Below are 72,089 nucleotides of genomic sequence, written 5' to 3' on the forward strand. Positions count from 1 at the left end.
TCTGCAGCAGCTGTGTTACTTTCAGTCTATAATGTGGTTAACCTCTTCATTTTTTCCCCCATTTATCTTCTTTTGTGAAATCATCTGCTCTGCTGACAGTACACTTATCCATAACTGTGATCGGTCCGATGCTGCCAGCACCATCCCAATCGCCCATTGCAAACGTGCAGGGGAAACCCCGGGTTGGCTTAGTGTGCTAATGACCAGCTTTGTGTGACCACTTACCCTAACACTGGCAATCAGGATAAGTGAAGCCAGATAACAGAAGGATACGCTGCGTATCTGAATACATTTCGTAATACAGGGCCCAGGACTAGCTTCCCTGCCATCAGACTTCCAGATTAGGTAGCAGGTGTGGTTTTAGCTCAGCTGCAGGAAGTCAGGTGGGGCAGAGTAGTTCAGAGAGCAGTGCCAGGTGGATTAATTGGCGCACCAACTGTGTGTTTTCTAATCAACTTGGTGCGCTGGGACCTGAGAACACACACACACACACACACACACACACACATAAAGAAACATCGCAACTAATGCCGCCTCATCTACTGTATGCTCAGTTGAAAACACTTGAGTTGTTATCTAAGTTGAGTGCACTCCGGTAACGCTGGTCAAGCTCCACTGGAGCACACAGTTTTGTGTTTGTTTGCTTGCTGTCCGGCTCGGTCTCCGCCACAGGGGTAATGGGGTCTTCTGCTACACAGATGTTTTGGGTTTGGTCAGCGCTTGTCCACCTTTTTTTAGATGAATTACAGGCTAAGTTGTCACACAATGCTCTCTTCTGTTATCCCTACTGTGCTCCACGCCTACTTACACAAAGATGGAGGCAGCAGTGGGGAGAAAAGACAAAAGAACTAGCGTGACCATAAATGACAGCAAAATGCAGTAGAGCAGCAGTGTCAAACATAAAGCCCAGGGGCCAGAATTGGGCCGCCAAAGGCTCGAATCTGTGCAAATGTGAAGCAGAGCATAAATTTTGTGCTTGCAAGTGTATTTTTACAGGTTTTGCAGCTTCTCCTACTGATAAAGTAGGAGAAGCTATCCAAGCTATCTGCTTTACAATGTATGCTTCTTAAAGTGGTTTCACAGCCCAAAGACAGATTTCATTTAGTACAGCAGCATTTGTTATCATATATTAAAAAAAGAGATGTACTGTATAAATTCCACTTCTTTTTTTATATTAAATTATTTTAGGCATTAACTCTTTCTCCGTGTGTATCTGGTATTTCCACAGGATCTTGGTCATTCTCGATCACCCTAGGGTACATGTCCCATTTTGACCGTCGGACTTCCAGGCTATAATAACAAACTATAAAACAATTGAATGCACGCTGTCCCTATGTGCAGGTGTGCACATAAATATGTGCAGAAAGTCACAGGTAGAATTTCACCTGATTTCACAGATCTGGGGAAGAAGCTGTCTCTCAGTATGGTGGTGTGTGTTTGTATGTTCCTGTACTGCTTTCCAGAAGGAAGCAGTATAAGCAGTTCATTGCCAAGGTGGGTTTGGTCTGCAGCGATATTTCTGGCCTTCTAAATCCATCCTGTGTATACTGAGACAGGAGATACTTTTTATTGTTGCTCTGTGGAAGTTTACAAGAAGCCGAGAAGAGAGTCTGATCCGTTTTGTCTTTCTGAGGAAGAAGAGCCTTTGTTGGACTTTCTTCGCCAGGTGCGAAGTGTTTTTTGGGGACCAGGTCAGGCCAGATGTTATGTGGAGACCCAGGAAGTTGATGTTTCCACACGCTCTATTGCCTCCTGTGTATGAAGAGAGGAGCATGTTCTGTCTTTCTGTACCTCCAGCATGACCAAGGAGGTCATTGTGGATTGCAGGTGTTCAGGACGAGGTTGTTGTCTAAGCACCACTTTGTCAAGTGTTGGTACGTCCTCTCTCATCATTATCCGATACGAGATCCACCACAGTGGTACCATCCGCTAACTTCACGACTGTGTGAGAGTGAGTATGGCCAGGCGGAGCACACAGCCCTGAATCTAATGTTCCATAGGAGACCGCACGCACGCGCATTAAACAACTGTTTTTTACAGCGTGGCTAAAACAAACCTTAAACTTGGTTGAAAGCAGTCAATATGAATTTCTAAGTCATTAGTAGCCGTTTTGAACAGCGATGCCAAACAATATTGACTTGCTGATGTGCTCCTCTTGCTCCCTGCTCCTCTGTTCGGTCTCCACAAAGCAGAAAGAATGTGTGTTGTTAAGGGCTCGTAAACTGTAAACACTCCGTTATATAATCAATAAATGAATATAAAACAACTGGAGACTGCTGGAGCTCCAAAGGCATGTTAATGACAGATATATTAAAAGGAATATTAAAATGCCATACAGAAGACTTCTGCATTGCCAATCCTCTCTTGTTGCCACTCACCTTTTTTTTGGTAAACATGACGAGTCGCCCTAGATCTATTTCTCATCATGCCCTCGCCTCTGACTTCCTCGAGGAGGGCTCATTGTTCTGAAGTGATTGGACCTTAAAGGAGCAGACTCTGTATATGAGTTTATTTGTGTTTGACACAGAAAGCAGGGGGGATGAGGGAGGAGGAGTATTTGTGAGGGCCGCATCTACCGATCTAGATTCAATTTCTATGCAAATTTGACGACTCGTTGTGGAAGAAGCTGCCTTTGTCTGGCGTGGGCAGGCGAGGCTGGCTTAAGGTGTCGCAATGCTCAGGAGTCATGTGTGCACGGGCAGCGAGTGTGCTCATATTTTCCCCAACTGACAAACTTGGCGTGTGATGCATTTCGGTGCAGCAGCTAGTGACTGGAGGGCGATACTTTACGCGGTGGTGACAAACAGCTGCAGGGGGAGAATCACACCTAACGGGTGGAAGAGGCCAGCAAACTAATCGTGAGACTGCGGGGAAATGTTCCTCTCAGCCAATGGGGCAGAAACCTGAGCGCTCATATTTCTTGGCCACTATATCACCCCCCCTCCCCCAAACCGTCATTCAGGTAACAAATATCACCGTCTGCCTGTTGCGGTGTTTCTCAGAAAAGCAGCCTGGGCCCCGTGCCTTCCATCAAGCGCTACAGGGGGACAGTGTGCACACTGCAGTTAGTGGTTGTTTGCTATGATGGTTAGCTGTTGTTGTTGTCCATAAAAAATAGTATAGAGCAGCTGAATGAGCACAAATGCAACAGGCGCCGTGTTTCCAGGCTGTACCAACCATGAAAGTGGAAGAGAAAGCTGCTCCGAGATTTTGAAAAGAAAATATAAATAGACAGCAAAGAGATTTTCCCGCCTCGCATTTTCATTCACTCTCCATCCCACACACACACGCCCACTTATGCACGCTTACAGAAGGGAACTTTGTGTGAGTAGAGAGAAGTGCAGTGACCCCCATTTCACTTACGTGTTCCTGGATGAGTTCGGATGCAGGGTGGGTGGGGGAGCGTATGCAATATTGCCTTCAGCGCCAGTAATCCCCTGCTCTGCATTTGTTATGTTTGATTCTGATGTGAGCAGAGACTACCTGCATCCTCTGTGGGCAAGGCTGCGTCACACCTTCAATAAAATCTTCCTTATCGCTATGCAAACATGCACTGAAGAAAAGTTTTGTAGTCTTGCCATCATGGGCAAGTGAGCAGGGCCAACTCCTCGAGTTAATTACGTGCTCAGATGGTCTCGCTGACACATGGTACTGTAGATCAGTGGTACTCAAAGTCCCGCTCGGGGGCCACTTGCAGCCTATAAAAGACTTCTAAGAGGTCCTTGAACATTTTCCAGGATGAAACAAGCCCATCTTGGGCTGCTGAACCACCTTCTACGTCTATGAAGACGGCGGGATCCATAATTAATGTCTGATAACTTCATCTGCAGTTCCAGTGATTTCATTACCCTTCTGGAAGCAGTTCTCCCTAAAGAGGGTCAGTCTTCAAGTAATAATCCGTTGCATCATTATTTTAACAAATTTCTGTTTTTCTCCACTTCACTGCTGATTGCACGATGAAGCTAATTCAATTAGCTCTTCTAAGTGCTCTCAAGTCATTACTTGGAAAGATTTCCTGGGAAAGTGACGAGCTGAATGTTTACAGAAAGAAATGGCAGCAATTTAAAAATGAGAAGAATGGGTAAGTGATCGGGCAGGGTTTTCTATGGGCTTCCCCATAGAAAACACATACAGGGGCCCCAAAGGGGCGCACCTACTCATACAGGGGCCCCAAAGGGCCCCTGTATGAGTAGGTGCGCCCGCTTGGAGTCCGTGTGGGAGAAATGTGGGTTTGGCCTGCTGACACACCCCCACAGTCTAATGGCATTCTTCCTGGCACAATATGTACAATAAGGAAACACCTTATTATACATAATATTGTATATGAACATGTTTTAATGGACTGTCAGAAGTATGAAGCTGAGACCAGGCGACTGATTCGATCCCAGAGTAAAATGGAAGTCTTACTGGATCTTGTAATACGTCAAAAGAACTAAAGAGGGCAAATTTATCAGATGATATTCGAGTTACTACAACAGAATAATTCTTTTAGCTAATTGTTTCAAAGTGCCATGTATACATTTGCCTAACAAGTTAAAGACCCTGGTTTAAGCTTGGGGCGTCTGGTGTAAAGACCCATCAAATCACCCGCCAGTTGGTGGCACTGGGACACATCTGGGCCCTGCAATGTGCAACTTACATTTGACTTCAGTACTCGTACCCAGTGGGTGGGCTTGCTGACAGTGGCCCCACATGAAGCCCCAAGTGGGCATGTTTGCTGGGTGCCTACAGTACTCATAGTGACTTGTCAATGTCAAGGTAGGCCACACTGAAGAATGTTTTACACAACTGTAAGTTACACATCCTATAAACTAAGACTACAAAATAGTGAATTGAGTCCCCAAGTTAATTAGGAAAGTGTATACTGGGTTATTTAACAGCCACTGGAGTCACCTCTTAGAATTATTCCTGGTTATTATAAAGCACTTTTCAGACCCGGTGTTTATATCTCTCTTTTCAAGTCCGTGTCATAAATAAAGCCAAATACCCTGAATAAAACAGATTTAAGGCCTCAAACAGGCCTCAGCTCACCTCCAGACTGGTTGGCAACCCTGTTGAAACCCCTGCTTGCTTAGGAAAAAGGTTCATTCCCTGACGGGCTGATGAGTCTTTGCTGTATGCTGCATTAAACTGATTGCTAAAGTCTCTGTCAACAAACTTACAGACTAGTCAGTGAACCACTGCAACCACAGGTGGCTAGAGAAAAATTCCTTGACTAGTTGGTGAGCGGCTGCAAGGAGGTATATAGAAATGCACTGAAAACCTTGTGATTACTTTGGCCACTAGCAGATTGCCAAAATTGCTTGCAGTTTGCATGGAAGATTCCAACTTTTCTGCAGACACTTACCAACTACATTACAAAACAGATCGTTTTTACCCTCAAAGTTGTAAATCACAGCTTTTACTCTGAAGGAAACCCATCTTCATTTTATATTTTCATTGTCCGTCAAGTGGGTTTTTGGTTCAGCAAACCTCTTGCCAGCAGGGAATACCGGTCTTGTGGCTTGTGTGACTGAAACTAAACAGCCATTTTGGAAAGACCCCAAGAACATATGCTCGAGTGAACAATGCTTTGATTGCAGAATCACTACAGCTCTGCCTCCACCAAACAAAAACAGAAAATACATCTCAATATGTTTCATACTGTACAATCTGATTAGGCCAGAAAGTGATATGTATGAGCCATAAAATTACGGGCCTTTATTTCCGTCATGCAGATAGAAATCTAAGAGGGATGAAATGCAAATTACCGAAGCAGTAAATGTGTGCCGTGTTAGTGACACGCCTGGATGAGTGAAATTCCACTTAATGTCATGCATTAAGAAACAAAACAAATAACCCAAGACGTACTGGAGCATAAAAATAAAGCATGAAACATACTCTGACACCCTGAATATAAATTTTTTACACATAAACCCAGAGTTGACCATGACAAGTAGATTGGATTAACGGGCACAATTAAAGAGAGGAGGATGAGAAGTGATGACACATTCAGCAAACCGCACATAATACTGATTCAATATTCTAAATACATCAACTTTATTTTAATGGAGACATGCATTTTGAACCTTTGCACTAATTACTTCACTGTTGTGAAACAGGAATTGGGATTCATTTTAAGTTTAATTATCTGTGCCCTTGTTTTTCGTACAGTTTGATGTTTAGTCTGCTGAGAAAACAAAACACCATCAGTCTTCATCATTGCCAAGCAGAGCATACCACAAGACCTCTCTCATTGCCAAGATGATGAGAGCAGATGATGAGCAAAATCTTTTATTATTTTGGAAGACTTCTCTTTGATGTGGCTTTAAAAAAATTCAGATTTTCTTTCATGATTGTGCAGATGTAGAAATAAACTTCAAAACTGGGAGTGCTTTGTTTTATCCAAGGTGGTGCATGAACTTTAAAGCTCAAGTTAAAAAGAAAGAAAAATGAAATTTTAACAGCTGAAAATACACCAAAGAAGACATGCATAGGCCAAAAAAAGAGAACTAAATTAGCACAATCAGTTTCCAAACACGCCTGTGGTAGAAGAAAGAAAATCCTCTCTTGACCGTTTTGTTTCTTTTAAATAAGACTTTTTGCAGTGCTGCGATTTTGCCCACCAAGAACTTGTAATTTTTTTTAAAAACTGCAATCTGCTGCTGTCAGTCATTTTAAAAGAAATTGCACATTTTCCTCTAAAATCATCGCCATCTTGCCTCTCAAGTCTGTCAGAAACTGTAAAAACTCAAGAGTCTCCAGTATCGGAGGATCAAAATCACACCGCACTGCTGATGGCTGTTTCTGAACCACTCAGAGCTGTTAACCTCATTTCATTCTCGGGATTAATAAGCATCAGAAGAAGCAAAGCCTCTCAGGGTGCTGCTGAGATCTTTGGCTCAGTGGAAGATTGCTCTACGCTCTCTTTCTCCCAGCTGCCTCCCTTTCTACTTGCTGGGTGTCTCATTACGGTGGTGCAGCACCAGGTAGGGTAGAATCTGGTGGAATAGCCACCTACGGTCATTTTTAAACCTCCCTCTCTACTTCTAGATCTGTCATCATACCACACAGGGAAGCCATTTAAATAAAAATCTCATTAATAGACTGACTTTTATTGGCCTCTATCTAGACATAGATATTGCATCAGAGAGCTTCTAAATAATTAGCACCTGCACCTAAGGTAGCTAGGATAAAAGATATGATTAATCACCATGCAGAGCATGCATTTGCAGCTCAAATCTTTGGTTAAAATGTCTTTAAAAATACATGCGGTACAGGAGATGTGAGCTTCTTTTTTAATATTTGCAGGCTTCATTTTGTGCTCGACGATGACAGGAATCCAAGGCAAGGTGATACGATCATTAGGTTTCACAAGTTTGCTCGTAAAAATCAGAAACTTCAAAGCCCTCCCACGGGGCACCAATTTCAGTACTGCTGCTACTTTTAGATTCCTCACTGGGAGTTCTGTTATGACCATTTGTGCCTCTGCGGTGTGGACTGGATCCTCCTTTACTACGTCAGAACACCATCCTTTCATTCTCAATTTTATTTTGTGTAAGAGGATGAAATTGCAGGGAGCTCTGTCTGGCGAGTAGGGTGAACGTCGTGTTGGTATGGCTAAAAAAGCCCGCTGTTTTTAATGGCACACGCTATAGTTCAGGACATTTCACCATGTGTCCATCCTGACAGGTACAAATTTGCAGTAGAGTCACTCTTTGCAGACTGAACTATCCCACTCTAATTATAATTACTGTTAATGACAAAGTATGAAAACTTTTTTTTTTGATCATATTAACATTTTTTGTATGTGCAACTTTGACAGTTTTGCTGCAGTGGGATATCTTTAGCAAAGTTTGCTAACCCTAACATATCCAACTGTCTGTCCCTGTCCTGAAAAGTGCTGTTTGATGGCCAGCAGGAGGGGACTCCTCTGGTTGGTTTCCAAAAACAAAATGCTGCTCTGAATTCCTATCCAATTCCAAAATTTAAGGAGTCTCCACACAGGAAGTGATTAGCTTATCTCACATTGTTTGTCGCTAGCAGTCTTTCCCTGCTCCAGTTGCACGTATCACCGATCAACAGCATCCTTCACTCTTACTGGTAGTTTCTAAAGTTGCTTGCCTTCAAGGAAAGAAAAGCTTATCTTGGTACCCGCCCACTTCACAAGCCACCAGTTATTTTGGGTTCAATGAGTGTCAACGACTTTCTCTGGACTCTTGGCACAACATTACTGCAATTCGCTTGTTGTGTGGTCTTCCTTTAAGCCAGTGCTGGAAATGAGCAGGTAAAAGCCGGATGTACAAGACATATCAGGACATCAGATTCTCTCAATTTGAGATGAATACAAGGTGTCCTTTTACACTGATGATAATACCTAGAGCTAACCGTCCTTTTTCTGTAGAGTACTGGAGTCAAGAGTGATCTAGCAACTTAGGACCCCATTATGACTCGCAAATTGCACTGTGTGACAAAGCTGACGTTAAATTAACATCAACTCTGCAGTCGCAAGCTACTGTTTCTGCTGGACATATCGCCATTTTAATGATACATCAATTCAAATGCTCAGAGATTAAACACAGATTATCACAGATTATACCGAGGAAGCTTTTGAAACAGTTTAAAAAGAAGAAACTCTTTTTTTTATTTTGACTTCTTCTCCTCCTGTACCAGCGCTGAGCTCCCAGGAGTGGTGACACCTATCGTTCAGGAGAATACTGCAGCAGATACCTGGACTATAATGATGAGCAGAAATGGGTGTATAATCAGGGGTGCACATAAGTGGCCCGCAGGTGCGCATTCCCTGTTAAAATAAAAGACGCGCACCAGATAAGAAGTTGCAACGCGCGTTTGCGTACATAAGATTTTCTGGAGGAGGACAGACATTTGTTTAGAACTCTTAAAGATGTCGAAGAAGCAAGCTCCTTTAAGCAATTACTTTGGTGTTCCTCCACCTCCAACCGCAAAAGAAGCGCGTATTCTTGGAAAAGTGGTTGCAGGAGGTGAGCTGGATTCAAACAAACGATGAACGCACAGAGATGTGGTGCAGAATATGCCGTGAAAATCCCACTGTAGCGGACAAAAACAGTGCCTTTTATATGTACGCAAACGTGCGCTGTAACTTCTTATCTGGTGCGCGTCTATTATTTTGACAGCGAATGCGCACCTGCGGACCACTTATGTGCACCCCTGTGTATAATGATGTCACTGGTGGTGTGTGAAGGGACAAATGTGGTGGTTATGCTGGGATCCATAGGCTTCAATTGTACTCCATTGTGAATATGGACACCTGGAGTCTCAATGGCCCAGTAGTCATTCCTGTTATACTTATATGGCATCCACAATCTGGGGTACGTGTGTAATTAGGGTTAGGGTACATTACTTTGTAATGTAATGTGGACATCCACAGACTAGAGCTAACTGTCCTTAGCAGCCCATTAGCACTCCATTATGTCTCGCAAATGACATAATACAACAAAGATGAGGTCAAATTGTACTGGAGTCAAGACCCTAGCAGATCCTCGTGGACATGGAAAATATAATCCCAAATTTCTCAGCCACGTGATTACAGATTGTGGCCTCTTCAGAACATTTCTTCACAGGCTAAAATATTCCAAAGGGTATTGTGTTTAAATGTGATGCCAAGATCTCCTAAACAAGAATCTATTTGGGGCAAGTTGGGGAGAGCGACTGGGGTCATGCAAAGGTGACCCTGCGCTTCTCTCTTGGCAGCAAAGGCCAGGGATTACAGTGAGAGTACAGTGAGAAAACTGTCAAGTAAGAGACTAATTGCTGTCCTGTTACAGTTTCAACTTGTTTGCCTTTTTTGTCATCACTTTGCCAAGAGGGTGCACGGTGTGAACACCCAAGTTTATGAAAGTGGTAACTCAAGAATCATGCAACGTAGGATTTTCACCGGTGCAGCAACAAGGAAGCTGAGGGTAACCACTGGCAGTCAGTATTTTTAAACTGTAACCGCAGTGTTAGTTTATTCAAGTTTATCTACTATTGTCCACATTTAAACAAGACTTGAATAAAGTTAGACTGAATATAAAATCTTGTAATTATTATGGCCTTATTCCTGAAATTAGAAGAGAGAGTAGAGCGATGAGGATTGGTTTTTATTTAAAACTGCTCAAACTTGAGGAAAGAACAGTGAAGTGAAGTAGCCAATATGTTTTCATCCAACAAAACGGAGGGTGTGCTGTGAGACAGTCCAGAAAGTAACAAGTGGTGAGTTTAAAAAGCTTATCAGATGCCAATAATGCTGCTCAGTTTGGCCCAACTTTGTTTTGTTTTTTCAGTGGACCTCTAATTGTTTTGCCAGACCATCGCCCGTGCTGAGACGCCTGCTGTCTTGGCGTACCGATTTCCCTCGAACGAATGAGAGAATTGTATTTTTTCCCCCAGCCTGAAAATCCAAACATGAAAAGTAAATCCATATCTAGTTCCACGACTTTTCTGCAAAGGCTTCTCTTTATTTTTTACCCTTTTCAGAAGTAGCTGAGCACCGGATGTGCCAATGAGGAACTAGTGGTGCACTCCAAACAAAAAAAAGATGCAAGCACATGAAACAAGCACTTAATTACAGTGAGGATAGGTACCTGGCGTTATTCATTTTCCCCAGTGGGGGAAATTATAATTTGGAGTAGACTTTGGAGAAAAAAAATAAGCAGAAGTGAAGTTTATTAAAAAACAGAAAGAAAATTACCTGTTTTTGACATGCACACAGACTGAAAATGTAACACTCGTGTTTTTGACCTTGGTTATATGAAAAAGTAATAAAGCAGTTGGGTGGCCTAGTGGGCACAGAGACCTTCCTTTATCAGAAAGGTCACAGGTTCTATCCCAGCCGACAGCAACTCTGTATCCATCAAAAGCTCTTTATCCTCTCCAAATGTCCTTCAGCAACACGGCGAACTGCTTCCTGCTCACCCACTGCCGCGCCGGCTGACAGCTCCATATCTTAAAGGTAAACACATTTCAACATCACCTGTGACCTAGCAGGGTATACATTATCTAAACAACACTAATGAATATTAATGTCTGCCCATGCCGTGCCTATTATGTCGTTTATTCATCTTAAGGATTTCCTACAGCAAAGCCTCCGCACCTCTCCCATGTACCTGGATTCAGCTTGATCGACTGGCTCGATCGAGGCATTCGTCAAACGTCAGACTCTTTTGGCAAAGTGCAACCAGTCTCGGCCTGAATTATGTAGAAGGAGAAAAAAAAAAGCTCCAGTATTTCTCCCAAAGCCGTTGGTCGATGTTGTATCAGCTGACCCATTTTTATGCTTCTGCTGCTGCTGTAGTGATTAATTTTCTTCAAAGTGTTTGAAAACTCACAGCGGAAAATAACTTCAGAAGTCCCCTTCAACTCCAAAAATAAAAATAAAAGTCCTTACAAGTTTTAATGTGTCACAGCATTTTTTGGGGAGGGGTGGGTAGTGTGGGGGTAAACACAGCAATTTATGCATATCCGGTAAGTCAAAGCGCCATGCAGACAACCCAAAATGCTGAAGCTCCAACTTGTGACACTAATTATGACATGTTAATGTGCTGAGCATTTACATCTGATTGAAAGCCCTGCGGCAACAGCACAAAGAGTGCAGTTGTTGCTGCTGTAAGCCACTAAGCCAATTTGTCAGAGTAAAAATCAGTAAATCTTTCTCTTTTTTCTGTGCTGGACTCCCCTGAGAGTCATACAGTATAAACTGGTGTGAATGCAGACAAAGACAAAGAGGCAAGATAGAGAAAGAAGAAGGAACGCCAGGTAGAGCAAAAGGGGATAAACATTGTTTATGATCCCTTTTGTGCAAGGTCCCAGTTTTAATTAGCTCCCAGCTCACGAGGATTTCAGTCAAGGTCCCTGGTTATGTGCAAATTGTTTTATTTGGAGTCTCAGCAAGAACCTGGTCTTTCCTCATTGTTTTCTTTTTCCCCCTCCAGCTGCTGATATTCCATAAAGGGAGCTGCACCGGAGACGTGAGCTGACCCCGCTGAGAAGACGTAAATGCTTCGCACTGCAGCCGGCGTGGAGGGAGCCAGGCTGGACACTGGCCATGCTTCAGATTAAACGCCATAATTATTAATCCTGCAGCCTCTAATAGAATAGAATAATGTGCCAGTTGCCAAGAGACCGCTCTGCGCTTTCTACGTGGAGAGGCTTCCTGAGACAGAGAAGAATAGAGCTTATTCGCCGTGAGCACCGAGGTGAGGAAATACAGGAAAGGGCTTATGAGAGGTTTTTGTTCCAAACATAAAATGCTCACTTCTGGGGAAAAAAGTTAATGAAATTTTACTTTTACTGTAAAAAGGCTTTATTTTAGAGAAAGGATGAGTATTTTAGAAAATGCTGAGAGTTAGTCCTCCAACTATGCAATCCTGTGCGTCATTTGTTCCCGCTGTTTACAACATCCAGTGAAAGAAGTTGTGAAACAACATTATGGTGCCACAAACACAATCAGCCCATGTGCTACACAGGAAGTCTAGTAAGAGGCTTTTTCACGTATCTACATCTTCTAGTCTTTGGCTTGTCTGACCCCTGTCCCTGAACCACTCTTGCTTCAAAGGACTCTTGGTGATTACTTTCACTAGAGGCCATCCTGAACCACCTGGATGCTGCCGGTCTGGCTCTCCCTTTCCCTTGTTTTTTCAACTTGGTAATAGATATTCTGCTCAGATTCCCAATTACTAAAAAGACTAAGGACTCAAAGACACAACATCACATCTGCGCTGATCAATAAAACTGTGTATAACAGCTGCAATCCTGTCTTGGTCCTTGGTCCTGCCAGATATCTGCAAATGACTATCAAACATTTGATAAACTTTCTGTTTTTCTGTGATTTTAGCAACAGTCTACCATTTAGCTACAACCCCAATTCTAAAAAGGTTTGTATGCTGTGTTAAATGTAAATAAAGACATTGGCAGTGGTTTGCAAATGAAGGAAAACCCATATTTTACCACAACAGAACACAGAAAAACTGTTATCACCATAACAGTCATCAAAAAAGTTTGAGGGGGAGGGAAACAGCTAGCGTTACGTACCAAGTTTTCTTTTAAAAGTATTAGTGATAGCTAAAGACGTCCCCAAAGTGTATGTTTAGTATAATCATTATATTTTTAATAAAAAAAATGTCAGTCCTATGACTGTTTCCTTTTATTCTGAAATAATTATACATGCTGTCTTGTGTCTGTAGCTAAGATGTCTCCTGAGTAACTGCAGAAAATCAAAACAAGTTTCAGTCCATGTGGGTGGTTTGTTTGTATGAAGAGCAGCACTTTGAAGATTAACCTTTTCTGTAACTTTATAATAAATCTATTATTATAAGACATAGCAGCTATATATTATTTCCTTACAGATTTCAATTGAATTTGTGTATCTTGTTAAGCCGTACCAGTTTCATTCTGTTTCCTTTTTTATATTATTGCATAGATGCTGTACTGTGAAAAAGTTTGAGGTAGTTCATGTTTGTTAAAAGATTTATCCAGTCTTCCCAGAGTACAGGGTGAAATGTCTCTGTAGAGACAAAAACTGTACATAAAAGATGGACATGGCCACCTATGTGAGTCCAGAGACAATGATTATGATCAACATGGCTTCTGCGCTCCATCTCTGCACTAGAGGCAACATTACTGCTTTGGCCAACACCGTGGTGTTGTTTTGGAGCCACAATGGCCGTATTTGGACAAGCGGCAAAATGGCTCAGTCAAAGAGATAGCCACAGGATTAGCCCTCACCAGATTTAGTGACTCAAATCAGCGGTAACAAATGCTAGCAGAGGGCTGTTTTTTTTGATGAACTGTCTTGGACATGTACAACCATAGTGGGAGATAAACTCCCTCAATCTGAAGCAAAAGCAATGCTGCGATCGTGGCTCAAGAGTTGGCAGTTCGTCTTGTAATTGGAAGGTTGCCGGTCGGAGCCCCGGCTCTGACAGTCTCGGTTGTTGTGTCCTTGGGCAAGACACTTCACCCGCTGCCTACTGGTGGTGGTCAGAGGGCCCGGTGGCGCCAGTGTCCAGCAGCCTCGCCTCTGTCAGTGCGCCCCAGGGCAGCTGTGGCTACAATGTAGCTTGCCATCACCAGTGTGTGAATGGGTGGATGACTGAATGTAGTGTAAAGTGCTTTGGGGTCCTTAGGGACTAGTAAAGCGCTATACAAATACAGGCCATTTACCATTTACCAAAAGCAAAGCAGAAATTGCAAAGAACCTTGGTGTGATTTTCGTCTGAGCTTTAACATTAGCTCTGCTGTCAAGACGAACTTCTTTCAACCAAGGTGAAAACCTAGTCACCCGCCACATGACTTTGAGAGCTTAATTCACACTTTTATTACCTCTAGTGTAGACTGTTGCTAGGTGTTGCCGGCAGAAATGTTATGATCACATCATACCTGTATTGGCCTTCTTATACTGGCTTCCAACCAGCTTCAGGATCCAATTTAAAAAGGTTTGGCGCCCCCTTAACAAAACATTTGAAATCCTACAATCCTTCCCAGGCACAGAGGTCTATGAACCAGCGGCTCTTGGATATTCCTAGAGCAAAGCCGATGGAGCCTTTTCAGTAGCTTTACCTTTTTATATTAGAGTTGTCCGATCTCTCAGTCTTTTAAAAACCTATTTATGCTCGTTTGTTTTTGGGTCTAGTTGAGCAGAGTATCTTAATTACTTGTTTTATTTGATTTTTACTGTATATTTATTGTTGCTTTTGTGACTGTTAGTGCATAACTTGTATAACTTGTACAGCACTGCAGTCAACTGAGATTGTTTAAAATGTGCTGTAGAAATAAACTTTGACTTGACTGACTCGACAATAGCCACCTATGTCAGCATTCACCTGCCAGTCTATGCGGCCATGCCCCTAACTTTAAGCCTTAACTGTATTCAGATGGATAGATGGGTGGAAGTTCCCATTTCACAAAAAAACCCTTTTAAAATTCAACACTACATCCATCTTTATGTAAAACCGACACATTTGTTTGTTATGTTTTGTTTCAAATACAAAAGAAACGGGTTCAGTCACATTTCTGTGCTCCATATTGGAGCCAAATTGATTTCTAAGTAAATTGTCAGAAAAAAAGAAAGAACTCTGAGTACTTTGTGGGTGCCCGGTCACGGTGTGAAATAAATGAAACTGACATCAAAATTAATCATGCGCATTACTGAGAAAACAGCCGACCCATTTGTATTTGGCACATTTTCCAGGGATACGAGGGTTCACGTGTTAACTAAAAAGTTGCTGTAATGTGATTCAGAAAATAGCAGAAGGACTTTTTGGGTGTTTGGCTGATGGGGCATTAGTTGTTATATGGACTCTAATGGGATTAAATCTGCACTGCACACTGAAATGTCGCTCTTTAGAGGGTCCATTAGCAAGCGGCACAGATGTTGCTGCCATGATGATGATCCTTAATGAAGACACTGTCAAATAAAACACTGTCAATAATGGCTGCTTGCCATTCTGTCGATTATATATATTTATGTTTGGGTTTTGTTTTTTTGTTTTTTAAATTTGGAATCACCCATCAGTTTGTTTCTGATCAGCGGCAGGCCTTTCCACACTCGGGGTTTGATTAATGCATCGCAGCATGGCCTTTGGTTTTGATCAGCACGCCTCGCAAAACAACAATAAATCTTTTCAATCAGCACGGCTCCCTTTCCTTGCACCGACACACCCTCAAATCAGTTTTGCTTGATTTTGAAACTGGGGACTGTTTGCGAGACGCCTATAACAGATTCACACATGAATTAGAGACTGCCCTGACTTCCTCATGTGGATTGTTGCAATCAGGAAATACCCCTTTAGGATACCTCACGCTCACCATGGAACAGACATGCAGCAGCTTCTAACCCCACAGATCAACCTGTGACATTTTCATACTGCCAACACACACATACACATCGCAGTACAGAGCAGTGGGAGCTTCAGTGAAAGCGCGACAGGAAAATGAATGATTGAGAATAAATAATCACGGCTGTGCTGTCTCCAAGGTGACAACACGTGAGCGTCCTCGAATCTGAAGAAAGACTCTCTGTAGCCTTTTTCTTATGAATGAAAGAAAGCAAATGCACTTCACTAAAAGTATGCTTTTAACACGGAGACATGAAGCAAATAAAAATGTTATTGGGATGTTATTTCAGTCTGTAAGTGCATCTAAATTCATCCCCAAAACAGAGTAAATGGGAAATCATGTCAAAGCCTAGTTTTGTATACCACTGTGAATAGTGTGGCGACATCAGTGGCTGAGCTACTATCATCAGAAGTCCTGGTGGACTTTGTGGATACTGTTCCAATTTTGCAAATGGTCTCAAAATTTAAGGTAAATCCTTCTTTAAGCCACTTGCATCACATGAATTTGAATGAGGCGAGGAGAGTCTTTAGAGAATTTTAGGTCTAAAGCTAACAATTGTTGTGCTTTAATCCACTGTTTTTGTTTCATGTGGGATCAAAATAAGGACTTTATCATAGTCGTTAATACTAGCAAGTGAGGCAAACGACAAAGAATCTTTAATGAAAGTTGGAAAAACGGGAGAAAACAAGGCTCTGGAAAATATAATATGAATTTAACCAAAGAAAAAAATAAAATAAAGCTAAACTGAGGCAAATAAGACAGAGGCATGAGGAAACAGTAAAATACAACGTTATCAGTGTCAGGAGGAATTTTGTTCCACTCTTCTTTAAAACAGTGATTTATTTCACTGAGGTTTGCGGGCATTCATTTGTGTGCAGCTCTCACATTAGAAATAGGTTAACTTCTGGATTTTGGGGCATCGCAACACTTTCTTTTTCAGCCACTCTGTTTCAGATTTGCTACTGCGTATGGCATCATTGTGGGCAGCAATAGTTGGATCTGTAAGATCACTGCTGTTGTCTTTCCCCTGTGGCATTGTGTCAACACACACCTGAATGCTCTAGACCCGGAAAATGACAAAACCTATGATTTTATAGAGCTGCTCACATTTGCTGATGATCAATTAATCAGCTGCATTTGATTAGCAGCACCTGGTAGCTATTGGCCCTCTTTATTCCTGTGGAAGCAGCGAATTTGTGCTTTATTTTTCACACACAGGTTCTGCATTTTGACTTAGCTGTTGTAAAAGAAATAATAACACTATTTAATGTGCCACACTTTGATGTTCAGGTAAGGTTGTATTTACCTAGTTTTAGAACCTGCTAAGGACCAGTTTTTATGTCCTTTATGTATTTGCTTTTTCACATGACTATAAATACAAATTAGGAGTCACTAGGGAAATTAAAAATATCCAAGTGGAAACATTCAGACCAATGGAATTGCTAATTACTTAAAGCAGGAAAAAGACAAAGACAGGGAGTAAAACAATCAGAAACACACAGACGAAAATGGCTAAAATAAATAAATAAATAAAACAGGAGTTAAAACATACATCAACAACTCTTGTTTTTAATCTTAATTGTTATTTGGTTGAAAAAAAAATTTTTCTTTTAAAAAAAAGCTCTTGTAATTTTAAACTAGAAGAAAATTTTTTCTTAAAAACGTGACTTGAATGGTTATTCAGTAATTAAACTACATAGATGGGATCATAATAATCATTGTATGAGAGAAAACATAAACCATTTTACAGGATTTGCTGAACTTGTTTTTAAAGAGGAGGGACTCTTATTAAGTTATTAAGAGTTAAGAAGTGCAGACTGAACTGGAAACGAGTTATTCATTTTAAGAAGAGGGTTGTCTTTTTTAAACAGAGGTTGAAAGTGCACATAAGCTTTTGCTTAATATTAAAAAAAAATAAAATTTAGTCTTTGTGCACAATGATGGGTGACAAAGGTTGCATTACTCGTTTATTATGGACATTTATATTTATTATATTCCTTTTGATATCCACTAAAAGCAAATGTTAAACATTTTACAGGAGATGGCACCGACACTTGGAGGCTTAGTGTATGTGCTGTTTCTCTAACACAAGAGATTTCATACATTGTGGTATAAAGGGAGCAGCATCGGAGGTCTTTTGTTTAAAGCACAACAGCTCTGTCATTTCAGAATACACTGGGGCTGAAGTACCGTAGTGTGACACTAAGTAAAACACATCTCAGCTGGGATGCCCCAGTTATTCACCCCTGCACAAAGCATGAAGAGGCTGTTGACACTGCGGCGCTCCAACGATCCAACACGAGGCAGCCAACGCTCCGAGTGGCACAGGGGTCTCGGAGCGCTGACGAAGTGGGCAGTGCTGGGGGAAAGTGTGTGTCTAGGGAGGGGAGGAGGTCCTCATAGCCTCATTGTTGACCTATGACTCACATCCAGGGACAGTACAAAAACATATAGCAAGAGAAATTGGCTGGGAGGCGAAGTTGCCCCACTGGGAGAGGGTGATAGTGAACTCTATTACAGCGAGTGCAGATTGAACTGTGAAAGGAGCAGGAGCACCGGGTATGAATGGGGATGAGAGGATTAATGTGTTAGGGAACTTCATGGAGGTGATATGTGGTAATATGGAGGTGTCAACAGGCATGTATGAAGTGGTTGGCGTGGTTCAAACACACATATCTTTCTTAAGTCGTCTTGCCATGGATTCAACAAAGTCCTGGAAAGTCCTTAGAGATTTTGGTTCATATTGACATGACAGCTTCACACAGTCGTTGAAGATTTGTCAGCTGCACATTCATGAAGCAGATTTGGTATTCCATCACATTCCAGAGTTGCTCTATTGGTTTGAGATCTGGAGACTGTGGAGTACAGTGAACTCATTATTAGGTTTAAGAAATCAGTTTTTTGAGCTTTGAGACATGGTGCGTTATCCTGCTGGAAGATAGGAGCAATGTGGTCATAAAGAAATGGACAGAGATAACAACAATAAGCTGGTAGCCTGTGGTGTTTAAACTGTGCTCAACCCCCCGCAAGCCTGAACTGTTGATACAAGGTATGGTGGATCCATATTTTCACGTTGATACCAGGCTATGTTGTTCCAGTCTTCTATGATCGCATTAAGCTGACAGGAGTGGTACCCAGTATGGTCTTCTGCTGCTCTTGAAATGCTCTTCTACGTAACTTGGTTATAATCATAGCTGGACTGGCCATCGGGCATACCGGGCATTTGCCCGGTGGGCCGCTGGCGATTTTTTGTTTTTATGGGCCGATGGATATATTTATTTATTTAAATTTTTTTAGGAAGGGTATATATAATGAAAGGTGTTGGATTGGCCAATTGGTCATGATTGACTCTGGGCTGGACCAATTACAGCCGAGGAGGTCGGATGCACCCTCCCCCTTGTTTAGCAATCTTATAGACGAACTAAAGAAAATGGAGAACAAAAAAAGGAAAGGAGGTGCAGAAAAAATTAGGGCCAAAAGGAAACAAGCCCTTCAGGCAGACGCTGCCAAATGTGTAAAAATAACTGAATTGTTTGGTGGTAGCTATGGCAGAGCTTCCACAGATTTAGCAACATCAGCAAGTGGTGGAGGCCAGCAGGTGGATGAGGGAAGGGGAGGCAAGAGGAGGAGAGACCTGAGACGGCCGCCGGTCCCAGTGGCAGAGGAACTGAACTTCAGGTAAGAAGTTATGACCTGCTGTCTATCTGTGTCAGATATAAACCAAGTTTAGTTGTAGTTTGTTTTCGTTGTGCTGACTTTTTACAGTCGCTTAGAATAACTTGTACTGCGTACTAGCTAGCATAACGGAGTTTATATACTGCTGGGCGGGTAATGTGATATTACTGATAGTAAATTTTATTTTATGCTTAAGGTTAGTTTGTCAAACCCCTCAAAATCTTAACAAATTGTGCCAATCGTTACATGTTGCACCAGGCTGATTTATCATCAAAAGTGGAGAAGTCTGTGACAGAGGAGACAGAAGAGCAGGAGAGAGAGATGGAGCAAGAGAGAGAAATAAAAGACCAGGAGAGAGAGATGGAGCAAGAGAGAGAGATGGAAGAGCAGGAGAGAGAGATGGAGCAAGAGAGAGAGATGGAAGAGCAGGAGAGAGAGATGGAGCAAGAGAGAGAGATGGAAGAGCAGGAGAGAGAGATGGAGCAAGAGAGAGAAATAAAAGAGCAGCAGAGAGAGATGGAGCAAGAGAAAGAGACGGAGCAGCAGGGACATACAGAAGAGCAGGAGAGAGAGATGGAGCAAGAGAAAGAGACGGAGCAGCAGGGACATACAGAAGAGCAGCAGAGAGAGATGGAGCAAGAGAAAGAGACGGAGCAGCAGGGACATACAGAAGAGCAGGAGAGAGAGATGGAGCAAGAGAGAGAAATAAAAGAGCAGGAGAGAGAGAGCCAGGGCATCGATTACTTTGCTCGCCCTGAACCTGCCATATTACAGGCCTTCTTAGATTACCACCCACAGCAGAACAGTACAAGTGCAGTTGTGATGAGGGTGTTCAGCTGTAAAGATGGCACCAACAGGAAGTGGCTTACTTATTGCAAAGAACGCCATTTATTGTTCTGCTTTGTGTGTCTGGCATTTGCAAGGCGGACTGACACCAGCACATTTATAACAGGCATGAGTGACTGGCGACATATACATCTGCGCACAGAGGAGCATGAAAAGAGCACTACACACCAGACCTGTGCTGAAGCTTTTTTCTTAAGGTGCTCAAAAGGCAACATCAGGAGCTTGTTTGGTGGCAGTCAGTTGTCAGCTCACAGAGCACAAGTGAAAAAGAGACGGCAAGTTTTAGAGCGTATAGTGGATGTGATCAAAGTACTTGGGAAGAGGGGACTCAGCTATAGGCATGTAGAGAATGAGGCTGCATACACTTTAGGTGATAACACCATCGATCATGGTAACTTTCTGGAACTGATTGTGTTATTAGGCAAGTATGATATGTGCCTTGGAGAACATTTGAATGACTGCATTGAAAAAAGCAAGAAGTTGCATCAGACCAGTGGATCAAGAGGTAGAGGATCTCTCATCACCCTACTCTCCAAAACAACTGTCAACTCAGTGATTGATGCACTTGGCCATCTCCTTCAAGAGAGCATTGCCAGTGATGTCCAGAAAGCTGGGATGTTTTCTGTTCAGCTAGACACAACCCAAGACATCACAGGTTATGATCAGTGTTCAGTAATCATCAGGTATGTTACTGAGGCTGTGCAGGAGAGGCTTGTCTCCATAGTGAGGTGCGAAGCATCCACGGGGCAGTACTTTGTAAACTTGCTTTCCGGAGTTTTAGAGCATCTGAATCTAGACAAGGCCATGTGCATTGGGAATGCAACAGATGGTGCTTCAAATATGCAGGGCCAGTACAAAGGCTTTTCAGCACTTATGACTGCCCAGTCTCCAACTCATGTGCATGTGTGGTGCTATGCACACATACTTAATCTTGTGATTGCTGACACAACACAAAGTGTCATTGAAAGTGGATCACTCTTTAATTTACTTAATGACATAGCTGTGTTCATCAAGGAGTCCTATCACAGGGTTAATCTGTGGGAGAAACAAACCCAAGAGACAAGACACAGACGCCTCAGTCCAATAGGTGAGACACGGTGGTGGGCCAAGCATGATGCCCTCCAAAAAATCTTTGGACATTTTGGAAAACCAGATGATGGCCTCTTCGTTGATGTAGTGCTGACGCTGGAAGCCATTGAAAAGAGGGAAAAAGAAAAGCCAGCTGTTCGTGCCAAAGCACGAGGCTTTAAAGAGTGTCTCTTGAAGCATGAAACTGTGTTAACAGCACAGATATTTCTTAGAGTGTTTGAGCAAACAACTCCTCTGTCGAAGTACCTCCAGTCAAAGGGGATGGACATTCTCTCTGCACATCATATGGTGACTGCCACACAAGATGGCCTCAAAAGTATCGCCAGGGACTTTCCAACTGTGAAGACAGCTGCAGACACATTTGTGAAACAGACAAATCAAAAACTAGAGGAGAGGGAGAACAACACAGACATGGAAGTGGAAGCTGAACTACCTGAAAAGAGAGCCAAAAAGAGAAAAGGCATGGCCGGAGAGATACCTGAAGATGAGTTGCAAGTCAATGCTGAGAAATCATATGAGGTGAAAGTGCACAATGTCATCCTGGACACAGTTATTGAAGCAATCCACAGACGATTTGTCATACATGGCCCTCTTCTTGCCGATTTGGCATGGTTGGATCCCAGGAGGTTTAGCCAGGTCAGAACAGTTTCTCTACCAAGTAATGCATTTCAAAACCTCAGCACCCGTCTACTTAAATTTGACAGCAGGGCTACAGTTAATAACCTTCAGTCAGAACTGAAACGTTTTGCTGAACAGTGGGAAAGGCTTAGGACCTCACATGTAGATGACTACATGACCAGAACAGCAAAGGACAGATCTGAAGAATGGGACGAAGAAAGTGAAATTGTGACCAAAAGCTGTGGTTCTTGCAAAAATTGCCCACTGTGCTGCTATCAAATACTCAGGCGGTTCAACATGCTGTCTGATGCCTATCGTCTCCTTGGGCTGGCATACAAGTACCTGCTGACCCTCTCCCTCACTCAGGTTGCCTGTGAAAGAACATTCTCTACACTCAAGTTCATTAAAAGCAGACTCCGAAGCAGCCTGTCTGCAAACAAGCTGGAGATGTTTATGCTGATGGCCACTGAAAAGGACATTCTCATGTCATTGGACTCTGACATGGTCATTGACAGGGTAGCTGAGAAGAGTGACCTGCTGAGAAAGCTCCTTTTGTAACCTGGTGAGGTGAAATAAAAATGAGCAAAACATTCCTAATTATGTATTGTTAATATTAAATTCAGCTTTATTGTTATTGCCCAAATGAATATGTTTAGTATCTACCTTCACTTCAAACAAGTCAAGTGCTTGGTAAATGCTTAGAATTTGTCCATCTTAATAGATAGAATAAATATGAGATTGGAGTATTAGGCATTTATAAACATATATTCTTACAGTCTTAATCTGTCATTGTTTCATTTCAGATGCTGTCAGTCATTTAAGGAGGACTGAAGTGTGTTCATTTTAAGTAAGTACTATATGGAATATGATTCAACCATTTTTCTAAAGTAAGCATACCAGTACTGTCATCGTCTGAAAAAATCTATTAAGTGCAATTCTTTCTCAACCTTCACTGTTTGTCCTTTCACTTCTTAAAGGTTTCCATGCCTTAAGATATGTTCAGTGTTGCTGCTGTGGAAGTGTTGTAGGTGACCTTTTATTGATGAGTGAATAGTCTTTGGAGTTACAATTCAATCATAATCTGTCCTTTATAGATTTTAATATTCATCTAATCTTTATTCCTTTCTGTCCTGTTTGTCAGGGTCTAATCATACATTGTTTGTTTGTTTAAGAGGTTCTTGAGACCATTCAACTTTTTAAGTTCATCAACGTAAGTCCATCAATTGCCATTCACTGTTCTTTGTCCTTTCATTTGTGTCCTGTTTTTCAGGGTCCCATATAATTTCTTCAGAAGTAAGTACTGTATATGATGCCAGTATTTTGCCATATGTTCTGTACTGTATTAGTACTGTATGTAAAATGCCATCAAAAACTCAATTAAGTGTTATTCTTATTCTTCTTTCTCGCCTTTCTTTCTCCGTCTACTTTCATATTTAAAGGTTGCTGTGTTTAAAAAATATATTGTGCTACCATGCTGTTTTGTATTGTTTTGGTAAATAAATAGTTTATGAAAATATCACTAAATCTGTCATTTATTAATTTTAATTAATAATATTATTAATTAATGGTCATGTCTCACCTCTAGTGTTCTTGGTCTTAATTTAAGATTTCTACTATGTGTTGTAGTCTTTTTGTCTTTTTGTTTCCGCTATGTACTGTTTAAAATCCAGAATAGGGAGGATGGTGTAGGTTGAGGTTTATTAGATTGATACATATATACCAACAAGGCAGTGTACATCAAAGCAGTTGTTTTCATGCAAAGGCTTTATGGTTTTTCCTATAGCGATTGACAGATCACATGACTTTCACGCATTGCATGCCGGGAACTGGCAAAACAATCTAAGTACCGCATCAAGTGCAAGCATTTGCAGCACCGCAAAACGTTCATTCTCCGGTTCCAATACCTTCTTGGTTTTTCTTTGCTGCACAAAAAAGGAATGTACAAAACTAAGGAGAACAATGCCGGTCCGTACAAAGACAGACTCGACGAAAAGGCAAAGAAAAGTTACGAGGAAAAAATCAAAGGAGTGAAAGGATTAGACCCTTACAAGCACACAGAGTGGACAAAAGACGTTAGCGTGCTGCCCAACTTTCACCACGCTCAGATTTATAATTATACGGTTCTTGGAGTGAGTGCATACACTCATGAAGTTTTTAGTAACTTCAGGTCACTGCAACAAGTCCAGGTACAGTTTACCGACGGATGGGTACAGGACCTTGAAATGCACCGTGTAGAATGAAAGACCATGGTACAAACAAAGGTAAGTTTACCAGTCTCACAAATCGTCGTCATAAATACACATTCGTTAACCGTTTATTAATATAACCTTTGAGCTCAACGGTAATTAATTAGTAGTGGAAATAATTTCTGGTACGCATTACAGAAATGTAGCAGTGACAATAATATTGTATGTTGTAATCGCACTGGACAATTAGTGATACAAAACAACTGTTTTATCCTGTAAATAAAAGTATATGTTTTTGTCAATGTACCGTGGTAAAAACAGAAGCGAAACGCAATATTCTGTCAGGACAATTCACTATTTATGCACAATAAATAAAGGAGCATAGCGCGACAATTTCTGTTCAGCGCCAGACTTGCTTGTAACCTATATCACCGATTATGTTAAGAAAAATGACGTATTAACTACTACAAAACACTGACCTTTGTGGGAATACTTGGAGCAGACTAACATGTGAGCTGGAGTGTTCTGGGACGTTATATTTGGTGTATCCAGACTATCGGCTCTTACTTCGGAAACATGGCTTAAAAAATTTCTCTTCAACGACGTAATCCGATAAAAAAAAAAACGATCTCTTTACCCGTCGGCTTCGAATGGCTGTCATGCGACCGGCTATTGCAGTTAATAATACAACAGCTTCTTGCCATTTTTTGTGTTTCTTTTTATCGCTGTGTAACTGAGTTCAATTGAATGCCTGCGTGCGCTAGTACCTCTTGCCTCAAGTTCCCAGAATCCTTTGCGGTTTTACCCCTGAATGACGTCACATTTTCAATCTCTATCCTGGTGGGCCGGTCTCTAGTCAAAATGCCCGGGCCGATTTTTTGTCCCAGTCCAGCCCTGGTTATAATGAGTGGTTATTTGAGTTACTGTTGCTCTACTATCAGCTTGAAGCAGTCTGATCTCTGGCATCATCAACATTTTCTGCCCCTCATTGGATATTTTCTCTTTTTCAGAGCGTCCTCTGTAAACCCAAGACATTCTCATGTGTGAAAATCTCAGCTGATCAGCAGTTTCTGAATCATTCAGACCACCCTGTAAGGCAACAACACTTTTTCAGCAATTAAAGTCACTTAAATCATCTTTGAATCTCTGCAGGTGGTCTTCAGCATGTCACATGCCTAAGCACATCGAGTTGCTGCCATATGATTGGGTGATTAAATATTTGCGTTAATTAGCAGATGAACAGTTGCACAGAATAGGTGACTGGTGAGTGTTTGTGTAGCATTGATGCCTTTGTGCTGTTGAGCTTTGAGCAGATTACCAAATGCACACAGCCTGCAAAAAAAAAAAAAAAAGATACGTCAGTTTACCTCAAAGAGAGAATCACCCGATTCATTCTGCAGAGCAGGAACAGGACCCACATGTGGCAGACAATACAGTAAAACTACTAAGTTGCCATGCTTTAATCACTTTGTCTTTGTTTCCCCCCTCCAGGTAGCTTTAGTTTCTAAGTTTGGCTTTTTAATCACATGATCCTTGTCAAACAAATGAGTTTTCCATTTTCATAACAGATCCACTCAAAACCAAATTTAGCACAAGATAAGGGCCTTTCATAAATGGGGACGTATAATTGAGTAAAGCTTATAATTCAGTATCTATAAATTATCAAGTTACTTCATTAAGTAATATTAAGTAATAATATAGAAAAAAAAAGCTATCAGGATGTGTTCTGGTTTAATGATTCATGATATGTAAGCAATAGGTAATATCCATCGTGGAACTTTATCATTTCTGGTGTTTACTTACATGTTTAAGCTGTACTAAAGAAAAATGTGGACCCAGCGCAAATGATCTTTGACTCTGTAAAAGTCTCAAGATGTTCTTTACCATGATTACAGGTAATTAAATGCTGCTAACAGCATTTAACCTAACCACAGTACCTGCAATTACAGAGGTACCTCTTTTTTCTTCCTTGCAGGGTGCTTGTGCTCTGAATGGCTGAGTTGTACTTTAAAGACACATGATATGATTTTAGAGATTACAGTTACAGAAACGGAAAACATGTGTTTCTTTGTGGGGACTCTGGAGTATTTGAAAATTAAATGTTCGCAATGCTCTTCTAGGTGATTTATCTAAAGTATATAATCAAAATGTTCTCTGACTCTGCCTATGAAACAAATGAAAAACATTTCAGTTTTTTACAATATTGGCAGGCTTCTATTTTTAGATGGCTTCCCAGAAGCCTCATTTTGAGTACATGCACTTGCATATCTGCAATTTCTTGTTCAGACAGCAAAGAACAACTTTTGTGTCAAACTTAGCAATCTTCATGGTATGTAGCAGTACCAGAGACAAGAAGTTGGTCCCCATCTACGACCCAGAGACCAACGAGGAGTCAGTGGATGGGTCTACAATGTGAAGTCTGCAGGAGTGCGAACAGGAGCATGTTTTTTTTCCCCCTGTTTTCACAGAGTTTGACTTTCTACTTCTACTTCACAGAGACTTTAGTGCAGGGGTGTCGAAGTCCAGGCCTCGAGGGCCAGTGTCCTGCAGGTTTTAGATAACACCCTGGGTGAACACACCTGAATCAAATGAGTAGTTCATTACCAGGCCTCTGGAGAACTACAAGACATGTTGAGGAGGTAATTTAGCCGTTTAAATCAGCTGTGTTGGATCAAGGTCACATCCAAAACCTGCAGGACACCGGCCCTCGAGGCCTGGACTTCGACACCTGTGCTTTAGTGCATCTCAAGATGGCGATAAAATGGCAATGAGCCAAATCAGTCTGCGATCAGTGTGTGATTGAAGTTGGCATTTAACTGTAATAAATCTGCGAAAATTGCAAATTTGTTGCCTTCTGTGCACACATATATTCACATTAACTACTTACACAGAGAATTCAGCCAGAAGCTCATAGATTTGAAATAGATATTTGAAAACTCCTTCAAAAACAGTAACAGAGTTGTTGCAGAACTGATTTAACAGCAAAATGACGTAGGTGCTCAGCAACTTTGCTTTTAAATTGGAACATAACAAGAATACAACCAGTTGGTACCTGAGTCATGTTCTTATAAAGAGAAATGTTACAGAAGAGTTGTTGCTGCCTGGTTCAAATTGACTCAGATCGACTCACTTCTTTTATAAAGTAAATGGCATTTACTTGCAAACCTTCATCAGTCCGTCTGAGAGTGATTGCAGCTAGTCTAGCTAGCTTGGGAATAAACAACACTAAGAATAGGAACTTATTGTAAATAGAGATTCTTCCCTGCACAATTACAGGAACAAGGAAGGGATAATTAGTTTTAGCCAGAAGAATTTGGGGATCTATCTTTGTTTAAGCATGGAGTTTGAGTGGCGGAGAGTGGGTAGCCAGAAAATTGCTGTTGATTATTCTTTTGATATCATGTGGCCGGATTACAGAAACAGGTATGTGTGGCACCAGGTTTGGACTCACAAACACCAAGTCCACAAAAACCATTGGAATGATAGTTAAGCTGTCTCTTCACCAGAGCAGTCATATGGAGGGAACAGCAATCTGACAGAGACTGGAAGCACAAGCTGGTCTTTAAATACTGCTCGCTGATGAAGAGATGATGATGAAGAGGTGAATGAGATGCACAGTTAACAAATCTGAACAGCCGACCCAGAGACCACCTGAGAGAAAATGACAGACTACGGTACATTTTCAAATCTGTACCACACAATGAGGCTTCATAGAGAGATAAATTGGCTCTCGATGACATCATACAGAGCCCCAAGTCTGGCTCACAGGGGCTATATGCACATAGTCTGACCTCATTTTTTTTATATTAACATCCATCCTTATAACATCATATGTACAAATAATGAAGAGCATAGTAGGCACAGTTTATCATTGTGATAAGGACAAAGTATTGCATTTTTTTTACATTTTAACTAATGGGCAGTTTGTGTTTTTAAAAGGAAACCTTTAGTTTTAATATTTTCCCTTAATTCAAATAAGCTGAGCGATGTGAAGCATGAATGAAATATGACATACACATGCAAACATAAAGGAGCTCTGTATAATAAATGAGTGTGTTCCTGTAAGCGCATTGTGCTTACTTCAGCAAGGCTTTGGGTTTATAATTTAGCATGATGACATGTTCCCAATGCTAGGGAGAACAGAGCAGAGTCAAACGGTAACTCATTATACTGAAACAGAAATGAGGAAAAATGAGAAGAAAGAGGCAATTACACAAACAAATAACAAAATAAAGAAGAAAATGTAGAAATAATAAAAGTCATAGGTCGCAGATTAAATTGTCTAAATGTGTATGCATGCATATGGAGTCCAATTTCCTCTCCGTAAATACAGAAAATTAAAAGGGCTTCTAAAAATATAATTTGTGGGCCTGATGTGGTTGTGGGATGTTAGAGGTTGCAGTCATCGAGGTCAGAACATTGTACATTCATTAATTTTTTTCCCCGTGTGCAGAAATGATCTTATTAATCTCTATTAACCGTGTACAAAACCGACTGCGGTCCTGTAATTACTTCCCCACGCACGCAAAATGACAGACTACAGCACGTGTACGAATCGGCACCACTGTGCGGCTTCTTAAAGACATAAATGAGGATGGAGAATTGTGCCGTGTTTTCATGTCCAAGTACATAAAGTACTTGCTGTCGCATCAACACCAGGGTCACATTATAGCTCCAATTTCTTTTTTTTTGCACATTAATTATGAACATTTCTCCTTTTGTAGTGTACAGTTGCTTTTATTTTATTTTGCGGGTTAGAATGGCAAACCACTGCAAAAACTAATTATATTAACACACTCAAAAAGCCTATTCTCTATGCTGCTAGTGTGTAAAACATTTCTGAGAAGCATTATATAAAAATATGTAGTTTTTCAGTTCTTCTGGCACTGAGTAGAGAGACAAATACAGAAAGACAGACTGAATGAAGATGCTGCTCTACAAACTTGGTCAGCTGCTCTGTGCTGACTTTTTACCTGGTTGTGTGGGAAAGGTTCAAGTAAACTGAACTTTGACTCTAAATATGATGACCTTCACAGCATACGTCCAGGCAGGACGGCAAGTATAGGCTACTGAAGAAATGAATTAAAGCTGTGTTTCCGCCACAGGGACTCTTGATGAAGTTTTAGGAGATTGGTTTTTCACCAACATAAGTCACTGCTTTCGAGGTGAGACATGCAGTCCTGAACCACATCGATAGGTCAAGTATAGCAACTGTAGACAGTTTTATTTAGTTGTTGTCTGCTGTGCTTCAACTCAGAGAGAATGAGCTACAAGATGGACTCACAATGAAGTCCATGTGGAAAACATCCAACAAGAATTTGAGATACAATAAAAACATCCACCCTTACTGAACTCACCCTGACTCTCACCGATTGCATCACCTTGATTCTTTCCTTTTTCAGCCATTCTGTTGTAGATTTGCTGCTGTGCTTTGGATCATTGTCCTGTTGCATGACACAATTTCAATAAAGCTTCAGCTGTCAGGCCTCACATTTGACTCTAGAAAACTTTGGCATACAGAGGAGTTCATGGTCTACTCAGTGACTGTAAGGTGCCCAGATCCTGTGTCTGTAAAACAAACACAAATCATCACCTCTACACCACCTTACCAGACACTTAGCATGAGGTGTTTGTGTTGATATGCTGTGTTTGAGTTTTGTCAAATGGGGTGTTGCACAGTATAACCTTCTTCAGTCTTTTTCTAATTGTACTGTCATGAACTTCAGCATTAAACATGCTCAGGCCTCAGTCCCCCCCCCCTCCAGTTTTTCTGGAAAGCCTTCAAATATCTAGAACATTGCAATGATTCCTGGGGCTATGAAAATATATCTCCCATATTAGTTTCTCTTTATTGGTTTCCTGTTAAATCCAGAATATATTTTAAATTTCTTCTCCACACATACTAAATCCTGAATAATCATGCCCTGTCATAACTTAAAGACCTCATAGTATCCTACTTTCCCAACAGAGCACTTTGCTCTCAGATTACAGGCTTGCTTGTAGTTTGTAGAGTTTTTAAAATGTAAAAAGTAAAATGGGATGCTTCTCTTCTGTGGAACCAGCTCCCAGTTTAACTTTTGGAGATGGACATCCTCTGTACTTTAAGACTAGGTTTAAAATCTTCCTTTTGGATACACCTGACAGGGCTAAAACAGGTGACCTTCAATCCTCCCTTAGTTATGCTGCAAAAGAGTTAAACTGCTTGGGGGGGCTTACCATTATGCACTGAGCATCCCTTCTTCACCCACCTCTTTTGACTTGGCGTGTTTATATACCACTTTCTATTTAATCATTAGTAATTATTAAACTCAGTTAATTATTAAAAGACCAGTGAACTGGACACAATTGCTGTTAATCACATGCATTTGATTAGCAGGAACTGGCTGGCATTAAAACACACACACACAGTATTAAAGGCTTTCTGCAAAAGCATCTCTTTCTACAACTTTCTGGTCTTATTGTTTGGAAAGGCTTTAGAAAGTCTGAATATATCACCTTAAGGTCCCTGTTTGCTTTATGTTCGGAATGACTCTGCTGCAGTTTATTCAGTTGTGCATTCACCTTTAAAGTAAAAAACCAAATGACGCAATCCAAAGAATGCTCTGAAGACTCCCTGAATTTATTGTATAAATCCTCCAAAGATGCAAACCAAAGATGGAACTTTTTCTAGTAAAGTTTGTAGTCACAAAGATGTATGCTTTTTTTCTTTAGGAATACTTTGATACTGTGGCCTTGATAAATACAATTCAGTCGGGACAATATGTGTCTGTGCTTGATATTCTACTGAACTGCAAGCGGCCATAAAAAGCTTTTACAATACTGCACAGGAAAGTTAAGCACATGTTTTTAGCCTAACAAATTACAAATACACACTAGCGAAGGAAACAAGTTGAAGTGGTCTCCTACCGATCCTTTGTTTTCTGCTGGTCTCTCTCGACTCTGATCTGATTACCAGTATGGAACTCATGTAGCATTGGCTTTGTCAGTCATTTGTCACGTGTAGGTGGCAGGTCCAGTTTCCTGCTTCTCTGATGGACGGGTAGGGGCCATATCCGTACATCAGCTCCACGTCTATACATCAACTCCCGGCGCCTCATCTTGTTTGGAAATGAAAGTCTTTATTATTGATTTTGGCTCTGACTGTACATCCGTCTCCAATTTGTACCCCATCCCTCCTTGTCTAACGCTCTCTATATTAAGCCAACTATCCATCTCCAGTCTTTGCTCACCGTCTGAGCATGAGTGAATTTATAAGTGTGTGTGGGTGGCGTAGTGATGTGTGATGTGTTTTATTTTTTCTACCCGTGGTTTTAAGCCTTAATGTTCCGACAAGTAAAAACCACTGATGAAAACTGGTTTCCCAGATATAACCTGAGGTTGGTACTACATTTAGGATTTCATATATATGCATATATTTGCTTCCACTTTCTTTCTACTCTGTCTTTTGCTACGTTTCTTTTTATCTGTCCATTACTTCTCTTTAGTGGTTGATGCCTTTTTCAGAACACTGTGCGACTGCAGTGGCTGCCACTGGTAACTCTACAACTAAAAATCTAGGTCTGAAAAGTAAATAGAAAATGTGTTATTCCCTCAGCAGCATCACAAGTGAAGGTCAGAAACTGAAAAGGTATAATTTCCAACCTCTTTGGAGGATGTTTTGTTGAAATGAAAATATAATGTTCTCCTCTAAAGATAAAAGCACCAGCCAGTTGAGACGTGGTGGTTTCTTTAAATGTTCTCTCCTCTCACACTATTTATTGTTAACGTGACCTTAAGGGAGTTTACCATCTACTCTTCCTGTTGTGGCCAAATCTACTATCAGTGTGAGCAGCTGGGCCATCCTGTGTGCCTTTTTTCCTGCTTTATCAAATAAAATAGACTATCTAGAAAAAAAAAAACATGGCATAGGATTGATTTATTGATTTACGTGGGTCCAAAAAAATGAGACATTTTTGCAAAGACGCTCAGTATTTTTCATTTTGTGTCAAAGTGAAACACAAGGGATATTTCTCCTGTCTGGAGCTGAAAAAGTAACAAACTGCACTTTTTGAAGTTTGACATAAAACACTTGTCCTTCAGTCCTCCTGCCAGTTTTTCCCACCTTTTCCCTCCATCTCTCCTCTCTCTCTGTCTGTGTGTGGTAACCGCACCTTACCTTTCAGAGGCCGGATCCTCTTGGTCTCCGTCCTCCAGCCTGGCACACCTCTGGTAATCAACTCACCCGCTTCTCATCTGGTGATCAGTCGGCTCCCTTCAAATACTGAGGACATTCCTGGTCACCTGCCCTGCTTTCATCTAGGAGGATTTGTGCGTGTGAGTTGAAGCGAAATGTCTGTTTCACTATCGAGTCTAAAGACAGACGGGAACCTATCGGACCAACAGCTTGGATACTGTACATAGAGACTGTGGATGTTTTCCCTTTGGAAAAAAATGTACTCAGTGAACTCCAGTCTGTTCTTGTCACCAGCTTGCCCAGCAGGAAGCTCAGCTGGCTCCACATACATGCCGAATTAACCCAACAATCACATCCTTCTCCTGCAGCACCTTGGCTCCTACCTCAGCCCATGATTTCCATGCTCTTGGCCACACTCAAGGTCTTCTCTGCCACCATATTCACCATATGGGACCCACTTTCAGTACTCACCAGGGGCACTTTGAATACCTCTTTATGCCCTTCGGCCTCAGCAGTTTTCCAGTTTCTGGTCAATGATGTGCTAAGGGACAACCTCACCAGGTTCTTTTTCGTTTACTTGGACGACGTTCTGATTTTCTCTAACTCGCTGTGGGAACTTGACATTCACAAACGCTTGGTCTTGCAACGCCTTCTGGAAAATAAGTTGTTTGTGAATGGAGACAAATGTGAATTCCACGTTGATACTGTCTCTTTTTCTAGGCTACATTGTGGTGAATGGACAAATCAGGGCAGATCCAGCCAAGATCCAGGTAGTAATAGATTGGCGCATATCAACTACCTGGAAGCAGCTCCAACGCTTGGGTTAGCTTTTATTCATAATTTTGGAAAAATTGCCCTGCCTCAGTCTAAACTGACATCTTCCAAGACGGCCAGTGGAATGAAGCGGCAGAGAAAACCTTCACCACCCTTAAGGACTTGTTTGCTGCAGCACCAGTGCTCATTCAGCCAGATACTAGTCAGCTAGTGTCTACTACTAGTGTCTCAACTAAAGCCCACTGTTTCCAGTCTGAGTCTAAAGACGGAGTGGAACCTAGCAGACTATCAGCTTGGATTCTGTACAGAGACTCAGAGGCTGTGCAGAGGTTGTTTTCTCTTTTGTGAAAGCCACTTGAAAGCTGGGAAAATTGTTTTTTCACATTGCTGTAAACTCATCAAACTGCATTCTGTGTTTGAGTCCTGCCTGCTCTCAAAGTATGACAACACTAAGAGGCTTCTGGAACCCTTAATGCAGTCTTTGCAAAATAAACTGCTGGAACCTGAATGCATCACGGATATTACTTTAAAACCTGATCGCAGCTCCACTGCTTTTTTTTGCAGGACCAAAGAACCAAAATAAATGTCTAAAATACCCCCGTAACTAATAATTTTATCATTTGACTGGTGGTTACCTAGGAGCCACCCACATGGATGATTTTATTTTCTAAGGTTAATTAGACCACTTCTCATAAGTGCATAGGTGTATAGGTACTTACCCAGAACATCCTTTTTCTCATTAGCATGGGACGTTTAGGCCTTTTACACTGAAGACATGTTGACATGCCACAGAAGGAAAATCACAGGTGTGACAGAATTAAATGAATGTTTGCTGAACTCCATTTAGTTTAACAGTTCACACTGGCTCATTGTCACACAATCAGAACCTGCAGAGACCCTTGAATAGAACAAAGGAAGTGTTAATGTTCTTCATAACACCTTTGCTTTTCCAAGGTGACGAGTCAAAATGTCCCCTGTGAAAATAACTGTTTCTTTATCATTCTTACAAGCACCTGTATTCTTGCAGGTGAGGTGAAATATAATCTGCATGAATTAATGACACCTGGACAGGTATGCAAAGACCTTTCTGCTTTGCTAAGATTTTTATGGCACATTAGGTGTCACAATCGGGAATCGTATCTAAAGTCAAATTAAGTGAAAATATTAAAGGAATAAGCAGAGAAGATTTATACTATTATAATACAGTGCAAATTTCTTTCTCACCCTTCTTAAAGAGATGTATGATGTACAACAATGACAATCCACGTTAATCCTAAATGTTGATGATTTAGACTTCAATCTTTCCTCTAAATAATTCAAAGCACTCTGTGACTTAGGTTCTATGCCTCTTTTGCAACATTTTCTTCTTCAGCTCTGCCAAACTAATCTGACCACTGTGGAAATGTCAACAAACAGTAAGATATGGAGATATTAAACTGGTGCTTTAAGAATTTTACCAGAATTGGTAACTCATTGGTAAGAGCTTAAATATAAAAGACATTAAAAAGATGCAGCTAGCTAATTAGTGTACATAACACAAATTCTCGACGGCTCTGTTCTCTCTAAGAATACACTAATTATGCTGAATGGACAGACAAAAAAAAACAGAAAACAAAAACTGTCACGGCGAGTGGAATGAGCCATGTGGAGAAAAATAAAGGAGGATCCAATTGCAGGCACTCGTGGAGGTGCGAAGGAGGTTTATTGTAAGACAAAACACAAGTTGAAAACGGCAAATAGAACTAAAGATAACCTGAACTGGGAAAACTAAACTACTAAACATGAACACGAACATGAGGGTGGACGAGCCGAGGCATAAGACGGTAGATAGCAGGGAAACCACATGGTAGATACACAGACGGACCAGCGACTACAACATAAGAAACAGAAACAACCAAAAGACAAGGAGCACAAGTTCAGGAACACAGGAAAACAGATGGACAGCGAGTAGATGACTGTCTTTTTTAGTCAGCTCTGCCACTTACATTTAAGCTACAACTGCAGCAGTATGCTAGCCAAACAATCACATGGAGGTTTGTGCCAAATGGAAACATGTGGAATGCAGAATACACATTTTTCCATTGTGATAGGCAATGTCGGGACTAATGCGTTATTAAGTAACGCTTTACAGTAACTACGTTATTATTGTGGTAACGAGCACGGTAACTAGTTATTATGCCAAAATCAGGAACGCGTTAATCGTTACTGGGATTTAGATAGGATCGTTATTCGTACTTCGTTTGTTGCATTTGACTTACCTCAGAAATCGGAACACGGACATGGGAATGATGTCACACTCGAGGAAACGGCGTTCTGGTTAGCCTCGTCAGAGAAGTCGGGATTCCAATATGGCAATGCCCTTGAAAATGGTTGTTTTGCTAGCCCTCTACAAAAACAAATTACTAGTAAGCAATATGCAGGCATAGCTGGACTCAGTGGGCCGATGGTGATTTTTCGTTTTTATGGGCCTATGTTTTTTTTTTCTTTTTTCTTTTTTTCCAGTAACGGTATAATCAGTGAAAGGTGGTGGGTTGGCCAGACGCTAGCAGATGTGTAAAAATAACTCAATTGTTTGGTGGTGGCTATGGCAGAGCTTCCACAGATTCAGTAACATTGGCAAGTGGTGGAGGCCAGCAGGTGGATGAGGGAAAGGGGAGGCAGGAGGAGGAGAGACCCGAGGTGGCCGCCGGTCCGAGTGTCAGGTGAACTGAACTTCAGGTAAGAAGTTATGAACTGCAGTCTATCTGAGTCAGATATAAACCAAGTTTAGGTGTAGTTTATTTTCGTTGTGCTAACTTTTTACAGGGTTAGGGTTAGGCCTACATCACTGTCACAACAGCGTTTGTTTTCATTCAAAGGTTTTATGGTTTTTCCTGTAATGGTGGGCCGGTCTCTAGTCAAAATGCCTGGACCGATTTTTTGTCCCAGTCCAGCCCTGTATGCAGCTCATCTGCAGTCTGGTGTTACCTACATCTTCCTACTCGGAAGGCAGAATTTCCGAGTTCCGAGTACAATCGAAAGCACCACGACTGCAGTTTCCGTGTTGGACGTAAAAAGCGCACGTGACGCTGTGACGTAGGCTAGAATCATGGCAGTCGATGATGGTCCAGGTGTGGGATTTCTCTCGTGGAAATAGTTACTTTCCCTAGTAACTAGTTACTTTGAAAGTAACGAGTAACTTGAAGTAACTGAGTTGCTTTTGATAGAAGTAACTAGTAATATAACTAAGTTACTAATTTAAAGTAACTAACCCAACACTAGTGATAGGTGGATACTAGGTACATAATTGGTGTAGGTGATATATGTGTCTCCCTTTAATTATTCAACTGTTTCCCACCAACCACATACCAAAGGTGCTCTATTTGATTAAGATGTGGTGACTGTGGAGGCCAAGTACAGTGATTCTCTCTATTATTGTGGGGCCTTTACCTTACAAAAAAAGCACCTTGAGGTAACTGATATTGTGATTTGGTACTTTATTTAAAAATGATCTATCTATCTGGCTTCAACAACAGTGCCGTTTGCCTTTACTGCGTTTGCATGCCTAAATGCATTGTGCTGCTGCCATGTGATTGGTTGATTAGATATTTTCATTAACAAGCAATTGAACAGGTTCCCCTAACAAAGTGACTAATGCTGCAATGAGCATTATTCAGAAATGTGCAGCTATTTCTTTAAACTAGGTGACAAACTAATAGGAGATGCAAATATTGTGGAAAGCAAAACAAAACAATGGGGAAATCTGAAAGAAAGGTTATTTTTTTCATTCCAGTTTTCACACTTCAGTGCATCTGCAAGGGATTGATGCTCTTCTCGTCAATGAGTTTAGCTTGTTTACTTTGTATGTGTATACTTGTGTGCGAGTGTCTCTGCCTGCTTACAAACCCTAACGGTAATTCGTCAAGAGATTCCCATCAGTGTCTGGAACAATTTGGTCATTATTGGGTCTGTCGTTCAATCAACTTATTTTTTCCTCCTCATTTGAACACTTCCGCGCTTTAAGCTCACCGTAATTACTTCCCTTGTGGTCGTTGCTTTACAACTCGCCATCTTGTGGGGGAATTTCACTGGTGCCAAGGGCATAGAGACAAAGACAGACAAATAAGGAGGAGGGAGCAGAGGCTGAAACACAGCCTGTGGATTCTTCTTCCCTTTCTACGATAGCATCTCTTTCAAAACATCTCTGAGCAAATGGATTCAAGGGATTAACCTCATCTAACATTTCCTCCACACAACTCAATGGCATCATCTCTTATTTGTTTATGAATGCACCCTACTTTCCTTTCTCCCCCCCCCTCTCTTTATTTAACGCAGTGGGAGTTAATGGAATTGTTTTGATGGTGATGTATGGGGGATTGTGTGAGGAGACAGATGGGGAAATGTAATTACGGATGTTTCAGGGCTTCGGGGAGAAAAGAAAACTTGTCACAAAGGAGAGTTCAAGAAACAAAGACAGCACCATTCGTCATGTGAGACAATAGTCAGAGAAAATTAAATCAAAGGATTTTTACATAAACCGCTTTCTCTTAAAATTGCGTTTCACCCCCAGCACAACGGAAAAGTATTTTGTCATTATCTTGAAGAGAGTTATGTAATATAATTTTGCAAAAGCCTCTGTTGTTTTGCTTGCTTTGATTTTATATTCGAGTGTACTTTTGGAAAAATAATGAAACAACCATTAATGTTTCCAAAGACAAAAAGGCAATTTATGCTGATTTTTTTTTTTTTTTAGATGAGGCAGTGTGAGCATTACTGTGGATGGATTCTATTAAAGTAAATGAATACTAGGATGTATTGTTTGAAAGTCTTCCTTAGGCAGACAGACTTCTACAATCTGATCTTTTTCTTGTTGTTCTTCTACCTTTCAGCTATTGATTTACTTTTATGCTTTGGTTCCTTGCCTTATTAACTCACCCAGCCTTTCCAAGCTTTATGCTATGACCTGGAGTTAAAGTAAACTATCTGGAAACGCCTTCCGGCACTTTCAGTCAATGACCAATTAAATCTCATAGGGAGGTAAATGTATATTATTGTCGAATGAATTTATTTTTTGTGTCCTGCAGCCTGGCATTACTTCCAGTGACAGTGCAAAGTACTTATAAAATAAGAATAAAATAATGGCATCCCATGGCACCCTTACACCCACACCATCCCTGCGATGCGTTCATGGTGCAAATGTAAACAAAGTTGTGGTCACAGTATTTCGCCTTCTAGCTAGCATTACATAAGTAGTGGGGGAATTTCAAATGCAGTTATTAAACAGTCATTAAAAAAAAATCTGTTTGTGGGAAGTACAGTTGCTTCATATTTAACTAACATGTCAGTGAATATCAAAGTAGTAGCAGAGACTAGCTAATAAGCTCCAAAAAGTATATAAAATCAACTGAAGTTCTTAGAGATGTGTGTACTGCTACACTCGATCTTAAGGTTCTCTCACCAGATGGAGGGCTGATCTGTCCAGGGTGTACTCCACCTCTCACCCTATGAGAGGCTCCATAGGCTTTTAACGAATGGCACCTGAGGGAACATTGTGTGCCCTCAGATCATGGCTGACAAAGTTTAATGTTGAGAAATGTTGATTTGCTTTACTTAATAAAAACTGAGGAAAGTGTGATATAGTGAATATAAATATTTTTTTTCTACGTGTAAACATCACTTATATAAGGAAATGCTAATAAATACAAAATTCTTTAAACCGGAAGCTGTGCAGCTGACTGTTTCTGAAAAGCTGCTCCCCTACCAGTGCAGCCTAATGACTTCAATGCTGATGGGATTTGCATAACTGAAAATGTGACTATCTCAAGCTCTCGTCAAAGTTACTTGCTATCATTATCAAAATAAGTCTGCTGTTATTAACTCTGGACCCATTTAGCGCTGTCTTTGAGGATTTCTTTGAATGTTCCTAATTAGACAAGCAGCGGCTGCAGCTTCATCAGTGGACAGCAGACAGACACCCAACTCAAACTCATTCTCAATCATTAGATAAGGGGAAATGAGACAGGAAAAACAGAACGTCACAGAGCTGCTGCCAAGTTAATTGTGAAAAGATTCTGGGGCTAGAGAGTGCAAGCACTTCACTCATACTGGCAACAAAAAACTGATGTGTGCGAGCTGTAAACTGTAGTGTGTAGCTTCAAACTACAAACCTCAGCCAAAAGAAAATCGCTATTAAACATTTAGTATAAGAATATTTACATTTGCTACTGTTATGTTTTACACAGAAGAGGCTTGTTAGGCTGATACAAGCTGTCAAGAACAAGCTAAAAATAAAGCTGTGTATATCTTTAGATTTTTCAGATGCTTGAAAATTAAGCTACCTCTGATCTACAGTAGTGTAACATGCAGGGAGGGGCATGTCTGAGAAGAACTTAGCCTAGTTTCAACTAAGGTCTTGGTCACACAGGCCTAGAAACCAAAGACTCCTGAAACTTCTGTTGGTTAGGCAAAAATGTGCATTCCCCCACCATTTACTGACTGGTTGGCGTTTGTTGTTTTATGGTGAAATCCGTGCAGTCACACCAGGAACATGATTTACAGGCCTTTCTCTTCTCAGACTATACAGTATCTCAGAAAAGTGAGTACACCCCTCACATTTTTAAAAATATTTTGTTATATCTTTTCATGAGACAACATTTAAGATATGACACTTTGAAATACACCTCCAAAAAGACCAGTGCCTTGCTAAATAAACTAAGGGTAAAGGTACTTGACTGGCCAAGCATGTCTCCAGACTTGAACCCTGTTGAGCATCTGTGGGGCATCCTCAAATGGAAGGTGGAGGAGCGCAAGGTCTCTAACTTCCGCCAGCTGCATGATGTCATCTTAAAGGAGTGGAAGAGGATTGTTGTGGCACCCTGTGAAGCTCTAGTGAACTTGGCCAACAGAGTTAAGGCTGTGTTGGAAAATAATGTTTGCCACACAAATTATTGACTCTTTGGGCACAGTTTGGACATTTTCACCTAGGGGTGTACTCACATTCGTTGCCAGCAGTTTAGACATTAATGGCTGTATGTTGAGTTATTTTGAGGTGACAGCAAATTTACACTGTTATACAAGCTGTACACTGACTACTTTACATTGTATCAAAGTGTCATAGCTTCAGTGTTTCTCCCATGAAAAGATGCAATAAAAAATTTACAAAAATGTGAGGGGTGTACTCACTTTAGTGAGATACTTTACATGTTCACCCAATGACTGGAGGCTGTAGCACTTGATTTCGCAGCAGAATACACATTCTTCCCCTACAACCAGTGGTTGCCTAATGAATGCCAACAGGTCTCTGGCCTTTTTGACTGAAGCCTTAGTGTAAGCTTTCCTGACAACCTGATATAACTTATATTAGTCATAGCTGTTTCTCTTTTTTCCAAATAATGGTCCCAGGAGCCACGGAAAACTCAACTGGGGAGTTTAAAAAGGAGTTACAAGTAGCCATTAAAAGTGTAATTAGCAGAATTTGTTTTATAGATTTCTGGGTTTTTTGGGGGTGAGGTAATCATTGTGTGGAATTAATTCAATTATCAGTAAGTCAAAAGAAAAGACAATAAGAATCTTGAGTTTTCAGAAAACCTGCAAGCAATGAGAGGCAGAACAAATGCATTAAATTATATATAGCGAATGACTTATTCATTACATAACTCAGCAGTCTTAATAAACAACACAGCATGTTGAAACCCGCTATGCTCCAGATGCATGAGAGGCAATGAATCAGAGACTATGGACTACGACACAGAAAAGCAGGTAGACAGAAAGAAGTGGATGATAGATAAAAATTATCTAACACGACTGAACGGCAGATGGGCCGAGCATGAGCTCACACTGAAGGAGACAACAAAGACAGGGTCATGACACAGACTCTCTGAACCAGTGGGAAACTGGGCTCACGGCGAGCTTCCTCTGAGCCGATACCCACCGCACTGCACAAACAAATGCACGACCGAAACATTTTCAGTTCCTCCTCTTTCCTCTCTGACAGACACAGTCTGTCAATCTTCCTGCCCTCTCCTTTTAACCTTTCATTGGACATGTTTCATGGTGCGAGTAAAGTGGCCGGCAAAGCTGTGGGGAGGAGCAGGTCACAGAGGGGTTGGTAGGTTACTTTGAGGGCATGGTGGTAGATTGAGGTGGTATTTTACTTGATGCGAGCAACAGTCTTGTTTCTAGCTGTTCAGGGCCATCTTTGTATCCTTGTATTGTCATTAGATCCTGCTATGTCCGAAAATAACAGCAGAGAATAAAGACATAGAGGAATACAATTCAGTGGAAAGGATAAGTGGATGAAAAACCCACTACAAGCTGAAGTACTCTCATCAATTAATTACCACATAATGCAGGTTTTTGTTTCTGAATGTGTGCCATCTTTTAATCCGCATATTTATCTTTGCTGTGCAGCCAAGATGTTTAACATGTTAATTTCCTTGTGATTTTTCTGATAGAAGAATGCTCTGATAAATTACAGAAGGTCACTAATGTAAACTCAGCCACAATCCCAGCAGATCAGCTGATCTCAGTACCAACCACAGCTCAGCTAATACCATGCCACACATCAAGTTGGTCCATACATCCTACAGTAGCTGCACATCTTTGCAACCCTTTCCCACATCTCCCACAAGTGTCCTGTGCCTCAATTAATCACCATAATATCTAATGTCACTGATCTCTATGGTTCTGTTCTCCACTTCCAGCTGTAGTATGGTTCCATTACCAAGACGAAACCATACTACCGAATATAAAAGACCAAACTGGAATTTTGCAGTTATTTTTAAATACTGGAAATATCAATAAAATTACAACAGACTGTGAATCAACACATTAAAAGTAAAATAAGAGTTTTTCTCTAGATAGTAAGACTCTAAACAGTCACAAATGAAGGATAATTTCACACATATGCAATACTTTTTATAGAGAAAAGTGATCAGTTCTATTTTAATACTGTAAATATGCTTTAATACTGTAAATACGTATATAAAAAGTATATAACATCTACAAGTATTAGTAAACTGTCAAAATGCTGTTTTTGACACACAAGATTTATGTGTGTCAAAACCCTTTAAGTTTTCATTGTCAAACTAAATTTTCATCATTCAATAATTTCTGTCATTCAACTACATATTTCTTTGTAGGCTTACATAAATGAACATTTCTATTAACTAATGAAGTGGTTTTACAGCAGCAGCAGGTTTAAAAATATATCAAATGTCTAATAATGATGCTGTATGAGAGCACTATTATTACATTATTAAAAAAGTAATAAAACACTAATATTACATGTAAATCCTTCAGTGTTTACTTAATACACATTATGTTACGTGGAATCATAAATTAAATCTACAAAGATGTGGTTATGTTCTTCATAGTTTGTTTTCACTCAAACGAACATACACCATCCTTCCACAGTTAAAGATTTCCCGGGTTTAATGTGTCAGTACCTGGATATGGAGCCCCGCTATACACGGTCCCAACATCCACGTCTGGTGGTCAAAACAGGAACAACTTTTCTGTCACTTAGAAATTCATTTCACATCTTCAAACCTACCTCTGACAATGGCTTTCATTGTGTGATTCACTGGATAGCTTAAAATATGCAGGTAGTAGGAATCATTTAAATAAAACTGATAAAAAGAAAAACAAAATCCACTCTTGTCAAACTCCCTACCGCTCATAGGTATTCAACTGATGTTAAAGGGGTCACAAGCCACAAAAGGTTTAGAATTACTGCACTAGAAGTACTCCAGTGCAAATGTGTATTATTCAACTGCTGAAAATAGTCCACAACAAATGCACCATTTATGCCTGTTTCAGAAGCACTTGGTAAAATCAAAGGTACCCAGCTGTTTCAGTAAATTACACAGCTTTTTCTTTTTTTTTTGGAAAAATGAAACTATCTGCAATCCATGTTTAAAGATTAACATCTTCAGTGAGAAGAGCGTGGGGGTGAGTGTTACAAACAGCATACTGAGAAAAACATTGCTGTTTTTGGTATTTTTTATGGATTTTGTGGAGAATTGCAAAAAATATACATAGAGGGGAGGAAAAAAAGCAGCTTTTAATTGCATTTCATTGCAAAAGAATAATTATAAAAAGGGGGATGTCTACACTAAAACTGCCTATAAATGAGGGCCACTGTTATGTGAACTAAAACATCATGCAACATATACTCTGAATGTTTGTTACCCAAAACAATGGGGTGGCTGTAGCTCAGGTGGCAGAGCAGGTCAGCCACCAATCAGAAGGTCGATGGTTCGATCCCAGGCTCCCTCCTGGCTGCATGCCAAATATCCTTGGGCAAGATACTAACCCCATGTTTGCCTACTGGTGGTGGTCAGAGGGCCCGGTGGCGCCAGTGTCCGGCAGCCTCGCCTCTGTCAGTGCGCCCCAGGGCAGCTGTGGCTACAATGTAGCTTGCCATTGCCAGTGAATGGGTGAATGACTGAATGTAGTGTAAAGCGCTTTGGGGTCCTTAGGGACTGAGTAAAGCGCTATACAATGCAGGCCATTTACCATTTAATAAGTAGCAGTAATCCATTCTTTCAGGAGATTTATCTATGATGACATTGTGTGACAACTAAGCAACGCCTGCCCTTCTGCACTTGCTCTACACAAGTATGTGCGGGTGGCTGCCTGAGCATGTCTTTCATGGTTTGTATATAAAAGTTATGCACTCACTAGCCAGTTCATTAGGTATATCTTTTGCCTTTGTCACTGGGTTTTTCGTTGTGGCATAAATTCAACAATATTGACATGATGACATCACACGGTTGGTTTTAAACTCCCGTTCGTCCACATCCCAACGATGCTCACGACCTGAGTTGTGTTCTGAAGTTGATATGACTAAAACCGCATTTTGTTTTCTTGTAATTATGATGCCATCTGGTGCTGTAAGTAGGAGGATTCATATCATTGTTATCACTGTTTTATTTCAAGTACTGTGTAATATTCCCAGTGTGAGCAGGAGGAATTGAACAATGTGTAGTGGAAGAAGTGTACCGATATTTAGTTTGTTATAGGAACTATAGGAAGTGTTAATAACACCAAAATATGCTGAAAATGTGAAATGCAAATAATTGTACTGTTCAGTACTGTCCTCTGTGACTCACTGGGAACTTTGTTAGGTACTTGGTCAGACCCCCTTTTGCATTCAGAACAGTCTTAATTTAACAAGGTGCTGGAAATATTCCTCAGAGATTTTGGTCCATATTCACATAATAGCATCACGCAGTTGATATGAAACTAATGTTCCACCACATCCCAAAGGTGCACTGTTGGACTGAGATCTGGTGACTGTGGAGGCCATTTGAATACAGTGAACTCATTGTCATGTTTAAGAGGCCAGTTTGAGATGAGCTTTGTGACATGGTGTGTTATCCTGCTGGGTGCACTGTGGTCATAAAGGGACAGGCATGGTTAGCAACAATACACACGGAGGCTGTGGAGTTAAAATGCTCATTTGACACTAAAGAGCCCAAAGTGTGCCAAGAAAATATCTCCCACACCATTACACCACCTGCACTACCCTAAACTGCTGATAAAGGCAGGCTGGATCCATGATTTCATGTTGTTTACACACCTCTGATGAGCAACCTGTCCATGTTTTTTCATGTGACCTCTGGCATCAACGATGCCTAGAGAACTGCAACTCAAGGAATATTTTCTCTTTTATAAGTCATACCACTGCCTCAGACCCTTCCCTAGAGATTGTTATATGGGAAAATCCCAGTGGATCAGCACTTTCTGAAATACTCAGACCGGCCTGCCTGGTGCCATGCCACATTCACAGTTACTTAAATTAACATTCTTCCCTATTCTAATACTTAGGTTCAGTCTCAACAGGTCATCTTGATCATGTCTACATTTCTAAATGCAACAAGTTGCTGCCTTATCGTTGGCACATTAGATATTGTTCCACAAGTGTACAGTATCCTTGGTGTGAAACGGGCCTTAAAACTCTTTGTAATGGCCAACTGGGGAAGACTAAAAAAAAATAATTGTGGAAAACCTATCATACAGCTCATTGGCTAATTTACCAGTTATTTAATTAAGAGAAAAATTAATAAATTTAGAGAAATAACCAGAAAACATTCAAAACCAAGCACTCTAATAGACAATATAAAACTGTTTCCAAGTTCCTCAGTAATCAAATTGTATTGTTAAAGTCACTCAAATGTGCAGTACTTTGTGTCATGTACAACATTGCTAATACACACTTTTTTGCATGCTGGCCTGGTAATATTTACATGCATGTGAAAAATGCACTCCTGTCACGTGGTTACATTTTATTTTAGTCACAGCCGACATACAACTCTTTGTTTTTGGATGATTCTCAGACAGTTGGCCTTTATGGCCTTTAAAAAAAGACTTATAATCCAACAGTGGATTACTTAAATATTTTGCAAAATGCTATTCTCCCAGCTCAAATATGATATCATAGTCATTATTGTGCATTTATTTCTCTCTAAAATCCATTTTGAGTTCAACCCCTTCACAGTTTGATCCCCATGTAATCATGATGAAAAAGATATTGAAGTAAGTTCTTGTACAAACTGAATGATGTGATGTCCTTGGTGGAAGAGCATTTATTAAACATCTTATTTTTACACAAAAGTATTTCATGGTCAAAAGAGAACTTTATTTAACCCTGTTTCTCAAAAATATGCAATAACATTAGGATTTGATAATTCTTTAATATTTTTGTAAATTGCACATGTAGTTTAAATAACATTAACCTCATATTTCTTGTTATCATGAAAATGTTATTAAAAGTCTATCAAGTCATATGATTGAACTCAGCGTTTTGGGGTGGAAAATGGTGGTTGAAGGGATGATCAGCATATGATATGAATTTAATCTTGAAATAAAGATATAAGGTTGAACAACAATGATGTATTTTGTACTTCTCTTTAGGTTTATTCTGGGGTTTTCTTTGCTGCATGTCTGAGTTGTAATATTTCTTGATGCATTTTGGATTTATCTTTTCTTCAACTTTTCGGTACACAATGTTGCTTCTGTTCATTGATGTTTATGGATATTCATTTATTTCAGGTCCCATCACAGCATTTCAATCCAGTTAACATTGTGATTCTTTGCTTTTTCAGCCATTTTGTTGTAGATTTGCTGTGCCACGTTTGATAGACGGTCTCATATTTGACTCTAGATTATTTTGGTATACAGAGGAGTTCATGGACAACTCAATGAGTTGTCCAGTTGTCAAAAGCCTCGGGTCCAGCAGCTGAAAAACAAGCCCAAATCACCACCACCGTGCTTCCCACTAGGTATTAGGTGTTTGTGCTGATACGGTGTGGTTGGTTTTCTCCAAATGTTGTACTGTGCATTATGGCCAAAGATTTCCAGTTTAATCTGGTCTGTTCAAAGGACATTGCTCCAAAGGTCTTGTGGTCTGCTCAGATGCAGCTTCCCCAAAATTATTTATTTGTGATGTGAAAGCAAAGGTTATCTTAATGCCACTGCACTTAGCATGCATTCACCAGCTAAGATATAATATGTCTAAAAATTACAATTAATCATGAAATGGGGTAAAATAATAAATACATGGAATTTGGTAACTTTGAATGAGACTAAATAAAATGGGACTTTTTTTAAATGATATGTGCACAGATAGTTTAGAATAAGATACTTTGTCAATTTACATAAATTAATCACACCCATGCAGTCCAGTGGAGTAGATCTGAAGAATGAGTGGGCTACTGCAGTATTGTTCTCACTTTTGTTTCCTGTCAAAAAACTAACAAATAAAAAAACAGATTATTAAAAGAAATCTGTATTAAAAGAAAAAAGTGCATTAAATTGTTTTGAGGTCCCAGCCCTGACCCCTGTTGTCCTCCACACTTACACAGGTTGACCTGCCCTTTCTTGCCTGCAGATGTTGCTGCTGAGGTTTTCAAATTAGAATTCGTATTCATATAAAGTAGTCCCATTTTTTTTTTCATTGGACTTTTGGTGCAGCCTCTCAATTCACCCTCATCTCCCTTAAAAGCCACACCCACTTTTTTCTTATTGGCTGCCCCTCACAAACAGAAGGTTTGAACAGCAGTTTGGTGGATCTCCCTTGATCACAGCCAGAGCTATATGCCTGAGATGACCACATTATGAACATCCATTCTCACTGACATCACATGGTTGAACAAGTGTCTAGATCAGTCTGAAACCTTTTGGCACTTTCACTGAAAGTGACTTCATTATTTGAAACTTAAGAAAATATGGAAAAACATGGTCGGTTTACAATAAAAGAAGGGAAATGCAGTCCAACTCGATAACGTTTTCATGCAGGATAAATGTCAAAAGTTTGTGTTTCACCTTAAGCTAAGATAATTCCCCATATGACATCACTACACTGGAACAAAACAAAATAACACTTTTCTTAAAACCCTAAAACCCTAGTCGCATTTGAGGATTATTATTTTTTCCACACTGAGTGAGACAAGCTCTTTCATACACAACAAATATTTCGGCAGGCATGATCGTCAAACAAATAACAAGTTATGAAGTACAGAAGTGCTTTTTCAGAATAACATTTTGACGTGCTCATGAAGAATTTACTGTGAATGCTCTCAGTGAATGCTGCGAAAACACTGCAGCAGTGCGGCGGCTCAGTGAGAGCAGCTGGATGATCTGGGCTCAGACCCTTGCCTGGTTGGCAGCATCAATCCTGCTGAAGTGTCCCCGAGCAAGACATCCAATCTTCACTGCTGACCCCAAAGATCTGCCAGTTAGTTATATCACCCGTGAAAATGCACAAGCACATTATGAACTGAGATTTTCTGCAAATGTTCCACTGGCTGGTTTTTGTCCTCATCCAGCAAAGTGCCTCTTGATGCACTGGCATTTAACCTCGCTCACGTCTGTGTATTTCCACAAAGCGTGAGTAAAGGGGCAATCAATGAGGCCCTAAATGTAGATGCTTCATTGGCCGGTTGGAGTAATGGGGCACAGAGAGGTGCCATGCCATTGGCTGCCTGCGTGCGATGTTTTGAAAGATAGATGGAGAATGAAATCACTCGTCGTCATTTCAGCTCTATCATTTTCAGCACTTGGTCATTCTGCCAGGATGGCTGTCAGAACGTGACTCCGCCGCCTAAGCAGCTCCACATCATCCCTGCACACAGAGTGGGGAGCAGGGCAGCGCTGGCAAAGCCAAGAAGTTGTGAACTCTAAGGCTGAGGAGAAAGAAAAAAAAGATGCTCAGAGCTCATTCTGTCAGCTTAAGGAAGAGACGTGTTTCAGCTGAGATAAAACAACTCGGCTCATTGAGGTGCATTCTTATCGCGTATTTCCTAAAGACACTGGGCGACCCTGTGGAGAGTTAGAGAGGCCGTCAGATGAAGCTGTGATTTGTAACTTTCACCTTCCAGCCAAAGAGAGGGGGATGTGAGACTGTAAATTCTGCCCGAAGGCGCCAAAGAAGAAGAGAAGCGCCTTGTATTCCGTGCATTATCACGGGATCTGGCCCAGTCATGCTGCATATATTTATGAATAGCGGCTCTTCTGAGGTGTGAAGAGGGAAACGGAGCATCGGCGAGAGCAGGGTTGAATTTATTGTGCAGGTGCTGGCTCTTTTTTCTCCTTGAACTGACCAGGTTCAGCACAGTGCCAGGCTCCTCTCAGCAGCTGCTGCCATACAGATGAGCGAGATGAGTCATTCTTGTGTCGGGCTAATTCGCAGGTTTCTCTTTTAAGTGCTGGAGTTCGCATGAGAATAACCTCGATCCTCGTGTGCCACCGCGCTCCGCTCGGGTGCTTGGCGATGCAGTTCGGCCTTAGTCTCCTTGCTCAGCAGAGAGGTAGAAAGGAGCATTAATTCTTAACCCTGTGGGAGGAGCAGCGGAGAGCAAGGAGGGCGACTGCGAAATCCATCTCTGTCTCGTCCCCCTTGAGAGCCGAAAGGTCACTCAGCTGTCAGGAAGTAAAATTCAATACCTCAACCTTTCAAGCATGTCTCTATCCTCCATGTCCCTCGTCAGAGCTACACAATCCCTCTCTGATGCATCCCTGACAGGCCACGGCTTCTCTCTGTATGGACGGTTCGTGTTCACCGTTGCAACAATCCACATCCATCGACGGTCACTGCTGACAGCCACACTGAAATCCGCTCGGTGTAACAGGTTGCATTAGCACAGTCGAGTACATCTTAATCTGACCTAGACATTATCCTTACCTGTGTAGAACAGCATTTATCAATTGATAAAGAAATGTTTGAGGCCACAAATTATTAGGTACTTGTAATCTACAGTATATCAGCATTGAAAATATCAAGTGCAGACGAGTTGACTGCATTTTTTTATCTCAATGGGGTAATGAATGTTGAGAAGGAAGGACCGGTGTGAATTGGCCAATAAACTTGTTAGACAAGGTTAAAGCTCCAGGATGTTACTGTGTAGCTAGTCCGTTGATGCAGTTTTTTATTTTTATTTTTGCAAATCTTGGTCTTCATTTTTTGCTATCCTGTGGAAACAGTGTTTTTTCTTGTTGTAGCGTTAGTTTTTCGGGTTAGTAAGAACTTTTTTGAAGTTGAATTAAACCTGGTGTTAAAATCATAAAACCTTTTTGGGATTAGCTTGTCCTGTCTTTCTCTACTCACCCCAACCAGTCACAGAAGATGGCTACCCCTTCCTGACCCTGGTTCTGCTGTTAAAAGGGAGTTTTTCTTTCCCACTGTCGCTAGTGCTTGCTCATAGGGGGTCGTTTGACTGTTGGGGCTGTCTCTCTATTACTGGAGAGTCTTATTCTTACAACATAAAGTGCCTTGAGGTGACTATTGTTGTGAATTAGTGCTAAAAAAATTAAATTGTATTGAACTGAAGTGGTTCATAGAAGAGCAGAAACTTAGAATATAAGTACGCTTGCAATCAACTTGCAACAGTCTCAGGAGGAAGCACAATACAGCTCCAAATAAAGTCTTACACATCTCAGGAGGAGATTTATGCTTTATGCAAACAACTCCATCCCCATGATTAACAACCAACTTAATCATTACTAGACTAGACTTTTTAAAATGCACTGTTTTTCCACATCCTTGGTAAAACATGCATAGGCCTTTGAATGACTACGCTCTTTGTCACAGGCTCAGTTATGTCAACTAAAACTTTGTGACAGGTTCGCATCAAAACAAAACACTAAAAAAAGCAAAAACCTGGCCAACATCTCCCGAGTCGACCATGTAAAGTTACTGCCTGTTCATCAAGAGTGTCCGTGAGTTTTGAAGGGCTCTGTTGTTTTGTTGTTTAAAAGAGCGAAAATGACAGCATCACAACAGAGAGAGCCAGCGCTTTGGTTGTTGCTCTTTGATCATCAACCATGACGGCTGCCTTTCATGCCACTTTGAAGAGAAAGGTTAGAGAGAAAAATACATAGACAAAGTGTTGAGTTAAAAAAACAACAACACATGCACACACACAGACACACAGAGACACATAAACAACATCAATACAAACACAGATCCCATCTGCTGTGAAAAGAAATGTCATTGTGCAGGCGTGCAGAAACGCATTTCCAGTCGACACTTTATATACAGTCAGGAGCAGGATGTGGCATTACATTGGTCCCTTGATAAAAAGCAAACACAGGTAGGGCTGGGAAGTATCTGCAGCTTCCTGCGGTGCTGGATGTGTTGTACAATACAAAAAAAGACAGGACCAGGCATTCCTCAAACTGACTCCGAGGCATAGGGAGCAGACTTGCTTATCTGAAGTTTCACCCCCACTATCCCATTGGGATAAGAGCAACCATACAAATGCATGCAGGATGCAGAGGACTCTGATTCTCACAGAGCTTCATTTTGAATTCAGGCTGAGATCGAAGAGTTGTCTGAATTACAGTGGAAACAAAGAGTGCATTTTTTTCCAAGTATAATGGAGAAACTATTAAAAAACATGTTACAGTGCATTTAAATATTATACACAGATTTAGTGATAACATAGTTTCTTTTAGTAGGCACACTGTTTACTAACAGTACATCTTTGTTAGCTATCTAATCTTATATGCTCTGTATGTATCACATATTTAGACAGCTAGCTAGATTGGCAGCTAACTAGCTAGCTAGTTAGCTAACTAGGTAGGTGGTTACAATTACTGTTACATTAGCAACATAAAGATTAAAGACAGAAATAGTAAAATCTGCAATAAAAACTACATTGTTAGAAACACAGACGCATGTTCAAGGCCTTCTTAGGTGAGGTAGTGCAAAATTTTATATATAGCATTGACAAAATAAGAAATAAAGATATAAAGTTAAGGGGAAAAAAGATAAGACTGATAGTGTGCAAAAAATAGTATGAATGGTATTAATAAATAACATGCACACTGTAAATCTCAAAACAGCAGCAAGAAGGTTTGTCACAGAAATGTGTGGGGAATCTTCTGTTCTGGCAGGTGTGTTCATTTTTACAAAAAGGAGAGTTGTTTTACAGTTTTATAGAGAACTGTAGGAATGATGTCCTGAAGCGTTCTTCATGGCAGCAGGGTTGAATAAGGCTGAGGGAGTGTAGTGTACTATGGTGCAATGGGTTGTCCATAACGGAGAGCAGATTGTTCAGTGTCCTCCTGTCCCACACTGACTCAAATGCCTCCGGATTCTGGTGAATGATGGTTCTAGCCTTGTGGATTCGTTTATTCATCCTGCTGGCATCTCTGCAAGCATTAAAAGTAGCAAAGTAAATGGCATCCGCTACCACAGCCTGGTAGAAGATCTCCAGCGTCTTGCTGCACACATTGAAAGATCTGAGCTTCCTCTTAAAGTAGAGTCTGCTTATCCCCTTCTTGTGCAGTATCACTGTTGGTCCTCTGGTCCAGTCTGCTATCCAAATGTAAGCAAATTAAGTTCTAAATAAAAGGTAACTATATCCATCGTGATGCTGGCAATTAAATGGTAAATGGACTGGTTCCTATAGGATATAGCAGTTTTTCTACCATGCTTAAGCAGTGCTAAATATGCCTCATTCACCCATTCATACATATCCATGCCAGCACTTTTTCTCTTTAAGTTTCAAACTCTATAAACGCATCAGGACCAATTCGCTATTCGGTATCTTGCTAACTGTACACAGAGACTGTATGTATGTAGTAGACAGAGTGTGAGTAACATGGTAAAATGGCAAGTGGACTGCTATTTATTAAAATGCCCCAATCAACCGACTGGGAACTGAATTTGACTGATTCCAGCATTTTCAGCCCAGACAGGTGACTGGCAGGTCAGCCTCAGGTACGTCAGTTTATCAGCCGATCTGTTTCATGCATGCTCTACATTATGCACAGCAGCACAGGTCATCTGATGGTAACGTCTTCAAGTATAACTGACAGCCACAAGCCAGCAGTCTCAGTACGAGCCTCAGTATGAGCAAAATATCTGGAGTAAGGATTATGGAGAGTGAAAAAGAGAAAAGGGCTGATGTCCTGTTATCCGGTGACGTTATAAGAAAATGATGTACCTGACATCTCTTGTTACATAAATTTATATAAAAGCACCTGCTTTTCTTTGCCAAGGGAAAATATGCCAGGTAAGTGTGGATATACAGCAACTCATTTTCAATTAATTATCTGTACTAGAGTTTTTTTCCTTGTTTAAATTCACTGCCATTTTAGAGAAATTGTAAAGTTTGATAAGTTTTATTATCAAAATAATATTTTGTGTTGAAGGAAAGTTAATATTTGTTTGTATATGCTATGAAAACTGGAATTGGTAAGAAGAGATAAGAATATCTCTTAACAAAACTGGAGCACAGACTTCATTTGAAAGTCTGTTAGTAGAATTACACATGACAAGTCGTACTATTTGTCAGTGGCCCAGTTCAGTAACTCAAACTGTCTGCTAGATGTCATATAGCCTGTCATCAAGTTGTATCAGCATGCACCTGTCAGTCAAAATAGCTACGACAGTAAATGGTTATTTCTTCTGTCAACCTGTCTTAGGAATGTAAGTGTATTTGCTGCTGGAGCCGGCCTTCAGTGGCCGTTCAAGACACTGGTCTAGCGACTTCTTCAGTGGCTTCATTTTCAAGCCCTGGAAGTTATCGCTTACTTGTAAGCAGCTTTCTAGAAAAATCTGGACTGCTACTCCTATGCAGTTGTGAGATATAAGCGTGAAAAAAATAAGGGGCAGTCATGACGTAAATCCAATAGAGTCGTATATCTCTGGACTAGAAGTTTCTCAGTCTTTTTTTTTGCACCAGATTTTCAGTTTAGATTTTCCATGTTTCCATCATAGGAACATGAACAATACTTTCAAAGCAGAGCATCAAAAGCTTTGAGTGCTAAAAGCAGTTTAAGTGTGTAACCTAAGTCTTTTGAATGATCTGCAAGTTTGTTTTGTTCCTATAGCGTAAGGATTAATGTCACCCCATAACCATCACTGCAACTTAAGAATTAACAACTGTTGACATCATTGTGATGTTGGAAAACGTTATTATTTTCACAAAGGCAGCCTTTTATCAGAAAAGAGTAAATTTAATTTCAGACATTGAAGGATTCTTAACTCCTTCTTCAGTAATTTATATCTTCTGGCATAACTGTGTTCTGGGACCTCTCACGGAGAGCTGCATAAAGAAGAAATGGGGTTTAGGTGGGCTGCAAAGCAGCTTGCAGAGGCAGCAGGACTTGTAGGAAAGCTAAAGACAGCACACACCCAGATTTATGTGAATGCTGTTGGCTGGGCTGTCAGCTGACGTGAGCTGGTGCTAAGATCACAGATTACAGGCTGAGTTTTACTCTGTGAACTGCTTGAACTGCAGTGAGCCATGCTATTAAGTTGTTTCAATTACCAGTAGTCTTGCTTAATGGTTAGAACATGGTCCATTTATCAGATCTGAACACTTGAGGATGTTGTCTTCACGTCCCACAACGACTTTGTGTTGGGGAACTACAATCTCCACATTATTCACGTTCACAGTGCATAATTGGCGTTCAGAGTTTCACTTGATTTCATCAAATTTTGAGAGGTTTTGCCACTCGCCTCAGCTGTCATTGGCATAATAACCTTTTAGTTCCACTTCTATTTTTGCTAGCAGGGTCTCAAACACTTAATTACAGCGCTGCCTCTCACCCGACACCCACATCTCTTTGATCCATTACCACGGTGGAGCTGTGACACTGACAGCCAGGCATGCTCAGTCCAGCAAAGCTTCACAGCCATCTAATCAAGCCCCTCACCATCTTTTTATGGACACGGCACAGCGAGGACTGGTGGGATAAGCCTATTGGAAATCAAGTCTCTTCCTACAGTTGCTGGGACAATGGAGGGAGGCCTGCAGATCGGTCAGACAAGCTTAAGAACCACTCAGAGCTCTGTGTGTGTTTACATCAATATCCTGCTCCTCTGGGAACCAAAAGAAAGGACAGAGAGAAGGGGATGGAGGGAGGGGGGATACAGGAAGAAAGGGCAGAAGCGAGGTGGGGTAGACAAAACGGGAAATAAGGGAAAGGTGCAGAGAGCAAAAAGATGAAGGAGGAAAGGTAATAAGCAGAGAGGGAGACACCGAGATTGATCTGGAGAAAAGAAAGTTCAATGCTAAAGAGGGGGGAGGGTGGGACATCGAGCGGCATTAGCAACAGAGAGACAGAGAAAGGAAGAGAATTTGGAGATGAAAGGCACTGAAAAGGAGAGGATGTGGGTGGTGGGTGGCTCTGCTAAAGAAGAAGAAGAAAAGGATAGAGAGGGAGAGAGAAAGAGAGAATTCCTCTGGGAAGGGAGCCAGTTCAGTTGAACAATGGGGGTGCATAGCAGTACTGATTAGGGTGGCGAGGTGGGAGATGACAATATGCTTACTGCTGTTCTTTATCCGGACTCGAGCGCTGCCAGTGCAGAAGGCATTCCACACTCAGCAAGACACTTTCTTTCCAACCAGCACCGTGGGCAATTAACCCAACCACCTGCTGCTCGCCAACAAATTGCCTCTCGTCATTGCCATTCATCTCCGGTGAAGAAGAAAGGCAGCTGAGTTAAAACATCAAAACACTCACGACTCTTTATTTTTTTTCCCCTTCCTTTCTCCAAATGCATGACTCCAGTGGACTATATAGATTTATTCAAATGACTAATGAAGGAAGCAGACCGAGGGAATCCATACTGAAAGCAAAATCTGGACCAAGCTAACCTCGGTGACCGATGGGGCCAGATATGGTGTTGGTGGGATTGGAAACATCTGTGGAAAAAAAGATTGTTACTGCATTAAAAACAAAGCATGGACTCTTCAAATCTATTTTTGTAACACTCAGAATTTATCCTAGACGCCTGTTTGCATGTTTAGACTTACACTTGCATATTTCTTTGAGTTATCCTGTCACAGTAAGGCAAGGGTATGTGAATTTCAATTAAATAAATGCTAATAAATATGAATCCAAACATGTCTTAATTAGAAGTTTCGAAAATTTGCTGTTTTTCTTTTCAAACATCTCATAGCATTTTATATTTAGTAAAAAAGTAATAATATTGAAAAGAGCCCAAATAAATTGAGAGAATTAAATGTTATACTGTACACACTCCAAGCTCTATTCAAGTAGAAAATAATAATGCAAAAAGATCTAAGATAATAATGTTTAGTCTAAATTACTTGTCTGAAAAAAGAATCCAGGGCAGACGTGCCTTAAAGCTGCATTCAGTAATACTGTTATTGATTTTGCTGTTCACAGTCCAGTTTAAGATTCTGTTTTTTTACTCTTAGAGTAGCTGCATGAAAAAGCACTGTCATACAAAGGTGAGCTTTACATCAGTACACCTCTGAGGTCATGTGATCAAGGCTATGCATCATACAAGACTGAGAACTAAAGCTATCAGAGGTTTTGGAACACTGGCCAGTCTGAGCTGGAGGTCTTTTTTCATCTTTATGTGTTTAGCATGTTGGTTGTGAAGCACTTTGTGATACTTTAAGGTAAGTAAGTGCATTTTGGTCAAAGGAGTTTGCAAAGAAAAGCGTCTGGACTTCTTTAAGTTGCTTGAAGACGTTTCACCTCTCATCCGAGAAGCTACACCACCGGGCAGAACATGTTCCCTCTAAACCTGAAGGGAAAAAGAAGGAACACACACACGTAAAGGAAGCACTGAAAACATGCGGTTATCCGAACTGGGCGTTCATAAAGTCAGCAAAGAGGCACAGAAAAGAAGATCAGACACCAGCGAGGGAGGATAAGAAAGACAGACGCAACAACGTTGTCATCCCCTATGTAGCCGGTGTATCAGAGAAACTCAGGAGGGTTTTCTCCAAGCACGACATCCCAGTGTACTTCAGACCCAGCAACACACTCAGACACAAACTGGTTCACCCGAAAGACAAAACTCCAAAACACAGACTTAACAACATGGTGTATGCTGTACAGTGCAGCGAGGAATGCCCAGACCTCTACATTGGCGAGACCAAACAGCCACTTCACAAGCGCATGGCACAACATAGAAGAGCCACCTCCACAGGACAAGACTCAGCAGTCCATCTGCATCTTAAGGATAAAGGTCACTCTTTCGAGGATGCCAATGTTCACATTTTGGACAGAGAGGACAGATGGTTTGAAAGAGGCCATCTATGTCCACTGTGAGCGACCATCTTTGAACAGAGGCGGTGGTTTACGACACCAACTGTCTGCCATCTATAATCCAGTTTTGAGTTCCCTCCCCAGACGCCTTAACGCCCACTCACATCCTGGGCCATCTGACCTCAGGAATTCACTTGACAAGGTGGGGCCAGGTTTCACAATGAGCTCACCCGAAACCCTGGCTGATTAGGTCCCACACCCGCTTTCACACCTTGGCGCATGTGATTAGAGGATCACCAGGGGGTCCTTTGTCCCTCCTTGGGGGGATACTCCCACTGGGTTCAAATCTGGGACTCTCGGCCATTTGACCTTAGAACTGAAGAAGCTTCTCGGATGAGAGGTGAAACGTCTTCAAGCAACTTAAAGAAGTCCAGACGCTTTTCTTTGCAAACTCCTTTGACTACGATGACCTGGATGACTGAGAACCTTCACAGACATAAGTGCATTTTGCTCATTTTTTTGTATTTTAGTGGTTTACACATTAACTGATGTGAAAGGTCCCGGTTTGATACCAGAAGCAGACACCAGTCACTTTGGGGTTGTGTTGGGAATGGGTGTATTCTCAACATATAGTATAGTATGTATAGAAAGTACTACATACAATTTTAAAATATCATGTCATGTTTGATATCTGACCTCTCCTTGAAAGTCAATAGATTAATCTGAGGTTATAGTGATAATAATGCTATATAGAGCTTTTTAAAGGTTTTTTACTCCCATCCATCATCCAACTATTTACTGGCTCTCATCTGGGTTCAGGTCGAGGGACAGCTGTCTGAGCAGAGAAACACAGACTTTCCTCACCCTAGCCACCTCCTCCATCTCATCTGGGGGGACACTGGAATGATACCCAAGCATGTCGAGAGATAGTCTTTTCAGCGAGTCCTGGACCCGCCCTGGGACCTCCTCCTGATAGGACATGCCCAGAATACCTCACCTAGGAGGCGTCCAGGAAGCATCCTAGCTAGAGGGCCAAACCACCGACCAACTGCCTCCTTTCAATGTGGAATAGCGGCAGCTGTACTCTGAGTAATTAACAAATCAGTATCTCTTATCCAGGACCTACAAAATACATAATGTTCATACACAAAAGACAGCATTATTTCCTTAAAGGTAAATACTGCCCAGCGGGTGAAGTCAGTTTGCAATCAAATGGGATCAAGTTGGCAATTTTCTCTTAATTGATCACAGTTAATTGCCATAATATCATGAACAGATTCGAGGTAAGTGCAAATCTCCTGTTTTCTACATGAACAGAAAATTCATGCAATTGCTGGAAGATGGCAATTTAACTGCAAAAAGACACATGTAGTCCCTCGGCAACCTTGCTTTTATATAATATAAGCAGAGTCCAACCAGTTGTGTCAACACACGTTGTAGATAAGTTGCACTTATTGGTGCAGACTGGATAAAATCATTACCATCACTGGGAACCAACCAATTTTTCCAAGTCACAAGGAGGCTGTCATTTTGTTTTTACTGTAGCGTGGCAGAGCCTTTACTATATTTTAGGGGAAAACCAAACAAGAAATGAAAAAATATTCAGCGAATAGATTTGATGCATTCTGGGCAATGCACGTATGAATTAAAAGAAAACTTTTGTATTAATCATTTCCAGCATTGTGTTAGGATTTAAAGTCAAAGGAGCTTGCAAAGAAAAGCGTCTGGACTTCTTTAAGTTGCTTGAAGATGTTTCACCTCTCATCCGAGAAGCTTCTGAGAGGTGAGAGGTGAAACGTCTTCAAGCAACTTAAAGAAGTCCAGACACTTTTCTTTGCAACCTCCTTTGACTACGATGACCTGGATGACTGAGAACCTTCACAGACTTGTTAGGATTTAAAGAGCAATCTAATCCCAACATGGGAGCTACTTTCTAAAATAAAAAAAATAAAAAAAATCCTCATTCATTAACTCCACTTCGCATTTATAATTAATCCCACACTGAGCTTCGCATGAAGCAGTAAACAAACTTGATCTCACATTCGTGTAAATGTGAGTGAGGGCGGCACACATATAAATGCACACGTGCACACATGTTGGTGTGGGAACGCCTGGGGATTCTAAGCAAACACCAGCACACACGCATAAGTATGAGAAATATTTATTTGCTTGGTGAGTCCTCCCTGTTGTCCTTCTGTGAATAGGCCAACACAGCACACCAAGTGTTGACAGTCTCTTAGCTTTGGGAGTAAAGCTCCTTCAGGGCGTTCCTGATGGCCGTCTGACACTTGCTCCCCTCTTCACTGTCCATACATTGATGCAATATGACCTGATCTCTGTCTCTGCTGCGCTCGCTGCCTCAGCCCTCTCACCTCACTGTCTCAGACTCTGCAGCACCAATTTCCTCTCTCTCTCTTTCACTGCCACATATTTTTTGACTTTTGCTATTCATTCCTCCTTCGCGCTCATATCGCTTCCGTCACCAAGAATCTTCTATTCGGCCCTAAAAACAAGGAAAGCTGCTCACCCCGAAGAGAGATTGCTCAGCTCTCTGTGCCACTGCTGTGTCAGAGGTTAAGCTTCTCAATCTCTTCTTCTCTGAAAGGCAATCTTTGTCATTTTCTGTGTGGATCTATGAAAAGCAACTGCTGCAGCACCACAGTCCACAGTAGACAGTCTAAAGAGTATGCTATGTATCGGGCAGCATTGGTATTATTTCAGTGGATCACACAGTATAATAACATGTCTGCCTTCTGAAAATATGTGCATCTTTTTTTAAACACAATAATTAAAGAAACAAAGCATCCCCACAATCAATTTTAAAGTTTTATTCATCAAGACACACAACAAAATACAGACAGTGCGCGACAAACTAAGTACACTGACTTTATCTTTCTCTCCCATTGTTGGAGAAGAATTCGGGCCCAGTCTTCTTTACAAGACTACTTCAGTTTATTAACCCTCTGGAGTCAAAGGTATAATTTGGCTGTTTTTGACCAGTTTTGATTTCACCTTTATATTTCGTCTTTAAAAACTATTCACCTTGCTTTGTTTGGTGTAATTCTTTTTTTATTTTTCATTTTCCCATACTGTATTAACAAAGTGGACCTGAATGGATAGAAACAAGTAACCTAGAAGGAAAACATTTTATTTTTATTGGACCAAGAGAGGAACTTGGTAATGCATGAGGAAGTCAGGGATGGCAAAGAAGTGTGTGAGGGGAGTTGGCAGTTGACAGATGGATTGAAGGTGGGATAACATTAGGAATCAACTCTGATCCCCTTGTTGCCTAAAGTGGTGATGGATAGGCTGACAGATGAGGTCAGACTATGATGTTTGCAGATGACATTGTGTTCTGTAGTGAGAGTGTGGAGCAGTTGGAAAAGACAGTAGAGAGGTGGAGGTATGCTCTGGAGGGAACAGGAATGAAAGTCAGTAGAAGCAAGTCAGAAAACATGTGTGACTGAGAGGGAGACAGGTGGGAAGGTGAACATGCACAAGATAGAGGTAGTTGAAGGTAGATGAGATTAAATAGCTGAGGTCAACCATGCAAAGTAATGGACAGTCCACAAGAGAGATGAAGAAGAGAGCACAAAAGAGAACGTGGGTGTATACAAGCTTCAGGGGGGACAGAAGGAGAGCAGCAAGAGTGAAAGGAAAGATGATAGTGAGACCTGCTGTGATGTACGGCTTGGAGACGGTGATACTGACAAAAAGACAGGAGGGTGAGTTGAAGGTGTTAAGATTCATTGGGAGTGACCAGGTTGGACAAGATCAGAAATGAGTACGTCAGAGGGAGAGCGCAGGTTGAGCAGTTTGGAGACAAAGTTAGAGAAACGAGGTAGAGGTGGTCTGGACGTGTGCAGAGGAGGGATGGTGGATATATTGGACAGAGGGTGCTGATGATGGAGCTGCCAGGCAGGAAGAAAATAATAAGGCCACAGGGAAGATTCATGGATGTAGTGAAGGAGGATATGAAAAGGTTTGGTGTGACAGAGGAGGATACTAGGGATGAGGTGAGATGAAGTAAGGAGAAAAAGAAGAAGTCACTGCATTCACTGCAAGAAATTTAACAGAAATAAAAAGACACGTGTAGGTAAACCCTACTAACTGTGTATTCAGAGAAGAAGAGACAAGAACTTTCCCTTTTAGGGGAAAACCTCCAACAAGAAGAACCGCATAACTGTGTCGCTTGTCCTCTGAACTCACTGGAAGACTAGTTCTGAGGATGAGATGGGGGGTGGCAATATGAAACAGGTTACGACAATTTGAAAACTTTTGAAAGCCCATTACTGGATCCATCATCTGCTATTAGAGCGCTCATCACCACGGCTGTTAACTTTTGGTAATGACTCATTATCTGAACTCCACACTTCTAAGGCCTTGTAACTTCCCTGCTGCATAACTGAGACAGCGCTCTTTCTCTGGAATCTGAGTGACTGTGGATGAGTTTCTTCTTCTGATTGTTTTGGAAAACTGCCTGCATTGCCTTGTAGAAAACTCACTACCAATTTGGCACTCTTAAGCCTAAGGGAATCCACGCACAAATCCTTACATCTGTCCTTCTATTACATTATTTATCTGTAAACATACCACTTGGCTTGGCGCGTGTAAACAGGTGCAATATCACTAACAGGTTGCCCATCAACAAACCGTGCCCATTCGAGTTCTTCTATGCTCGTGAAATTGTCGTTCTGCTGTGCTGAAATTGCCTCACCCTGGCACTGAACGAGATATGTCAAAAAATTGCTTGCCTTTTTCTCTCTCCCTCTCTATCTCTATTGTGCAGTTTGCTGAAGCGTCCCAGACAGACCTCGTCCGCACCTAAGGCCATACATGAGTGGACAGCAGAAGAAAAGAGGCGGTTTTTAATCCAATATTACGAGCACGGTGGCACTGCAGTGGAAAATTACTGGGGTTTTTGCATGAGGGAGATCAAAGTCATTGGTCTTATTCTGCCTTTGGCGCTTCGGATTAAATTTACCCTCTTTCCATGGCCTTCTGATCGCCTAGCAACATCAAAGCAGAAAAAAAAAAGCACAAGCATCTGATTGATCAGAGAAAACATTTGTCAACACACTCACTTAACCAGGCAAGTCTTAGGAACAAGGAAAAATTAGAAAAAGAAAAATCAGCAACGGTCAAATAAACGGCTAGATATAAATAAAAACTTTCAGCGAGTTGGCAGGAGCTGCCATTTAGTTGGCTTCTCCAAAGGCTTAGCAAAGATCCAGTTGGCAGCAGACTGTCTCTGCAGAGCACAGATGGATTAGAAACCGACAGTCCAGACCATGCTAGCAGGCGTCAGAATGACAGATGTGTCGCTAAGGCCCAACACATGCTTTATGAAGGTCTTGGATTAGCTAGAACTCTCCGGCATGGTGGGAGCTGTGTGCACATTTCAGAGGATGCCATGTGAATCGTTATGCCATCTCACAGTTTAGTCAAGTGAGGAAAAAAGGCCGGGATGCAGGAAAGTGTGCAAACACATTTCTAAAAAAAAAAAAGGTCAGTTCTTCCATTTTCCCTACAAATTATTTCCCTATTTTTCCAGCTCAGAAGCAGCGGGCTTCCCTGTTGCCTGCATTTACACAGGCAATTTAATGTCATACTTACATCAACTTTACTGTTTTCCATAAAAAAGCAATGAATAGTCGAAAAGACTGGAGCATTGCCAGAAAAAGTTCCGCACTTTAAAAGGAAAAAAAAAGTCATTTAATTCCGATGTTGTGTGTGAGAGGTGAAATGAGTTTTTCTGTCCTGTCGTATGAAGCTGCTCGACTGCGGTTCAGGGAGGGTGCGGGGAGAAAGAGTTCTGGTGAAAAAAAAAGTAATGATTTTAAATGGTCTGAAAAAAAGCAAATAGCTGTGGTTAAAAACCATAAACTGACAGAAATGGGGCTACCTGTGAGAACAAAAAAACAAAAAAACAAAAAACAGCCAGGGGAGGAAAATGAAACAAGCCAAACAATGAATAAATAAATAATTAAGTAAACAGCCTGGGCTCAGTATAATACCTGCATAATTCCAGAGGCAGAGAGACACTAGCCAGAGTGATCAAAAGCAACACACGTGGCATTGCCAAGTGTGACCCATTGGATTTAGCATCGCTCATTAGCGGCGTCCTCTCTCATTAACCGACATCTGTATCTTAATTAGGCAAAAGAAGACAGGAATAGATGCAGGTGGCTGTCCAGGTCGGCTGCTTAAACACCCAGGCAGCGTTTCCCCTCACCGTTATTGGAATTTTTAACAACTTTTATATAGTACGCGGGGCACTGAGCAGCAGTCCTGTTTGGATTTCTAATAAGCCAGTACTGCTGTTCTGGTTTGCCAGGGCTTTTGCTGGAAAGTGACTTCAAAGAAAAAACAGCAGTGTTCAGTTTTTCATTCAATGCTTTAACCCTCAGGACTGTGCAAACTTCCTACAACCCTATTAATTCTAAGATTTCATGCACCGCTAATGTGGCCTCAACAAGGAGCTCAGTTTAACTTCCATATGAATCGTCTGATTTCACATAAATCAATAAGGAAATGGCTTCTTCATTCACAAATGCTTAGTCTTTTATTTTTTCTTTTCTTTTTTGGAATAATGCTTAACAATTAAGCAAATAATTTATAGGTTATTATTTTTTGCATGGCTTAGCGTCTGGGGACCACAGCCAATGTTGCAGGGCTTCCTGTTCCCAGCACTGGTTACAAATGTATATCAATTAAAACTTTGCATATAAAAATTAAAAGATGCCACATCCTCAAATAAATACAACCACAAACACCAAGGCCTGCTCAAACATCACTAGAGAAATCCCCAAAATATTATCTCTCGCCTTAAGATTTGGGCTATTTATATGCAGGTATCATATACAAAGATTAAAGCCAGTGAATCAAGGCATGTAGACATGGCTGAAAATGATTCACTGAAGTAAAAAGTGAGGGCCAAAACAGGAATGAAAGATTTTTGAAATATTCAGTGTGGCATGGTTCTTGTTTCTAGAGAGGTCAGTTTAAGCATTTCAGAGTTCAAGGTGGAAAATACTTTAAGAGTCAGAGAAGAATAGACAGACTGGTTCAAGGTAAAAGAAAAGGCAGCAGTAACTCAAATATCTTTGAGATATTCAAGGTATGCATAAGCGCATCTCTGAACTCTAAAACAGATGGGTGACTGCAGCAGAAAATCACATGAGGTCTGAATCCCGTTAGCTGAGGACACAAAACTGAGTCCTCTGTTTCTCAGTCAGATATAAAGGCATCTTTTAGCTCCTCCTTATTAAAGGGGGTCACCATAGCGGGTGGCTCCGCATGTTTCATTTGGCAGATTTTTACACCAGATGCCCTTTCTGATTCAACCTCACCAAGAGAATCGTGTCTCCTCCTGGGATCAAACCTTTTGCTTGTTAGGCAAATGTGTAAACCACTACACTATCCCTCCCGCTACTCATGAATGATTTCAAAAAGCCAAGATAGTCAAAACACTCAGTTTGAAAATGGGATTGCACAACGGGTGACATGGCTACACGCAATGTTTATGCACAGCTCATTGTAGCAACACAGTCATCAACAGAAACAGGAGATTTATCGTCAGGGGTGTGCAGGAACTGCAAGAAGTCATGGTGTTAATATGGACCACAATCTCTGAGAAATGTTTTCTGCTTGCAAACAAAAATAGATCAACCCATTACAACCAAAGGGTAACAAACAAAGCGGCAGTGAGCATGTGATATATCTTTATCATTTATGAGCACTAAACTTTGAAAAAGTCATTCTTTGCACAGCTAAAATAAGAAACCATTAACCAGAGAATAACCTTTAAAATGCCATTTTTCCTTATTAAATATGACATGACAGGTGCTCTGGATTCTTTGTACCCACAGCCTTCTAAATCCTTTGCACTGACAGATGAATGAGAGAAACTGCTGATGGCCTCCTCATTCCCAATTACGATTCTACTATTATTATCCATAATGTATTAGCTATTACTGATATTAATCAATTATGCAAGCAGTTGGAGATACTGTAAGGTAGGGCAGGTTGGAGCGATGCAGAGGAGTGTAATTTGAATTTTAACATCATCGCTCTTCGGTGTTTCGTCAAACGGACAAGCAAATTGGTTTTATGACATTTACATTGGGCAGTGCGACCAGAAGAATTTACTGTATAAAGACGTAGTGTTCAGACACGCGGCAGGTGTGTGAGTGTTAATTAGTGACAAATGTAAAAGCCTGCAGCACAGTTTGTATTAGAGCAGATGGGAGGACCATACCTCTGGTTTACAGGCTTTCACGGCACAGTAACAAATATGATTTATTGCTGCAATGAGGATAATGGACTAATGGTCATTTGTTATTTAGTTTATACGAGCTTGTATTTTTTAGTCTTCCTGTATAATATAAACGAGATGAAGTTATTTTACCGGCAGACATGTCACCTCATAAAATACTGCACAGAGTCATACAAAACCAAACAAACAAGCTAAGTGTTTCATCTTTCTGCTGTAGGTTTATCAGCAGCTATAGCCAGACCCTGCCTTAGTCTTTGTTTGGTGACAATTAGGATGTTTCTGAGTTGTTCTAGCCTTTACAGTGACAGGACAGTTGAGGAGAAGGCCAGGGGAAAGGCATGCAGCAAATGGCCTGGGGCACATTCAGACCTGGGCTTGTGCAATAGCATGGCAGCACATGGGTTAACTGCATACCTCGGTGAGCTAACTGGCATCCCGCATCTTCAGTTTTTAGTGTCCAAGACTCTGTCACACTAGAGTTAAAAATCAGTGTTTTGCAGTGCTTGAGTGGGTGTAAATGGACGACTGAGGCATGTTGTATAAAGGGCTTTGAGGGTTCAAGCTTTATATAAGAACCAGTCTGTTTCCCATTTACCAGTAATCAGAGAATCACAGACAGGAGAATGAGAGGAGGTCAACACATTCAAGGAAAAGCAAATAACAAAAATACATAAATGAAAAAGGAAAGAACACAAGAAAAGTAACACACCAAACAGGGAGGCAAAGGCAAGGAAACACTGGAGACATTAAGAACAGCACAATCAAAGACACAAATCAAAACTCAACAAAAGCACTACAAGAACCCGTAATGATGGCATCGTCACTCTTTGAAATGTTGGCCTTCTGCTGGATTTGAAATCTGAAAGAGTCTCCACGAATTGGTAAATGCTCTTTGGACTGTCGTGTATACTTGCTAATGCAGCCTCTGTAATTCTTCTGCAGGAAAGAACAAAAAAATCTTTGAAAGCAAGAAAAAACAAGACCATTATCACCGGGATTCAAACAGGAGTAACAGGACTTTTCAATAGAGACCTCTGTGTTTGCTGAAATACGGTAGATCGATTGCAGTGGAAATCTTTCTTTACAAATTACAAACATGGCGCTGAATTAATAACTAGAAATTACTGGGGGTTCTTAAGAAGTATTGGACTCTTGAATAGGGCTTTTTAAAATAACTATTTAGAGCAACCATGCATGCAAAAATCCCTCTCACAGGGCAGCTTTAAGCTTAGAAAAAGTTCTGGGTATAGCCTGCTGCAACTCCAACTCTATGCACTACACATTCACCTACCTCTGGGACTTCCACACACTCTTTACCTCGCTGTAAAGGTCATTTGACTTCCTGCTTGGGTACTGAGCACATACAGTGCTGAATCATCCATAACAAATATGATCTGATGGGGAAAGAATAAATCTACAGTAATTTCGAGGGAATGCAGCAAAAACCTTAAAGTGAAATCCAGTCCTTCACCACTATACGGATCAAGTTTACTTAACACAGGATCTGAACATACGCAAGAAATCACGAAGTGTGGAACCAGACAGGCGAGTTAAACAAGAGGTTGATGATTTTCAGCAATAACCATCAAATTGTGGACCCTAATGCTGGTGCCTCAAGCATGGAGGAGGGCAGCTGATGAACTGAAGAGCCTCAGAGCTAAAATCAAAATCCAGCAAACTGAAAATTAATTAGGTCTATGTGTCATTACTAAGAAATGTGCTGTGGGACTCAACACAGACTGCACGTGTTTAATTAGGCTCTGTGAATCTTTGATAATCTCGTCCGTTAAAGACGCAGAAAGGCAGACTTTCCCGAGCGTCTGTTGTACAGCTGCCCTCAAATCGCACCGTGGGGGGGCTCCTCCAACACGTTCCACATCTTTCAGTAGACCATCTGCTGGTTCAAAATACCCCAAATACCATTATCAGATAGAACATCTCCCTATCTTTCAAATGCCTATTGATGCAGCCATGATACTGTTACGGATAAAAGCATCCATCAGGCGGGAAAAGCGACTATTTATTTATGCATTACATTAAGTTTCCATGTGTATCCCGCACACATAAAGCTGCTGTTGAGCGATACTCATCGTATCTAGATGGCGTTCTGCCTGTCTCATAGTCATCAGTCCTGGCTCGATCTGCATTACGTCCTCCACTTCCTCCCTGCCTGCCGTACCGCTCTATCGACGTTCAGTCAAGCTGACAGATGTTTCAGTCACCTGGGATTAAAAATGAGGCTGTGGTGATGTATGGCCTCCATTGTGAAGGATACCATTTTTAAAATGGCCCTACATATTGAACAAGGCATGCAAACCACAATAAAGTACAGTGTAAATTGAAAGCAGCTGAAGATATTTTATGTTGTGTCGCTTTTAGAAAGAGCTCCAGTGTTTAAGAACTTATTAAATTGACTTATGGTATTACACGAGTCCTTTACTCTGGCACAGACATAGAAATTTCTCTAAAAGGAGAACTTGTGGACAGCGCTGTCGTTCGCTACCATGTAAAATCAGTTTTCTGACTTTAAAACCAGCCTGGACCTTTTATTGCTTGTTACTTTTGCTCTTTTCAACTTTTTTATACTGTGAACTGTCTAATAAAGCAAAAGTGGCATGAAAATAGTCTTTACAAAGGTATTTACACTGAAATGCCCCAGGGCACGATATTACATTTAGGAGAACTTGCTGCAAATCTGCTTTTAAAAGCTACTTTCTGGTGACTTTTTGGCACAGGAGGGTGTACGTGCTCTTTCAGGGGAATAAATGTAATGTGCTTTTATTTTTCCTTTTTCTCCTCACTAAGTGAATTTCAATTATGGGAATAAATGAAAAAGCATTATGAAACTTAATCAACTTAAAGTATCAAAGAGTACTTTCTTTCGCTGGGTAGATCTTGTCATGTCACTTTAGTATTATTTTTATAAATACCTCTTAAGTACAGTCATTTTTATTTATTTGTACTTTTTACTGTATGATAAATGGGGCACTTAGGAGTATAATGGCAGCTTGTGAGGGTTGCTGTTTGCTTTTGAGGGGATTTTACGCTTTCTATTGGATACACAACCTGTGACCTACTTTAACATGTCAGCCTAATAGTTCACTTCTCCTAAACATTTGCTATCATTATGTATGTCATATGTGTCATATGTGGAGTGTAAGGGTGGTGACTCAAATTCAGGATGCAGGAAGGGCTATTTATACACAGAGAGCTGATTGGAGCTAGACAAACAGGAGCATAACAAAGCGAGTGTTGCACGCCCAGATAAATTAAGAGGTTTATATGAGGAAATAAAGACATTCGGTATAAAATATTTGGCAAATCAAACATAAATGACTGATTGATTTCCATAGCAGATTGGCCAGGGTTAACGATGGTGGCCTTTGTTGTTGTTGGCCTGCATGGAGTCATGGCCCCTGAAAGTTGACCCAGAGTTTTGAATGTTGTCTATTCAATATTCTTTTTTTTTATTTTGAGAGATGGTTTATGTTCCTAGTTTCTGCTAAAAGTGCTTTGTGTTTTTGTTAAGGTCAGTTTACCCAGTGTCCCTGGTGTCCTGCATGTATAGCTTAGTCTCTGCCAGTGTTGTTCCCGAGTTATTTTGTAAGTCCTTCCTACAAAATCCTTGTGCCTTATTTATTTACCTCCAGTGTCTCATTAGTACATTTAGCTCGGCTGTGTGTTTTTTGAGGTGTCTCCTCTATGCCCTCATCACCTTGTGTATTTATTCCCTCAGTTGGTCTTAGTTCATTTATTGCATTATCCTGTTTCCCGTTCCATAGTCTTTATGGACTCTGTTACTCTGTTTTCCTTTCAACTAAAGATCTCTTTATTGAACATCTGCCTGTCTTTGAGTCTCCATTTGGGGTCTTCAGTCTTCACTCATCATGACACAGGCTGATGGTCGATGAAGACAAAGATGGAGCATACGTTAAGATGCGTTCAGGAGCAGAGAGCAGGGACTTTAAATGTAGGGATGATGATTGGTAAAGACAGCGAGCTGACAGAAAGAAGAAAATATACACGTTACATACAAGAGAAGTTGAGTAGGTGGAACCTTGAAGGAAGAGTATGTGGATAGTTTTGTGGAGTCGAAGAGAGTGTCGGACAGAATCATGAGTTTGAAGCTGGAAATCAAACACAAAACCGAAAAACAAGCATAAAGTAATTTGATGTTGCCTCATGTAAGAACGGCTTTCCTACATCTGACTAAACAGTTTCAGAATCTCCATTTAAACCACTTCACGCCGTGTGGTTATACAGTGGGGGTCAATCCACGTCATCTAATGTCATCATCATGAGATGACCATCTGACCATCTCAGATTTGGCTGAAAAACTTCCAAGAAAAAGTCCTTAATAGGAATACTGCAAAAAGAAATTCAGATCCCTGCTGTCACTGGTTATCTTAAAATATATTTCAGAGCGTTACCATGGATTTCTTTTTAGGCATTTTTCTAGAGGCCATTTCAAGATTCCTTTATCTACACTGTAAAAGTATTTTACTGTGTATTTTACAGTTTTGTTCTGTTCTTCTAGAATATCATTAAATCTACATAAATAGACTGTGACTTCACATTTCAAATGTAAATTAACGTAAAATCACATAATAATCATAATTTTCTTGTTTTTTAAATGTATTTTTCTGTACATATGCATATTTTGATTGTTAAAATACATTCACAAATGTATCATGATTTCACAAATATGTGTCCGTTATTTGGAAAAATATATAAAATGATTCTCATAAACTTTTTTTACATCAAATAATTATTATTATTATTGCGATTTAGGGCAATCGTGGCTCAAAAGTTGGCAGTTTGCCTTGTAATCAGAAGGTTGCCAGTTCGAGTCCCGGCTCGGACACTCTCGGTCGTTGTGTCCTTGGTCAAGACACTTCACCTACCGCCTACTGGTGATGGCCAGAGGGGCCGATGGTGCGATATGGCAGCCTCGCCTCTGTCCCAGGGCATGCAATCCATTATTATTTAAACCAACTGTTAACTGTATATTTCTGTACATTTAAGTATTATTATTCATATTGCCACATTCATTGACCTTGTTTATAGGTAATTTCATTGTTTAATCACATTAACATGTTCCTAATTTAATGTTTAAAAGCACTTGAAAAAAGTAAAATCCCATGTAAAATTAGGGCAACAAACTGTATTGTCATTACTGAAAATAACCGTATTTTTATGAGAAAGTTATTTTCTGGTATTTTCTGGTATTATTTTGGCGCCCCAGCTGCCGGAATATTACTGTTTTTCTAGGATTTTTTTTTTAACAGTGTAGTCAGCTTCTTGAGACAGGTCATTCATAGATTTTAAGGTAAACATCTGGTACTATGGTTCTACTAATATGGACTCCCAGGAGTGTATTTAATATCGAATGATGGATGCTTAAAGACATCAAAATATATTTAGAGACCTGATCAATGCAATTCAGTTTAATTCAGTTTTATTTATATGGTGCGAAATCACAACAACAGTCACTTCAAAGCACTTTAAAAACTACAATTTTGTACAGGAGAAACAGTTTCCTGCTTCTCCTGTACAAGGCACATTCATATTCATTAAAACACTGCAAATCAGGTGAATAGATTCACAGATATTAAAGCTTGAATATTAAGAAAAACATTCAAATTCAGCATGATATTCCCCAGGTATGGCACAATGAAGCAATTCCAAATGAACTTTTTCAGAAAGAACACATTTCTGTTAATATTTTATCCAAAATTTTATCAGTTCCTGAATATGAATCTTTGAAATACTCATATTTATGTACGGCAGCCAAAGCATAGCAAGGATGACAGCTGGCTGTTGTGTTAACAAAATGCAAAAAGCGCTTGTTCTCTGAGCAGTATTTACTTTTAAGGGTAATAGTACTGCATTTTTTTTATATATTTGTTTTGTTTTCTAGTTTTATGTCTTTAGTTAAGCATAGTTTTACAAATAAAAGATATTTTATGAGGAATATGAAAGGCACTGGGAGAAATTTAGACCCCGAATTTGATAAATATTAGAATCTGTTATAATCTTTGGCTGCCATCCATAAATATTTCAAAAATTCATACTGGGAAAATGAGAGTGAGTGCCATAACAACATTTTGCACAGAATATTAGCAGAAAATTGCTTTTTCTTCTACCAGAAAAATGTCTAAACCCACCTTCATCAAAGTGTCCTTCTTTGAGAAACCTAACCCCTGACATTTTGCATAAAACCTATTAATAAATATATTTTTCCCCTGGGAGTTTTTTTTAGGTTAGTTAGTTTTTCTTTGTCTAGCTTTTTTTGTTTTTATAATAATACAGTCGTGTCGGTGTGTGTGTGTTCGTTGTGTCAGAGAAGAAGTTCAGAATAGATATGAAAAGCAAACACAACACATTGTGAAAGCAATTAACTCACAATCATATCGACATCCCAGTCTCAGTAAACATTTTTTAATCAGAATAATTATTGCAGCGACAAATTTGACCAAATTGTTAAATCATTTCACATCAGGTAGATTTTTCTTAAGTCACATTTTTATTTTTATTTTAATTGCTCTTACTTAATTAAAATGTTTTTTTTTCCATTTTAGTTTATAATTAAATTTTTGGTCACTGTAATAACTTTAATTCGACAGAACACGGTTTTGAATGTTGCCCAATTACAAAAAAGTGAAGCCGTTTTTACACATTCTTCTGAGGGAAATTCTTCATTCATCCATCCATCTCCTACTCCTTATCCAAGTTTGGGTGCTGAACTTCAAACAGAGATGCCCAGATCTCTCTGCCCAGCCACCTCCTCGAGCCCCTCCTGGGGGATGACGAGCGTTTAAACCACCCAGGAGACATAATCTCCCCACAGTGTCCTGGGTCTGCCCAGGGGCCTCCTCCCAGTAGGACATGCCTGAAACGCCTCGCCTGTCCTGGGGGCATCCTAGACAGATGCCTGGACCACCTCAACTGCCACCTTTGGATGCCAAGGACCAGGGGCTCAACTCTGAGTCCTTCACGAATGACTGAGGTCCTCGAGCTATCTGTAATGCTGAGCCCAGACAGTGCTCGAAGGAAACTCATTTTAGCCAACTGTGTCTGCAATCTTGTTCTTACAGCCGCCACCCACTAAGCTGAAGGTAAGGTACACAGATAGACCAGCTAGCTCGGCTCT

General features: G+C 40.7%; 1 protein-coding gene across 3 annotated transcripts; it reads left to right on the top strand.

Annotated features, from left to right (window-relative positions):
• Positions 1-20,023: 20,023 nt before the first annotated feature.
• On the top strand, positions 20,024-23,556 carry LOC109196779 (uncharacterized). 3 transcript variants are annotated; one of them, XM_019351171.2, is made up of 3 exons: positions 20,024-22,624; positions 22,866-22,909; positions 23,333-23,556. In XM_019351171.2, exon 1 carries the CDS (start codon positions 20,026-20,028, stop codon positions 22,618-22,620), a length of 2,595 nt encoding a protein of 864 aa, XP_019206716.2. In that variant the 5' UTR covers positions 20,024-20,025; the 3' UTR covers positions 22,621-22,624; positions 22,866-22,909; positions 23,333-23,556. The 3 variants fall into 3 exon arrangements, 2 of the variants coding, with proteins under 2 accessions (XP_019206716.2, XP_019206715.2); XR_002058154.2 differs by having other exon boundaries at positions 20,024-23,355; positions 23,502-23,534; XM_019351170.2 differs by having other exon boundaries at positions 22,866-23,556.
• The last annotated feature ends 48,533 nt before the right edge of the window (positions 23,557-72,089 follow it).

Source organism: Oreochromis niloticus, linkage group LG23 (genome assembly GCF_001858045.2).
Source record: "Oreochromis niloticus isolate F11D_XX linkage group LG23, O_niloticus_UMD_NMBU, whole genome shotgun sequence".
Taxonomy (NCBI): Eukaryota; Metazoa; Chordata; class Actinopteri; order Cichliformes; family Cichlidae; genus Oreochromis; species Oreochromis niloticus.

Coding starts and splice junctions, on each gene's coding strand:
- LOC109196779 (XM_019351170.2), top strand. CDS start 20,026: ATGGAGCAAGAGAAAGAGACGGAGCAGCAGGGACATACAGAAGAGCAG.